This window comes from Lacerta agilis, chromosome 8 (assembly GCF_009819535.1).
Source record: "Lacerta agilis isolate rLacAgi1 chromosome 8, rLacAgi1.pri, whole genome shotgun sequence".
NCBI classification, from domain to species: Eukaryota; Metazoa; Chordata; class Lepidosauria; order Squamata; family Lacertidae; genus Lacerta; species Lacerta agilis.
The window spans coordinates 29651071-29723159 of record NC_046319.1 but is presented as its reverse complement, the minus strand read 5'-3'; the positions used below and the strand labels follow the sequence as shown (position 1 = coordinate 29723159).

General features: G+C 44.2%; 1 protein-coding gene across 1 annotated transcript; it reads left to right on the top strand.

The window, feature by feature from the left end:
* The first annotated feature begins 39092 nt into the window (after positions 1-39092).
* Positions 39093-63806, top strand: N4BP1 (NEDD4 binding protein 1). The gene is made up of 7 exons (XM_033156742.1): positions 39093-39565; positions 47902-49592; positions 57392-57522; positions 58063-58159; positions 59184-59291; positions 60523-60630; positions 62697-63806. Exons 1-7 carry the CDS (start codon positions 39257-39259, stop codon positions 63028-63030), a joined length of 2778 nt encoding a protein of 925 aa, XP_033012633.1. The 5' UTR covers positions 39093-39256; the 3' UTR covers positions 63031-63806.
* Positions 63807-72089: the final 8283 nt, after the last annotated feature.

Genomic DNA, 72089 nt, shown 5'->3' with positions numbered 1-72089 from the left:
GCGATATCCTGGCTGAAATATCAAGGATATAGAGGGATGTAGGAGAACTTGAATTCAGTCCACCTTGAAAGGTGAACCTACCAAATTTGCCCTTCCCAAAACCATACCTGAACCAAAAGCCATGGCTGTTTTTTTCACAGTCTGCTGACTTCGACATTCTGAAATGCGTTTCTCCAACCTAAGGTGGAAAAAGCAAAGAAAAAAACCAAATGATTGATAACTTTGTGGAAATAATGCATTACGTAAGTTGTTGTTTAGTCGTTCAGTCGTGTCCGACTCTTCATGATCCCATGGACCAGAGGATGCCAGGCACTCCTGTCTTCCACTGCCTCCCGCAGTTTGGTCAGACTCATGTTGGTAGCTTCGAGAACACTGTCCAACCATCTCATCCTCTGTCGTCCCCTTCTCCTTGTGCCCTCAATCTTTCCCAACATCAGGGTCTTTTCCAGGGAGTCTTCTCTTCTCATGAGGTGGCCAAAGTATTGGAGCCTCAGCTTCCAGATCTGCCCTTCCAGTGAGCACTCGGGGAGAGGAAATGACTATTTCATACTCTCATAAATAATGTGCAAGCTGAAATATAGCTGTCTGTTGAAATTTGCATTTCTCTGCATATTTCAATACAGTGGTCCAGCCAAGTCATGTCTACAGCAATGCATGTACAGTGGTACCTCAGGTTACATACGCTTCAGGTTACAGACTCCGCTAACCCAGAAATAATGCTTCAGGTTAAGAACTTTGCTTCAGGATAAGAACAGAAATTGTGCTCTGGCGGCGCAGCGGCAGTGGGAGGCCCCATTAGCTAAAGTGGTCTTCAGGTTAAGAACATTTTCAGGTTAAGAACGGACCTCCAGAACGAATTAAGTACTTAACCAAAGGTACCACTGTACTGAGATATAATATGCATAAAGGTAAAGGTAAAGGACCCCTGACAGTTAAGTCCAGTCATGAATGACTCTGGGGTTGTGGCGTTCATCTTGCTTTACTGGCCAAGGGAGCCAACTTTTGTCCACAGACAGTTTTTCTGGGCCATGTGACCAGCATGACTAAGCCGCTTCTGGCAAAGCCAGAGCAGCGCATAGAAATGCTGTTTACCTTCCCCCCAGAGTGGTACCTATTTATCTACTTGCACTTTGATGTGCTTTCGAATGCTAGGTTGGCAGGAGCTGGGACAGAGCAACGGGAGCTCACCCTGTTGTGGGGATTCAAACCGCCGACCTTCCAATCGGTAAGCCCTAGATTCAGTGGTTTAGACCACAGCACCACCCGCGTCCCTTATAATGTGCATATGGGTGCATATATTTCTGGAAACAGCATATGCAGAATAGCATTGCGGAAGGGAAGATGGCTTTGCAAAAATAAGCATATTAGGTCAAATTGTATACAGAAATGAGTATATCAGGCAAAATTGCATAGAAACCTGTGTATATTGGCTGAAACCCACAGGTGCATTCCCATGATGAGCACTTTTCTTGGTGGGGGGACAGGGGGGAGGGGACATGAACTGAGAATGCAGAGAGTTTAATTCAAGATTGGGGGAGCGGAATGAGAAATGGAGCGAAACAGAATTTGACTAAATTCGCCCATCCCTAATAACGCTGTGTACGGAGTTCACAGCGTGGCGGCATTTGAATCCAGTCCTTTCCGGATCACACCCTTAAACAGCTCGAGATATTTCATGTCTTTTCCCAGGCAACTCTCTGTATTACCGCATAGAAAGAAATCTCCCTGTAGCACATGAAACGGATGCCCAGCAATCATGCAAAAAACAAATAAGGAAAAGGTATGGACAGGCTAAAGCTGCAGCTGAGCTGCCTTTGTATACAAACAACGCTCCCGGCAGCAACAGAATAGCTTCACCGTGCCACAGGGCAGCTGTGCTGGATGGGAAACAGTATTTTAATAAGTCACTCTTTAAAAAATTATAATTGGATTAACATGAAGTGAACCATCTAAATGGCTACAGTATAATTAACTGTGCGTCTTACAGCTTGAGACAATAAAAACAAGTTTTATCCGCCACATGTTAGTTGAGCATGTTTTCTCTCCCATCCTTTAACCAGACCCAAGTCAGTTTTTTTTAGACCAGCTGCTACTCTTCACCAGTTGGAGGGACCAGATAATGCAAGGGGTAGAGAGAAGGACTTTGTTCTCCCTCACCTGTCACAGCTTGTGCAAAAAGACAAAGAAACACACACACACTCCCTCTCCTGTAACCGCTGATGGTTAATTCTGACATAAGGATGAATAAGCGGCCACGGAATCTAGATTTTCAAAACACTGTGTACATCTTTCGGTGCAAGGACTCTCTAACAAAGCATTTCATTCTGCTCTGATATTCCCCCCCCCCTCTCCTGATGACCCCGAAGCTTTATCACTACAAATGGCCCCACAACAGCTTGCAGAAAAGCATCTCAAGGCCAATGATATATAATAGGAGGCACTCTCCTCCTCTCCCCCCCACCACCAATATAAAACGGGGAGTGGGGGAACCAGACAAGACCATTTGCTGAAGAATTGCCAATATGGTGGCAGCGTTAAGCTCTGCTCCACTCCCTCAAAACGTGTAAATTAACTAAAGGTGCAACCACAATGCCTTTTCCAAGGGTTATTTTCACGCTTTCCCCTACATCACATTGTCACGTCACTGATTTCTGAAGCTTTACAGGCAAAATGTGCCTCTCATTCACCCGTTATTCTTTCCATTTTGCAGATCAGAAAGTGAGGCAGGACGAATCTGAAGACTGGCTGGGGATTATTTAAGCATAACAAATGAGACCTGCGACTCAAAGCTGCAGCGTCGAGTGCTCCTGTTCAGTGCACCTCTCCATCAGCCATGCCTTCTTCTGCAAAACATCCCATGCTGTCCCCCTATCCACCCACCCACCCAATTTTCTTTTATGACTTTCACCTTTCTCTTCAAGAAGCAACGATCAGTATTCAACAATCCCACCCGACCCACAGAAACACCAAATGTATGTTGAATTACATTTAACTTCTAAACAGTTTTAGTTTTTAAACAAAGGTCTCATTCCATAAGTTGTCATGTGATCTCGTGGGCCTTTAACCACATTCTATTGCTGTTGCCTGTGTCATTAAAAAAAAGTATGCCAGTTTGATTGAAAAGTAGTGATTTTCCTGTCCGTTCAGCTCTCTTGGACAATTTACCCATTAATATTAAGACTCGAAGTTGTGAGATTCAGATCCCAGGAAGGTCTGCTTACCCAATTTCTTCTACCACTGCTCCCATCACTCAACTAGTATTCTGTGATAACAGAGCAAGCGGGGCTGTTTGGGGGGATCCCACCCACCGCTGGTTTCCCCCCCTAATGGTGGGGCTGTACTTCTGTAAAATGTAAGTTTGCATCGATGTTGAATTGGCTATGTTGGAATCGGCACTCACCTCTGAACTTCAGAAATACCGGTAGAAGGGATGCTGGCTGCAACACAATGAAGCCACACGCAAACCTCCTAGTTCAGCTAAATTCTCATAGGGATGGAAGACCTCTGGTTTGCGGGAGTCTCATCAGGTATCTGTTTTATTAAAAATAAAAAGTTTCCCTTGCAGGTACAAGCATAGGTGTAGCCAGGATTTTTGTTGGGGGGCGGGCATCCCAAGTTGTTGAGCCTCTTTTAGGAAACCATGTTGTTGAGCTTTCCTATGGAAATCACAGGTAAAAATACCCCGTAAACAGGACATTGCAGGGAGAGGGGTGGGGTGGGGAGGGGGTTGCAGAACCTCAGAAAATTGAGTACTTTGATTGCTTTTCAATATGCTTCACTCCAAATCTGTACCTAGTTTGGAGTTAGTGTCATGCCCCCACCTCTGCCAGGGAAGCGGTGACGGTATAGGTGTCAGGTGTCAAGGAATCCGATCCCCCCCCCCACAGTAGGCAGATAGACAAGGAAAGCTCTTACCGATGTCTTTTATTCAATATTCACAGAGAGAAGCTTAGAAATGTAGCCTCTTGTAGTAATGGCATTGCTCCCAGTAATCTCCACCCTGCTTCTCTCGTCAATCGTCAACAGCACCACCCACATTATGGTGGATGCTTAGGGCCATTTGCTCCCAGTCACCAGTCTAGCTGCCACATTCTAAATTAGTTACAGTTTCCAGGTCACCTTCAAAGGTAGTCCCACGTAGACCGCATTGCTGTAGTTCAAGCGGGAGATAACCAGAGCATGCACCACTCTGGTGAGACAGTCTGCAGAGGGCTCGGAGGCAAGGAAGAAGCAGGAAGAAGCATGAGACATCATGGAGCTAATCTACGTATTTACACACTATGTACAGACAAATAATTATGCACACCACCTTGAGCTCCTTGGAAGAAAAGGAGGTATATAAATGTAATAAACAGAATACATGCAAAATACATTCTTCTTCTTCTTCTTCTTCTTCTTCTCATGTAAATCAGGCTGTTGTTTCCTCCCCAACTTTTGTCTTCCTTGGGAACAAGAGACGTTGACAACATCTTCCCATAATATCCCCACCCCCACCCCCAACCTGCTTTTGGAAATAAACAAATAACTGAAGAACAGACAATTTCATTATTAAGGCTAAAGCTGCAAGTGCGAATGAGAGAGAGAAAAATCCTTTCTCCTTTCTTTTTCCCCTAACAAGTGTATAACAGCTGCTAAATCAAGCATTCCTAATTGGTGATTTAGCTAAAGACTGCTGTAGCAGTTCTCTGACCCTGCATTGTTCCTCCCATTATCACTTCTGGAAAAAGGTGTCATTTTCCTTTTATAGCGTCTTTGTTTCGCACAGTGTCACAAAACACAAGACGCACCAAATAGTTCCATTGCCATAGCAGTGATAAGCTTGGAGCGAGTGAGAAAAAATCCTTCTCCTCTCGTTCTCTTTGTAACTTTCTGGAGGGGGGGGGGGCGGGAGTGCAGGAAGAGACCTAAAGGCTAAATTGGTTTCATTTAAAAAGCATTTCTTCAATTATCCAATTAAAAATTCCCCATGGAATGCCAATATCAAATTAGCCACCATTTTTCTAACTAACCATAAGTGTGTGTTCCTTCCTTTCTGCAAAATGCAGGCTTGCTTGAGTTGAGAATGTGTTGGAGCAGATCAAGTGCTAGATTTTTACCAGCAAGACCTGACTTTGTATCCGTGTTCGGCTACAGACCTTAAATCGTCACTAATTCTCAGCCTAACCCGCCTTGCAGGATTGTTGTGAGCATAAAATAACATAGTTTTTCTGCTTAAGCGGGTTCTTTTGTTTAAAGGGGGCCCAGTTCTGCCATATTTGACATTCAATGGAGCTTAATGGAATATCAAAAACACATCAATATAAACAAACAAACAAACAAACACATCAGCAGATGAAATCGGAGAGCATGCCATTATAAAATAAGGACACTAAAGCCACAACTAGATGGCTCAGCAACTGATAGACCACTGTGAGACAGTGACTAAAGGTAAAAACCCAGCAGAAATATTTGCCCACCTAAAGCTCACTCCTAAATGGAATATTGTGCTCAATTACACATTCAGCCCGTTTGCTGGCTGGTGCCCATTGAAACTGATGGGGTGGAAGGCAGGGAGACCCACAGAGCTAAGACATTCTAGTTCCACCCCCGTCCTCCTTTGTGTTGAGTTCTAAAAGGGCAGCAACACTAAGAATAAGGAGGAGGAAGATGACAGTCCATGCTGCCTGCTAGTTACAAGTAAGAAGGCCGGTAGGTAGCTGCAGGCTGACTGGGTGGGGTCAGACTGAGGTGGGTGGAGCAGTCAGGCCCCTCTCAGCCATAGAGGCAGTGCCCCATTTGCACTAATGGACCAGCCAACATTGCATTCATCAGAATCAAGAGAAATCTTCCCTGCAGGGTCAGTTCCAGGTGACCGCTGGTAGGACCCCTCCTCTCTTGATAGCCCCCTTACTTGGCAGATAAAGAAAGCCATCATGCCAGGGAGAAGGCTAAGCTGGTGCCTTCTGCCTGAGATGCTTTCTGCCCCCAGGGAATTTCCTATTACCCTCCTGCAACCTTAGGGGGCACAATTCAGGATAGCTTTGATCAAGTGATTTTGCTGATTGCTTTGGATTAAATATGTACACTCTGTATGCATATCATACGTAACATGTATGACAAAAAAGTGGAAAGACCTGCCGTGTTAGCAGGTTGTCTCACTTTCCCCCCACATATGTTAGCAGATCCAACCATGTTAGCAAAAAGGTAAAATTTCTGGGTGTTGACACTGGACATAAACACCACCTAACCTCAAACTGGAGGGCATTCCCAGCATCACTCTGCTTCAGAGAATGAAGCCATTCTGAACATCCCAGCCTCAAAGCTCTAGGATCTGCCAGAAGGCAGAAGACTGAACGTTTTTCTATAGCAATGTAAAATTTCTGTTTTGTCTGTCCCTGTAATAAATATATAACAAAGCACATATATTTCACAGCAAATCTCACAGCTCCTCCTCCTTCTGCACACAAAGTCTTTCATTTGAGGCTCAACATTCTCTAAAACTAATAAACCGTACAAGCGTTAGGCACGGGATTCACTAATTTTGTTACCCTGTGCTGCAGCAGCACCGAAAAAACTACGCTATCGAATGAAACACTTGCTACGTTGTAAACTAGCCATGGGAAATATAATGATTCCAACCTGCCCTCCTCTTCCCCCCCCCCCCAACCGCCCGTTTTCTGTGGTTCCTTCACCAGTTCTGCTGAGGTGGCATAATTAAAATTCAGGGGCCATAAAAATTCTAATGCAACCACTAAAATTTCAGTGCACTGTTTTCGAGTGAGTTCTTGCTTTGAATTCCAAATGCATCTGGTGTAAATCAATTATGGCGGCGGAGCAGATCTTCAATGCAGCCATGGTGGCAAGCTCACCTGCCGCCTGGGCCACAGCAAAAAGTGTATGGCTGGAAGGGACTGGTGGAAAACTCCAAAGGCATGTTTGCTCAGAAACAAACCACACTGGTGGCCACCACATTCCTCGGTTTGCAAAGAAGTACTTCCTTTTGTCTGTTATGAACATCTCACTATTCAGTATCATTGCATGACCCCTGGCTCTTGTATTATGAGAGAGGAAGTTCTGTATTACCAGTACTACCAAGACTGCATTTATATTCCATCTTTACTCCACGGAGCTCTTCCTCATCTCCATGTTTAATCAGGGGGTGGGGAACATCAGCCCCAGGGGCCAAATGCAGCCCCCCACAGCTCTCTGGCCCTTGAGACACTCGTCTCACAACCACCCTGGGGAGGAGGTTAGGCTGAGAGTGGGTGACTGGCCCAAGGTCACCCAGTGAGCTTCGAACCCTGGTCTCCCAGGTCCTAGTCCATCACTCTAACCACTACACTACACTACACTGGCTCTCCTACACCTGATGAGAAGATAGCCTCAATGGACATGGAAAGGGCATTATTAACAAGGGTTGTAAATTGATTTTAAAATCTAAACGTAACAATAGAATAAATGATGGCCTGTTTATCAATCAAATCCAATGTACAATATGAGCAGAAGCAGGATTTTCATCTCATTCGGGCCCTTCTCAGGGGGGGGGTATAATCTGTTTAGAATTCAGCACCTTTTAGCCCGACATCAAAATTGCATTTTAAAATATGTACATTTGTTCTAGCCATCAAACCACCAAGCAAAGATGCTTTTGTCTTCAGAGACAGGGAAGGAGAGGCTGTGTGTGCGATCGTTTCTAAAAAACATGACACAGAAAAATACAAAGACGTTTTAAAAAACAAGTGGAAATCCCTATCCAAGCAAAATCTTTGCTTCAAGGATTCGCACATAAACACATCTTGGCACAGTAGTGGCTTCACATCAATTTCTTTATGTCGACTGCTATTTTAGGAAGTGTCAGAAGCTTTCGCTACTCTGAAATGAATGTTGGGAGGCGTGTGGGGGGAGAAAAAGATGGGATATCCTGATCTCATTGATATCCCAAGTCATAACAAGTGTACCATACAGCAAACTGGCAATGGCAGTCCCTGAAAGTAACATTGGGGATGTTTGTTTAGACGATTGCAGCAGCAATCACCAATCTCTTTCTCCAACAACTGACTGAAGAAGATTCATCTCCTTAACTAACAACTACAGAGTGATGGGGCCAGACACACCTTGTAGAAAGTTCTACCGGTGTTAGAAACTCAGATATATAAGCTAGGAACCAAATGGCCCCTTAAACCAGGGTTACAGTCATCAAAATGGAATGCCTACTTGCTCGAAAGCCAGGTTTTCCAATGCGATTTTTTGGTTCTTGAAATCCATTCTGATAGTGAAGATAAAATATAATGGATGAAATTCTACAGGATGTGTTGCTAGTGTGCGAAAACAGTCAAGATCCAAGGATCTCCAGGCATGCGCCTCCAGATGGTGGAGGCGGCAGGTGCCATCCTGGCACCCAGGCATCTTCACTTGGTTACAAGTGGCTGGCAGCCGGTGCAAAATGTGCAGGCACCTAGCAAACACTGAATTCTGCATATGAGGAGCCACCACTGAAAAGGCCGTTTCCCAGGCCTCCACACCATGTGCCTCACACATGGCAATTCTTATGTTCTTAGGAGTGCTATGATGTCCCCCCTCTCAGTCTTCCCTTCTCAGGCTATACATACCCATAAGAGCACAAGAATAACCCTGGTGGATCAAGCAAATGCCCATCTAGTCAAGCATCCTGCTATCACAGTGGCCGACCAGGTGCCTCTTCGGGGAAGCCCACAAGCAGGTCCTGAGCACAACACCAACTTTCCTCACTTTTGAATCCCAGAAACTGGCACTCAAGAGGCATACTACCTCTGACACTGGAGGTAGAATGCAGCCATGGATAGCCTTCTCCTTCACAAATTTGTTCCTTCAGCATTTCCTCTTTGGAAAGAGATGCGTTTACCCATTCTCTGCACCTCTGATCAGAATGGCCCTCTCTCGCTAACACAAATGACTGCCTCCTACCATTTCCAAAGACCTTGAGGGCACTTCTGCAAAGACTACTCCATGCTCCAAATGTCACTCTCCACAGAACTTCCATTACTGAGAGATGCAGCTATTATTTATGTCTGGCATTCAGCATTCCATGCAAACAAGATGATGCCAGACTCTCATGTTAATGCTTATTTAAAAAAAAAAAAACTTTGAGAGAGAACTGGAAAGGTTCTTTAAATAAATAAATGGTGTAATCATTCAAGCCATCCTTCCTATGGCTGGGTTCAGATCCTGCATTTATTGCAAGCAGTAAACGATCTTCCCATGCTTTCCCCTTACGGTTGCTGTTCCATTCCAGTTGGACATTCTGCACACAGACCCATTTTGAACATCCGGTGGATACATATTGGAGGGGTTCAGGCACTGGTCATAGCACACGTTTAAGCAGGGGGTGTGGAACCTCAGCCCCAGGGGCCAAATGCAGCCCCCCCACAGCTCTCTGGCCCTTGAGACACTCCCCTAGGCACCACCCCTCACTGCTTCACATTCTCCCTGAGTGTTTTCGCCTGCTGGGATTTGTCCTTGAGATTTGATTATGACTTTTTTCTTGCCTGGATGGAGGATAGAAAGGGGGGTGTGTGGAATCTAGAATCATAGAGCTGGACGAAACCCCAAGGGTCATGTAGCCCAACTCCCGTGCAATGGAGGAATCTCAGCTAAAGCATCCATGACAGATGGCCATCCAACCTCTGCTTTAAAACTTCCAAGGAAGGAGAGTCCACCACCTCCCCAAGGGAGGTGGCCAACTGTACAAAGATAAAATTTACATACATTGTTCCGCCCACCCGTGACTGGCATGTGGCCCCTGGAAGGTTGCCCAGAGGCAGGGCAGGCCCAGGATGTTTTGCTGCTTGAGGCAAAACAGAAAATGGTGCCCTCCTGCCACTGCCACCTGCTCCTCTCCAGCCTCCTTCAGTGCCCACCTCCAGCCACTTCAGGTGGTGGCAGAGAAGGAGGTTGGGGTTGCTCTGAGAAGTCCCGGGGTGCTGATGGAGGCCAGAGTGGAGCGGGGGCAGTGGAGTAAGAGGAGGAGGACAAGTGCAGGAGGTGACAAGCAGTGAGCTCCTCAGGGTGTGGGTCTGCCACCCTTCCCAGTGTCCCCAGCTCTGCTACCTGAGGCAACTGCCTCATCGTGCCACATGGGTGGGTGGGGTGGTCCTGCCCAGAAGGGGATGTGACCCTTGACCTGGAAAAAAAGCTTTCCTACAGAGGAAATCAGTGTTTGGATCCAACCCAATATCAAACACTCCTAGTAAGACCAGTGAAATAAAATATGCATTAACATATGAAACAATATACTTTTTTTAAAGGGGGGGAGGGACTTGAATTGTATGTTCTGGCTCCTTTAGCTCCATGTATTAAACTCCAGCCCTAAAATGTTGTTGGTGACCGCATCTACAGATAAACAAGGAAGCCATCGGTCCTATACCATTGGCAACATTATCAGGGATGCAGGAAACAACCCACTTCTCCTTTGTGTTCAAAATGCGAAATATGCTGGAGTGATTTGCTCGGTGTGGGTCCAGAGACAATGAGAAGTTGAGTGTGTAGCTGCTGCCATGGAAGGGGATGTGCTCCCAGTGGAAAGCGAGAGGAGGGGCGGTACCTTGGAAACGTCAAGGATTCGAGGGCAGGAAATCCAAGGCAACAGCTTATGGTGTTTGACACAGTACTGATGAACAATAGCACATCAATAAGCAACATCCGCAGCATGCGAAGCACTTATCTCATACCAACGACATCTCGCCATGTTCTTCCTCCTTGCACAAAGCTTTTGTCTCGACAAGGACGTTGTCAGGCTCAGCTTCCATGGCCAAGCTCAGCTGCTTAAAGACATGAGGTTCCTTCAAGACTCGTTTGATCCCATTGAAACCAAGGCAGTGCCCTGCCATTCATTTAAATGAAGAGTTCATGGAAGACTCTCTCTCTCTCTCTCTCTCTCTCTCTCTCTCTCTCTCTCTCTCTCTCTCTGTGTGTGTGTGTGTGTGTTTTAATACAGCCAGCAGATGTGGAGAAATTACTATTAAGGACAAACAACAAAATTCTCCCTCTCTCCTAACACGAGAACTATTGGACATCCAATGAATTTGAGCATTGGAAGGTTCAGGATGGATTTTTTTAATAGCTAAACTATAAAACTCGCTCCCACAGGAGGCAGGGATGGTCACCAACCTAGATGGCTTTAAAGGAGCAGTGGAAATCAATGGCTACTAGGCGTGATGGCTATCCTGCACCTCCACAATTGGAGGCAGCAATGGCTCTGAATACCAGTTGCTGAAAACTGCAGGAGGGGAGAGGGCTCCTTTGCTCAAATCCTGCATGCTGGTTTCCCAGAGGCAACCATTCAGCCACTGTGAGAACAGGATGCTGGATTAGATGGGCCACTGGCTTGATCCAACAGACTCTTCTTAAGTTCCTATGACTGACAGAGGGAGACACACACTCAAAGGCAAGCCAAGATCTTTACATGGGGATCTGAACTTCTCATCTCCAAGCCCAGCATTGTATCTGTGTTATACCCCAAAACGCCCCTAATAAATCGTCCGTTCAGTTTCCAATGACAGTACAGAAGAAATGGAGCAGAAGGGAGTGAACTTATGAAAAAAAAAAAGAGAATTTGACACCTACATAACATGTGGACGAGGTTCATATAAGACCGGTTGGTTGCCTTTGAAATCATTGCAGAGCAGAGAAGAAAAATGGAATCCTTCTCTAGTTGGCTGGCTAGATGCAAATTAACTTGTTTACTTGTCAAAGTGCTATCAAGATTCTAGAGGAAGGAACAGTCTAATTCTTCCCCCCCTCCCCACTTTAAACAAGACAGATAGCTTTGATGCAAAATGTTAAAAACAGACAGCGAGCACCAAAGGATAGGTTTTCATTAAATGGGGGGACCTTGGTATACTTTGTGGTTCAGTTCATGAATTAATCATGGAGAAACCTTAAGTGCAAAAATAAACAGAGCTCTTTTTGGTGCTGACATGACAAAAAGAGGGTCACAAATGGTTATTAATAGTCAGCATTCTGAAAGGTCTTGCATGTGGATCAGAAAGCAGAGATGTTTCATGGCACTGAGGACTAAGTGGCTCGCTGTGGTATGAGGTTCCCTTGGACTAAAGAATCCTTTATCCGATGGCTGAAGAGGAGTGCAAAGATGTGGTTTCTGAACACACAAAAACTTGTAGTGTGGAGTGCTCCTGTTCAGAGCTCCAGTCAGCCAATCATGTTATCTTCTTAGGAACATAGGAAGATGCCTTGTACTTAATCTGATCATTAATCCATCTAGCTCAGCATTGTCTACACTGACAAGCAGAGGCTCTTCAGGATTTCAGCCAGGGGTCTCTCCCAGCCATTCCTGTAGATGCCATGGAGGAGAGGGCTATTGATCCTTATGTTCTTATGCCACTGAGGATTGAACCTGGGACCTTCTGCATGTGAAGCAGATGCTCTTCCCCTGAGCTACAGTCCTTCCCATCTTCCATGGCATTGTTCCATTCTCCTCCCTCCCAGTTTTTCCACCACTATCCTGTTCACACCCAGTCATTGTCTTGCGACTATTGAGCATAAGCAGTCCACATTAAGCTGGGTTGAGGTTTCTGTTTCTGTAGTTCTGCAAAACTTGGAATTCCCCAGAACCTGTTGAGAACCTCCTTCTTTTGCATGCATGATGCTTTTTGACAATATAAGTGATGGACTCACAGCCTGAGCATTGGAATTAGAAGGAAATGGGATTGAATGGAGAGGGAGCAGAATTACATGTACTCTCCCCTCTCCTGATGGGTCCATTTACAATCTACATAGATTCCTATGACTGTGTAATTACAGTTGTACCTCGGGTTAAGAACTTAATTCGTTCTGGAGGTCCATTCTTAACCAGAAACTGTTCTTAACCTGAGGTACCACTTTAGCTAATGGGGCCTCCTTCTGCCGCTGCGCCGCCACCACGCGATTTCTGTTCTCATCCTGAAGCAAAGTTCTTAACCTGAGGTACTATTTCTGGGTTAGCGGAGTCTGTAACCTGAAGCGTCTGTAACCAGAGGTACCACTGTACATGCATGTTGGACAAGGGATTGAAAAAAAGTAGCAATATCCATTCTGACCTGCATTCCTCACAATCAGCGCTGCTTCCGCTCTTCTGCAGTTTGTTTGCCACCAAATACTACGCTATTTGTCTCACTGTCTGCAATATAATGTGTAAGTTGTAGAACTATTTATGTAACTTACTTTCATGTCAACAAAAATGAAACATAAAACCAATACAAAAAATGAAACATGAAAGCAATGCAAAAAATGAAACATAAAAGCAATGCAAAAAAGAAATAATCACACAAAAGTTGCAAACCTACAATAAAAACCTACCAATGATGCCAATTGTTTTCCTTTGACTGATTTCCATTCCTGACCACAGACAAACATGCAAACTGCAGCAATTTCCGCTTCTTTCCCCAGTTCCATCAGAATTCTCAAACATCCCTAGGTAGGGCTGCCTTCTAGTCCCCTGCAGGAAGAATATGGGAAGATCCCTGTTGGATCAGGCCAGTGTCCCATCTAGTCCATGGGAAGCCTGCAGGTGGAACCTGAATGCAACAGCCCTCTTACTCCTTGCAATTCCCACCCACTGTTTTTTAGGGTTATACTGCCTCTGTCAGTGGAGGTAGAACATAGCCCTCATGACTGGTAGGCACCACTAGCCCTATTCCCTATGCTGACAGCCTTATCCTTCATTATGCATAGGAGTCTGTGCATGGGGTACAGTGCAGATATAGAAACAAACCCCTGGAGGTCAATCTCACAAGCAGTGCAGGTGCTCCTGTTCCTCTGCCCTCTTCACACATTGAGCAATATCTGGTTTTCAATATCACCAGCTAAACATGGCAATATACCTATATATCACACATACCTGTATATGACTGAAATAAGGATGGAGGTATGTAGAGGCATTGGCTGGCTTCACGGTTTTTCCTGAGTCATGCTTTTTGCCAGCATCTGCTGTTGTGATTGGCTGCCCCCTGCAGTAGGCGGGAGAGAGCTTAGCCGGCAGAGTTAACAGAGGCTGCAGGAATCAAGAGAAGCATTGGCTGGCTTCACAGTTTTCCCCACATTGTGATTTTTGCATAACACACACACATCATGATTTGTGATATTTTGCCAGGTCAAAAAATTTTAAAACCGATATCACAATATGGACTTCAAACCTGTTTTGAACAATATATCAACACATATCACCTATTTCTTGGGCTCCATGATCACTGCAGATGGTGACAGCAGTCACGAAATTAAAAGACACCTGCTTCTTGGGAGGAAAGCAATGACAAACCTAGACAGCATCTTAAAAAGCAGAGAATCACCTTGCCAACAAAGGTCCGTATAGTTAAAGCTATGGTTTTCCCAGTAGTAATGTATGGAAGTGAGAGCTGGACCATAAAGAAGACTGATCGCCGAAGAATTGATGCTTTTGAATTATGGTGATGGAGGACTCTTGAGAGTCCCATGGACTGCAAAAAGATCAAACTTATCCATCCTTAAAGAAATCAGCCCTGAGTGCTCACTGGAAGGGCAGATCCTGAAGTTGAGGCTCCAGTACTTTGGCCACCTCATGAGAAGAGAAGACTCCCTAGAAAAGACCCTGATGTTGGGAAAGATGGAGGGCACAAGGAGAAGGGGACGACAGAGGATGAGATGGTTGGACAGTGTTCTCGAAGCAACTGGCATGAGTTTGGCCAAACTGCGGGAGGCAGTGGAGGATAGGGGTGCCTGGCATGCTCTGGTCCATGGGGTCATGAAGAGTCGGACACGACTGAACGACTGAACAACAACATCACCTATTGAGAGGAGTATCAGCACACTCTAGAGAGGGATGTTCATCCATTTTATTGATTCATTGGACATCATTATTTCATGCTCATGCTTTTCAGTCCCATGGGAGAGCAGGTGGGTGGGGCTTGCTACCAGTGTTGCCACCAATGCAGGATTTTAGGGCAGAAGTCCAGGGTGCCACTCAATAAAGCGAGCAGAGCTGACTCAGCACATTGTGGAATAAGTGAGGTCATATGCATTGGCTGAAGAGAGGGGCGTACCAAATAAACATTTGGAGTAAGTGAAGTAATGCACATTACTATCTAAAGAGGATGGTTGTGCAGAGAGCATTAAGTCTACAGTCTAAAATTACCTAAAGTGCACTATTGCGTATTATAGCTGAGGAGAAAAAGAAACAGCTAAATATCTAGAAAACAATACATACAGTAAATTAAACTGGTCAAGCAGCTCAGCCTAAAAAACGGCGGGAAGAACAGCGCAGTCCTACATGTCTTTTGTTGTTGTTCAGTCGTTCAGTCGTGTCCGACTCTTCATGACCCCATGGACCAGAGCACGCCAGGAAGCAAATCCCATTGAGTTCAATGGGGTTTACACCCAGGAAAGAAGGGTTAAACTGCCTAGTGGTTTGTCAATTAAGTGGTATATAGATCCTGTCGACTTAACCAATAAAATGCAGGGCTTTAAAGATCAAAATCAGCCCTTTGAACTGTGTCCAAAATGCACTGCTGACCCGTGTGATAGATATAATAAGCCCTTTGTTGGACTGTCTGTGCCCACCCCTTAAGATTTCCTTTGGATGCTTGCCTGGTGTGCCCAACCCCTAGTTCATCAAGGTGGATGGCCCTTTGTTATTAATACCATGGAATCTGAGGATGGAATTGAATGGCAAAGATGGAGTGCCATCGGCATACTGATGACATTGTCTCCCAAACGTTCAGATGAATTATTCCATGGGTTTCATGTAAACGCTTAACACCATGGGGAAGAAAACAGATCCCTGTGGAACCGCACAGCAGATGACCATGGAGGAGAGCAAACGTCCCCCCAGCACCACCTCTGGGTACGACCCTCCAGGAAGCACCAGAACCACTGCAGCAAGGCGCCTCCTAAGCCCAGTCCAGGGCTGCATTCATACAACATTGTATTCAGTTTCCCCAACATTTCCCTAAGTGTTAGTTTCCACATTTTATTTGAGCTTTCACATGACAAAAAAGCCACTTCCAGAAAACTAATGGAATATGGTGCGTGTTTAGCATCCGTTTCCATGTTATTGGATCACAGAAAAAAATCCGTTTGCAGTTCCCTTAACCTGGAAAATCATGGGAGTAAAGTAATGAGCTTTGGGGCAGTATGCTGGCACACGGTTCTTCCCTGCTGTTTCCATGCGGGAACAGTAGCATCCATGTGCAGAAAGGGAGAGGAAGTAGTAATGCTGTCCAATGACATTGACGCTGTTGTGTCACACCATGCCCACCGGTGTGAATGAAATGTAGCGTGATATGCCAGTATATTGGTCAACGAACCACACTTGCCTTGAGCAACAGGTCCTGCTGTGTGAAAGATTAGAAAATGGGACAGAGGTGCTAGCACTGTAATAAGGAAAACGAACTCAATATCCCCCATGCCCTAACCTGATAAAGTCCCATAAGAGAGGTTACCTAAAGTTATCTTCCCTTGAGCTTTAACTGGAGCACGGGCACCCAGGAAGGCTGCAGGGTTCCAGCAACCATTGAGATAATTTTGTTAATGAAAGGAAGGACACCCACAAACACCCCTCTGCTGCGTCAAAAGAAGACTGGGCACAACAAACCCCCTGAGCCCCAATCCATGAACGTTTCATCCATATTTTCTCTCTGCTTTGATGGTGTTTTACTCCATTTTTGTTCACGTGGCTTGATGGAGAACAGTTGAAGGAGAAATGCAGGAATAATCGATATGGCACTCTCCCGATTTGGTGGCAGTGGTGGCGGTCCTGGGGATGACGAACGTGGCCAGTTGTGAACAGTACATCACCTCGTAACGGGGGCACTTTAGATCCATTAATGAAACGGCAATATGTATAGCAAACAGCAGGAGCTATGGATTGATGTGCAGCTTTTAAATCATTTGCGCTAATTAGCCAGATCAACAACAACAAAAAGACCAGCAAATGTGTTGTGGAGGTAGCTAACCGCCTTCATAGCTACGCCTTGCTCAGCATTTCCAAACAACCAATTAATAGGGACAACCTTTCAGCCCTTTCCCCCCTCCAGCACACGAGGAGTGGGTGAGCGCCATTTTACGTGGCGCCCTAATTAAAACGTAAAAGGCTGCCGATTGCTGCATAATTAAACAGTGCATCAGGTGGCTTCATCTGGCTGCCGCAAGAGTGGCTCGTCCTGAGCGTGTTGTTGCCTTCGATGGGGCTTAATTGAGGCCCGAGACAGCAGAACTGCATTCTCTCCAAATGGGGAAAAAGGGCCTTATGGTCATTACGGAGATAATATCCTCCAAAGGGGCTGTTAATGCAGAAAAATATTACAGACCTTTGCTTCCCCCCCTCCTCACCCTCCCCATCTTGAAATAGCTGCAGCTTTCTTTATATTCACTTTTCTTCCTAATTAGCCTGAAAGAAAAAGGCAAGTTAGGATAATTAACTCCTAGCTACTGTAATCTAAATATGAAGCAACAGAAGCAAAAAGAGGAGAGATGAGCTTATTCCCCCTTCCTCTCTGTGGTGACTCTTATTTAATATATATTTTTAAAAGAGCCATAAGCTCTGTGTTTGGCGGAGGCGGGGGGGGGGGGTTAACTGCCCTTAACAGATGCAAAACCCTGCAACAGAGCACATGGTTTGCAAGCATAAAGTTTCTGGTTCAGGCCAAGCACCTCCATTTAAAAGGATCAGTGGAACTGAGGAAGACCCACAGCCAGTCAGGCAGTTCTTGGTGACATGGACCAATGGTCTGTTTCAGCAGAAGACATGGTGATGTCATAAACATATAACTAAGAAGAATGTATTTAGAATCTCATGCTTATTCAAGCATGGGTACATTCTCACTTGAAATAGTAGATCTCACTCAGGTCTTATAAAAGGTTTTTACTTTCACTTCAGTAGTATTCTCTCTGTTCTTTATAGAGAGCTTCTACACAGGTTTCTCCCTATTAACGTTTAGGGATCTTCCTCTGTTTCAGTTCAGACAGATCACACTGACACACTCTGTCCACAGCTGTATCCTGAGAAGCCTCTCTCAGCAGCCACTCTCTCTCTCTCTCTCTCTCTCTGTGTGTGTGTGTGTGTGTGTGAGAGAGAGAGAGAGGGGGGGCAGAAAGCTGTTAAAAACAACAGTTACTGGAATAACAATCTCTGTGTGTGAGAGAGAGGGGGGAGGAGGAGGGGCAGAAAGCAGTTAAAAACAACAGTTACTGGAATAACAATCACAACAGAATGAAATGCCTCTATTATGTGACTCACAGTCAGCCAATCACATGAGAGCTACTGCCAAAGGAAAACACTCATGTTAAAGAATACATAGTAATTTAACATAAGTAGACATTCCCTTTTCAGGTTCAACCATTGTCCTTAACAACAGTGCAAGCCACAGTTCCAATCCTTAGACTGGGCAAGCAACTTGGCACTTCTTCGAGAAGGCTGAGCCCATCCCATTTGCTCACACCTGCATTAACATCTCTCTAAACGGGGTTACAGAGGAGGCATTACTGCCTCCTCAGAGGCAGCTGGGATGGGCAGGATAGCAACACACACACACCCCTCCAAGGCGGGACTGGATATGGTTTCTGACAACTCCGGAGGTAGAGTTGATGGCACAACAGGCAAAGGGGATGTGCCAGAAAAATCCTCCAGCAAATCTGGTAACGGAAGCGGAGCCCATGCCTCATGCTACAGGGACTGGTGGGATGAGCTGAAGGAGATCCCTCCCTCAGTAGGACCATCCCCAGGATTCTCTAGAAGAGGGAGTGATTGTTGAACCACTCAGTAAATTGTAGCTCTCTTTGCCTTGGCTGGCTTTCTCTGGGGAAGTGGGTTTCTCGCTTACTTTGCATAATTTCTGGGGATGCATTAGCCCTATTCATGAGTTTAAAATGGGGACGGGGAGCAGGCACATGCACACTGCCCCCGTCCTCAACATCCACTCCTTTTTCGACCTACCTCCACGGTCAGAAAGGGGACTTTTAAGCATGTTTGGCATGTATGGCATTTTGTGTTTCCCTCCATTCAATACTGAGCATATCCAAAAGCAGGCAGCTGAAACTTCCTGTGAATCCTCAATCTCACACCATTGAAGATTATTTTCTTCTAGTCCTATAATGGGGGTGGGGGTTTCAACTTAAAGGAATCCCCAGTTGAAACAGCAAACCTGCCCTTTCCCTCTCTCCAGTAAGATTTACGGCAAGGCTTTCTGCCCACACTCCACAGAACAAGCCGCGCTCTTCAGCTATTTATGAAAACACAAGTAATATTTAGCAAACCATCCTTTTGAAAAGTCACACCGACGAGAGGCTTCGTGGGATGCCAAGAAGAAGCATCTGTTCAGCATCCAATCAATATCTGACAGCCGCGTCTTGGCACCCCTCCCTCCCCAATATCCCTGGTGAATCTCCTCCATCCCTTCCCTTAATTAGCTAGAGGTGTCAGATCCTGCCTTTTGATCGCTCCTGAGGCTACCACACACCCATGGCCTTTGTCCTTTCGAAAGTAAATAAAGACAGATCTAAGCAAACTTGGAGGAAACCAGCTTGGAGGACAAAAAAGTGTGTGAGAGAGTGAATACACAAACACACACACACACACACACACTCTCTTAGCAGTTTCCAGTTTCGCAATCCAGGGAGAACCTAATTGAGCCAGGAAAAATAAACAAAGATGTGCCATAATAAGTACTTGAAAATGTGGAACTGGCAATAATATGAAAATGGAGAGGTGACATGGGGGAATTTTTGGATCTCTGCTCCAGCATGTTCTCTACTGTTTGTGTGTTTGTTTGTGTGTGTGTGTGAACACTTTATAGTTAGATCTGTTGTTTCAAAGCCTGATCCCTATTTTTAAATTATTATTTGTAACATAAGTGAATAATCAGCAAATATGCCTTGAACATGAAAGAAATAAATGTGGGATTTGAACAGATGTGGTCCAAAGTCTACTCCAACCATCAACACCATTTGGGTTTGAGAAATCCAGGCCCCATTTATGCTGTACATTTTAAAAGCGTTATTGTACCACTTCATAGCCCGCAAACAGGACGTGAGAACAAGCTGGCCCTTAGCTAAAGATTATTTAGTTCACATCCGCACCTGACATTTAAAACACTCTTATACCACTTTAATAGCCATGGCTTCCCCCAAAGAATTCTGGGAGCTGTAGTTCATTAAGGATGCCGAGAGTTGTTAGGAGACCCCTTTTTACCTCACAGAGCTACAATTCCCAGAGTTCCCTGGGAAGAAGGATTGATTGCTAAACCACTCTGGGAAATGTAGGCCTTTTTTGCCTTAGCTATGGCTTTTCATTGGTGAAGTGGGTGGCATTGAGCGTGCGCGCTCACACACACGCATGCATACAAACGCACACAATATATAGTAGACGCACAAAAGTTGTTAGTTGTTGGTAGTTGTGTAGAACCAGCAAACTGATCAGAAATACAGGTGGCCGCAAATACAATTTCTTTATGGTTGGACAGCAGAAGTAAACGACTACAGCTCCTCCTAAGTGTCTTTAATAACTCATTTCTCACTGGGCCACAATTACATGTGGAATTATGAACCACAGATAACAAACAGAGCACCGCAAATCCCCCAACACCTCCATGACAATACAAACAGAAAGCATATTGGTGCATCGCTTAAAGCACATGGGGATATTGTGCATGATACAGATGGCATTTCCTTGAAAGCCAAAGGAAAAAGAAATGCGGATCGAAAAATCTTGGCTAGGCTGTTCTGTGTCAGTCGCTTCTCGTACATTTATATAACTGGGGAAAGCAGCAGCAGCCAGTTTTCCCACCATCCACATTGCGAGGAGCAAATCACACCTCCGGTAGGCTTTCAGGATCACATGCAGTGACAGTGTGCCAAACTGCCATCCTGACCAGCTAACGGCTCATTTACAGAAGCATCTAAAAAACGAAGGAGGACCCGGTCATATTTCATCCCTAAAAGGTTCCTGCAGCAGCTGTGGTTTTGCATTGTTCCTCCAAATGTCCATGTCCTTGGAAGCTTGTGGAGTGGTATATTTTCATCGCTCTAACCACACCCACCCCTTTCAAATGATATGCACTTGACTGTTGGAAATGGAGCACTGTGAGTGATGGGTACTTCAAACGCCCAAAAGGTTAGAACAGCCCCGCATTTGGGGGGTATTCTAAAAATAATTTTGCATATTTGGGAGTGGGATGTCATAGCAAGCCAGCCTTTCAAGGCAGCTGTTTGGGGAAGGGCTGTTTTTTTAAATTGAAATAATAGGGTGGCAAGTATAGTGATGAACCAATCTGTTATGTAAAAACTGGAAGGTGGGGGTGGGATCAAGATACTTCCTGCTGCCTGCAGGGCATCTCAGACATGGAGACAAAAGTAAAAAAAAAAAAGGCCCTTAATTAAAGGAACACTCCAGATAAATTTATTGATGATTAGGATGGTGGTTTACAGCATGTATTTACTACTTTTTTATCAATAATGGCTCTCATATTTGTATCAAAGGTCACATTCATACTATACATTTAAAACACTCTGATGCCATTTTAAACAGTAATGGCTCCCCTCCAAGTGTTCTGGGAGCTGTAGTTTGTTAAGGGTGCTGAGAGAGTTGTTAGGAGGCACCTATTCCCCTCACAGAGCTACGATTCCCAGAGTTCCCCAGGAAGAGGGATTGACTGTTAAACCACTCTGTGAATTGTGGCCCTGTGAGGGAATAGGGGCACTCCTAACAACTCTCTCAGCACCCTTAACAAACTACATTTCCCAGAAAAATTTTGGGGAAGCTGTGATGGTTTAAAGTGGGATCATAGTACTTTAAATGCATGGTATGGCTATGACCTACGTCATAATCACAGCAGATCAATGAAATTAATGAAGCTGTAAGTCTGATCTGAGTAGGACCATTAGTCAGACACAACCCTTTATTTGAGATGACTAAACAGGCCTCAGTAAACCCTAGGGTTGTACATCGCCTCTGTGCTCTTCCCAAATTCCATACAGATGTAAGGTGTTTTGGATGAGGTTTTCACATGCTGGAGTCAGAGCACACCTTTAACCAAGTATCTCGAGTTGGCCAAGGGACTCCATGAAGTTCTGAGCCACTCTGTCAACTCAGCTGCCTCTCAATCCTGCATTTTTTAGAGAACTGCTGCAATAGCTATTTATTTTTAAATATAAAAACACACAGGCTGACTTGGGAAACAGCCTGAACTCAAGTGCAGAGGGGCTAAAGAGGTGCAGAGAAACTTTCAATTTGATGACAAGTCCAGGTTTTAATCGCAGTTCATTATTTTCCTAGGTTACTCCAATTGTGGCATATTGAAGTAAATCTTACAAACTGGGGGTGGGGTGCAGGGTTCCTGTGGAATCATGTTATTTTTTCCAGTACTATGCCTTCCCCTATTCAGGTCAATAAATGATAGATAGATAGATAGATAGATAGATAGATAGATAGATAGATAGATAGATAGATAGATATCCCTCTGGGAGAAAAAGCTATTAACTTAAAAAAAAAAATCATAGTGGGGGTAGAGGTCCACTCCATCCTTGATGCTTGGGATAGCAGGGTCCATGCTGGGGGCTGACATTTTCTCCACGCCAGTCTTTCCTGGGCATCTGTTGCTGCTTTCCCCACCACTATCCAACCCCTCTATGATTCCTCTATTACCCACCCTAAAGCAGTATGGCCTGCCTTTGCAAGAGAACTGCCACAGCTATCATTCTGAAATCTGTCAGGATTTGACCATGCTGGCAAATCACATCCAATTCTGGTACAAAATGAAATACACTTTAAAAAAAAATCAAACTTTAAATGTTCCTTGCACGAAAACCCCAGGGTGTATAGGCCCACATTTTTGTAAGCTTATCCACATCTACACCTGCAAATTTCATTCACTTCTGTGAAAAAAAAGGGGGGGAAGCTATGACTGTTTTTAGATTCACCATTATAGTGAATGGGGATGGGGGCACAAATATTTGTTTATAACACATCTCATTTGGTCCTGAATGACCAGCTGGGCTGGATCATCTCCTAAAGAGACTGGACTGCTTCCCAAAACTACAGATAGATTTATGTTGGATCTTGTGGCTATAGTATGCACACACTCCATCCGATGCTATCCTCCCGCTAGCCTATCCAGCAATTTCAGGATATCTTGAGAAAGGGTAATCGCTGAGAGTTAATAATTTATTCTGAGCAGTCTGCTTCTTCATGGTGTGCATCAAGGTGATATTAGCCTCAATATAAATGTAAAATGTCAGCTTTAAACACACACACACACACACACACAAACACAAACACACACACAAGGCAAAGCTGCTTTTGTTTTAGGTGTGAGCCTCTGAATAATTTATTCATAAGGCACAGCCGTATGCTGTCAGGTCTATTGACAGCTGAGAAAGAGATGGGCTGCGTTCCTGGCAAATATCAAGAGAGGGGATTTTTTTTAATCCATATATATATATGGAGAGAGAGAGAGAGAGAGTCTACTGGGCAAGAAAGTAGGAACATCAGAAGCTACCTTCTCCCAAACCAGACCATTGGTCCATCGAGCTCAATATTGTTAACACTGACTTACAGAAGCTCTCCAGGGTTTGAGGCAGGGGATGTTCCCAGTTCTACCTGGAGATGCCATCAAGGATTGAACTTGAGACCTTCTGCATGCAAAGCATGTACTCTGTCACTGAGCTATGGCCCTCTTTCCCTCCTCCATCACACCCTTCCTATGCCTTTTATAGGTGGCTCCACAGTCACACCTATTCTGCAGGTACATTGGCTTAGGATAGTTATCTCAGGATGATAGGCTGTTGTTCCATCTAGTCCGGCATTGTCTGCACTGACCAGCAAAGTCTTTCCAGGGTTTCAGGAATGGGACATTCCCAGCCTTACATGCCGGGGATTCCCCATCACTCCTCTTTTTCTGTCTTGCTTTTACCACTTTCAAGGGGTTGTTTCGTTTTACTCTTGCAATCATTCCTGAAATCTGCAAAATGCATTGGAAGGGTGGAGTTTGGGTGTACCATTCCCCAAGAATGGAAAGAGAGGCTAGGACAGCGTGATCAGAATCTCTTGGACTCTTGACGTCATCACAGTTACCCTCAAATGACCCCAGAGTGGCTTAAAACATCCAGCTGTCTTTCGGACACCCACAAATTTTTAAAGGAAGGATACAGGATCTTTGAAAAGAAAGACAGAATGGCTGCAGGATTGGATTCTGTAAGGACTTAAGAACTGCCATAAGAAGTCAGAATGATGGCTCGTTTAGTATCCTTCAAAAGCTTAAAGAAGAAATGACCAATGACCACCCACCTGTGAAAAATCCTATTTATACCATGAAGGAATATCCAAACTTTTGTGATATTTCGTTATGGTGTACCTTTCCAGGAGCTTGCATTAATCTGCATCTAATGTAATGGCCTGGCTGTTTTCATTTGAGCTCCCGTTCTTTGTCAACTCCCCACCTCCAGGAGACATATTTTCTTCCTCAAAAGAAGAGAGGCTTAAATTTGAAAGACAGTTAACACAGAAGAAAATTGGGGGGGGGGGAGAGACAATACAGGTATTATTGAGGTTGAAGAGGATGGCATCTTCTATCAGTAGGGTTTAATATCTATTATGGGTTGCAGCCAATTTACATTTCCCATGTACACCACTTTGAGCTCCTTGGAGAAAAAGGTGGGATTCAAATGCAGTAGATGAGTGAACAGAGAAGAGATTGGCTGGATCTCTGTAGGCACTTGGGATCCCCAAGAAGGAAAGGCAGGGATCCTCACAGTCACGTTGGGCTCATCTCCTGGCCGGACCGACCTTTCAGGGCTGTGGTGAAAACCAAATTGTAGGCAGGGAACTTATGCTGCCTAGAGCTCCTTAGAGGAAAGGTAGGATACAAGTATAAATAAATATTTATCTGTGGTAGATAAGAAGACTTAAATGGGGATGGGGAACCCCACAGAAATGTTTTCTTGCCCTTTCCTGCTTTTCTGGTACCTAGCCAAAAACGCAGATCTAGTTGCCTCGTGTTTTTGACAAACTTGCCTCTAAACTGAATTCTTATTTTAATATCCATTTGATTGCTGGCATCCTAGGACAGGGGTCCCCAAACTAAGGCCCGTGGGCCGGATAAGGCCCGAGGGACTTGTTTATCCGGCCTGCAGTGACCCCCACTGCCGCCGCCCACTCTTACCGGCGCTGCACTGCGTGGCTGCCCACTTCCGGGTCGGAGGAGCACCGGAAATAGCTTGCGCACATGCACAAGCATTATTTCCGGTGCACATCCGGGTCGGAGGGGGCCCGTGCACATGCGCACAAACTATTTCCGGTGCTCCTCTGACCCGGAAGTGCATCAGAAATAGCGTGTGCGCACCCGTTTGGGCGTGCGCTCCCCTGCCCTTCGGCCTGCCACGCGATCGGCATTGGAGACACCGGCCCAAGGCACGGTAAGTTTGCTGACCCCTGCAGGAGGAAGGCCTATGTTTTTTACTGAACTAGTGCATTGTTTCATTTTTGTAGCAAAAGCAGAATGATTGGATATCTCAAAAAATGTATGGATTCTTAAGACTCTTCTCAATCTAGATTTCATTTTGTGTGTGCGCGCATGCACACACACACACACACACACACACTGCTCCAAATATCACGTGGTCGTGTCCCTTAATTTATCGTAAGTGGAGTTGAGGGTAGCAACACACTTACAAAAGAGCCAAGAAATGATAAATTACGTCTTATTGTATTAAGTCAAAGGTTAAACTTATTATTGCCCACCGCAGGCCAACCTTAACCTCAGAATTAATGCCGTAAACAAAAAAAGAAACGCAGGTTGCAGCCACAATACAAAATGTCTCCAAAGGATTACAAAAGTGAAAGGATGCCCCCTAATGGTATTTTTTTTCCTTTACACTCTATCAGTCCGATTGATCTTTTAAAAAACTAAAATCCATGCATCAAAACACCCAAACCATTTCCTAATTTCTCCATGTTTATTATTTGTCCCAATGAAGGTCTATTTCTCCATTCCTTTTTCTAAACAAAATGTGATTTCCCAAAGTTATCTGAAGCCAGAATATGTGAAGCAGAGCATGCTTTTCCTCCTTCAATTCTTTGAAAGGTTCTGCACGCTCGCTAACGTGGGATTAAGAGGGCTTGTCGTTTTGAAAGTGATGCTCTCCTTTTCTAAATCGTGGATGTTGTGAACTCCTGCCTTAATTACAGGAACGTCGCTAATCATAGTGTGAGCAAAGCAATTATGTCAACTGCTGTGAATCCTAATTAGGGGGAAGGACTGCAGCTCAGTGGTAAAGAATCTTTGCATGCAGAAGGTCCCAGGTTCAATCCCCAGCATCTCCAGGCAGGGCAGGGCAGGGAAGGGGAAAAGTCTCTGTCTGAAATACCGGAGAGCTGCTGCTGCCAGTCTGTGCAGACATTACTGAGCTAGATACTGGAACTTCCTCCATTCCGATCAGCGTTCTGGGTGATGTCATCTTAAATGTAAGGAAAGGCTATAGCTCAGTGGCTGGCAGAGCATCAGTTTTGCATGAGGCAGGTCTCAGGTTCCCCGGCATTTCCAGGTAGCGCTGGGAATGTTTTCTGCCTCAAACCCTAGAAATCACTGCCAGTCAGTGTATGCAATCCTGAGCTAGATTCAGGCATAGGCAAACTTGGCCCTCCAGATGTTTTGGGACTACAACTCCCATGATCTCTAGCTAACAGGACCAGTGGTCAGGGATTATGGGAATTGTAGTTCCAAAACATCTGGAGGGCCGAGTTTGCCTAGGCCTGAGCTAGATGGACAAATAAGCTGAGTCAGTATAAGACAGCTTCCTGTGTGCCATGCTTGCTGAGTCTTAGAACTTAACATAGGCCAGAAGAAGACAAGGAAGTGCCTTATTCTAGGTTTTTATTTACTTAATGTTATCCTGTTTTTGAGGTTCCTCATAAATTCACACAGGAATCTGCCTTATACTGAGTCAGACGGTTGGCCCACCTAGCTCACTATTATCTGCACTGACCGGCAGTGGCTCTACAAGGTTTCAAACAGGGTTCTCTCCCAGCCCTACTTTGAGATGTGAAGGGTTGGACCTTCAAATCATTCAAAGCAGATGTTCTACTACTGAATTACCGCCCAGTGGTACAGTTCTCCAAGTGCTGTGCAAGTTGTTGACAAAGAAAAGAATAAAACATAGCAATAATGGCGCTCTACACAAAAGCCACAATGAGCCTCACAAAAAAGCCAAAGGTTTCTACACCAAGGTACAGTCGTACCTTGGTTGTCGAGTGCCTTGGTTCTCATCCGTTTTGGCTCCTGAATGATGCAAACCCGGAAGTGAGTGTTCCGGTTTGCGAACGTTCTTTGGAAGCCGAATGTCCAACGCAGCTTCCGAGGCTTCCGACTGAGTGCAGGAAGCTCCTACAGCCAATCGGAAGCTGCACCTTGGTTGTCAAATGTTTTCAGATGTCAAACGGACATCCGGAACGGATTCCATTCAAGAACCATGGTACAATAGTATCCCTAACATCCTCCAGCCATGCAAGCGAGAGGTATTATCAACAAGGATGCATTCTAGGCCTCTCCATTTGGCCAGTGGCGGAGGAAGGGGGTGCAGTCGGGGCGGGCCGCCCCGGGTGTCACCACTGAGGGGGGTAACAAAATGCCGGGCGGCACTCACCACGGGGCCTGCAGTGCACTCGAGCTATGCGTCTCTCCTGGGAGTGACGCAGTGGCTTGGGTGCCCGCAGGGTCTGCGCTACCCCAAAATAGTCCGCCCGCCACCTCCACCTCAGCTGTAGGGCGGCTGAGCAGGAGGAGGCAGGCTGACTCGGACGCCCTGCGGAGCATCCTGCCCCGGCTCACCCTGCCCCGTAGGTAGGTAGCCCCACCCCTGGGTGCAGTCAGGCACCCGATCGGCTTGCTCCGCCGCTGCCAGTGGTTCCATTTGGGTAATGCTGTATCCACTGAACCTCTCCCTATATAATCTTCTTTTTAAAAAAGCCATTTGGCAAACTGTTTGTTGTTGTTGTTGTTGTTGTTGTTGTTGTTGTTGTTGGAAAGAAGTTTGGAAAGCTATTTGCAATCAATAGGAGAGGGAGCTTAGCTTTTCAAAAGGACAAAAGTAACACACACACACACACCCCGGCCTTGCTCATGTCCCTTGGAGAAGTCTAAACATCTCTTTGGATCCCAGCCAACATTTCCTCCACCATCCACACATCCAAGGCTATTTCCTTTCCTGGCAGAGTTTCTGAACCATGCAACTCTCTTTTCATCTCTGTTTGGAGTGCAGCAATTAAGATCCCAGCACATTTTGCACGCAACATTTCAGCTGTATTTGGGGCAACGGTTCCTAAATGACATCTGCTTTACAATGGCACCACCAGTTGTCATTCATGCTAGTACTTTAACAGTGTTTAACTCTCTCTCTCTCTCTCTCTCTCTCTCCTAATGGAAGTAATCCCCCTTCTGTGTCTTCATTCCATTTGGAAGCCAGAACGTTTTCAGTTTTCACTGCAAATACAATCGCCGGGAAATTGAATACGACTCATTATCATACAACAAAATATTGATACTCTCTTTTTTAATAAATAAATAAATAAATCTCTGCTTGACTCTCTCACAGCCAAACAAACCCATGCCAGTACACCTGCGGGTTTTTTGGAACTAATTAAGGAATTCTAGCAAACACTCAAAATGGGGGCTTCAAAAACAAATGCAGAGCCCATTAATTAAAATTCCAAACACCTGGCTTCTGTGGCCACTGAGACCGTAATTGAGAAATGTCTGGCTTCTGTCTTGTTTCAGTTATATTTTGTACTTTTTAAAAAGAATGCTTTATTAGCGATGGGGGGTAGCAGCAAAGGTTATCCTACCAGAAGGGCTGGGGATGAAAGATTCTGCCAAAGATCAGGTTCATACCTTGGGAGGATTTCTGGACTCCAACTTGTCCAACTGGAGTCCCAGGTTGCTTCTGTGGCTAGGAGTGCTTATGCCTAGCTTAGGCAGGTCCACCAGTTACGACCATTCCTGGACCAAGTTAGCCTAGCCTCAGTTAACCACAATCTAGTGACCTTCTGCTCTATGTGGGGCTGCCCTTGAAGATGCTCTGGAGGCTGCAGCTAGTGCAGAACGTGGCTGCTAGGTTGATAAGTGGGGCAACCCGATGGGACCATGTGACACTGGTCCTGAAAGCACTGCTTTGGCTGCCATTCGGCTACCGGCCCATATTCCAAGTGTTAGTACTAGCATATAAAGCCCAAAATGGCTTGGAACCCAAATACTTAAAAGAGCACCTTCCTCGTTGCCAACCATGTTGATGAGGGCTTGGTGGTGTCGCCACTGGTTGGCACATGGCTTTTCAGTGGTGGGTTCTCTGGTTGTGGAATGCCCTCCCTGATGAGGTGCACCTGCTCAGGAGGAATTTGTTTTTTATATATATATAAAGAATTTATTGGTTTTTTCCATAACAAAAAATACCATCACCCACCCACATTTATACAAAACAAAAACAAACATAACCACAATTCTTCTTCTTTTTTTCACACACAATGAAAAAAATTCTAGTTTCAAATCTTTACAGTTGACTTCCCCTGCCTTCTCTCCTTCGGTTCCAAATCCAGATTCTACTTTAATAACTTCATCTCTCAAAAAAAAAAAATTAAATTCAAATTTAAACAAACATCTTGATCCATAATAGTTGGTAACATAACTTTATATCTTAACATATTATTCTTATATCAAATCTAAACTATTCTTCTTTCCCTTAAACTGCTGCTAGTAACATAGAAATTTAAAATATCCCTTTTCTTATTAAAAAATAAAATAAAACTTAAAGTCCCATCCCTCCGATTTCAGATTACCATAGCAAACCATTTATATTCTGCACTTAACACATTTCACCCTATCCCCCCTCTGTCCAATGTCCTTCTCCATCTTACACCGGAACCACTCCTCAAATTGTCCTCTTTTCTTGAACCTCCACAGAACCAGACACAGTCTCCAACAGACCTTGCATCGAACATCAGGGTGCACTGCTCATCTTCTTTCGGCTTCTCCCATTCAATGCTGCATTCTTCTTCTATTTGTAAAGATCTTAATTTCTTGCCTTTCGCTCCCGAGCTCTCACCTTGGGGGCTGGATATAACATTCCTCGCCGTCCCCGGGCTGCCACCACCGAAGGACGTTTCATTTTCCGGGAGTCGCCAAGCCATCTCTCTCAGTATTCCAATCATCCCCTTCAGCTCTTTGCCAAGGCTCTCTTCCATAGTATCGAATACCTGAAAGGTCTCCTCTGTGGGAAATAGATTTTTCTTCATATCTCCACTCAAAACCTTCAATTTCTGATTAAGCAGTTCCAGTTTCAGAATAATAATCCTTTGTTCATCAGTTAATCCAGAGTTCAAAACAATTTCAAAAACAAAGCCCAGCATGGTGAGGACGGGCATAGGTATCAAATTTCAGTTTCTATTTCAATGTTGTCCATCTTGTAACAGTAATTTTCCACTTCGACTCAGACTTTTCGCAGCCATTTTCTCTGAAACCGGGGTACTAAGACCATAACTTTCAAAAGGAATATTCTCTATCCTCTTCCTCCCCAAAGGGAGATCTATAAAGTCTCACTTATGAAAAAATCTTAACAATGTAGCTATCCAGTAGCAACAGTATCTCAGACCGTTATTTTCTTGCCACCGAAGGGAGGGAGGCAGACTTCCTTTGTCTAAAGCCTCCCGGATCGTTAAGTCTTTAAGTTCAGCAATTAATCCAATCAAGTACTCACGACCTCCGGGCTTCTTTTCCTTTCATCTCTCAGGGAGAACGTCGTCGCTCGTCACGGCCAGTACTCGCCGCTTTTCCGCCCGGTTGGGGCATTTCCCCTAATGGCCCAGCTCCGCGCTCCCTTCACCCCCACTCCCCCTTTACAGGGGGAACGAGGGAAGGGTGCGGAGCCTAGCGGGCCCGCCGGGGAGCCCGAGGCGCGGGACGCTCTTCCCGCGCCTCACCGGAGCCCCGCGTAGCGGTGGCGGGGCTCCAACCCCCGGGCTGGACTGGGTCGCCTCGCTGCCGAGGCAACCCACGACCGCCCGTGATGGCGACCTCGCCGGAAGTCCGGAATTTGAAGACATTCCTGGTTACCTAAGCATTTGGTGGTTGGGGAATACCGTTCTCTACTCTCGGTTGTTTGGATAGAGCATAGAGAAGGGTGTCTCCATGTGTGCAGAAACTAGCCCCAGTGCCAGATTAAACCCCACGGAGGCCCCTTGGCAGTCAAAATCTCTCCCAAAGTATCTCCCAATATGTTTTTGATTGTACCAAATTTTAATACTTTATGCTCAGGGCTGCTCTTCTGAACACATGAAAAAGGTGTATGCCCCACTGGGTTCGGTGGTCTTAAGCCTCCTTGAGCTCCTCCTTATGAGGAAAATATGGTCTACAAATCTAATAATAAATGAAGAACTGCCATTGAATTTATTGCGGTGTGGGTTCTACTGTTAGGCTGCACTCCATCTCGCCTATTTTAGCCCAGTGAAGTTAGGTGCATCTCTCAGCCATAAGGCCATCATGCTTTTGAGATCTTGTGGGTGGGTGGGTGGGGGCAGAGGAAAGGCAGGCACCAAAAGGTTAAAGCACGTTGTCCTTCCCTGCTTCTCCAATCCAAAATTAAACCCACCCCCAAATAAAAAGTTGTTCTTTCTATAAAAACTCTACACCACCTTTTTGCTATAAAATGGCCTCAGGGCAATAAAGCACAATAAAACTGGATAAATGCAGTGTGATAAATTGGAAGTAGGCCCTACCGGTATAATATTGGAAAATCAGAGCATAAAAATATCTCACCACCACCACCCCATTTTTTCACTTAGATCAGCATCAACCCTACTATTAGTTACAAAGCAGACTTTGCTACCAAACTCTGTCATTTTGTCCTTACCCACAACAACTTCAAATTTGGTGATGATCTGTTCCTTCAGATCAGTGGCACAGCAATGGGCACCCGCATGGCCCCACAGTATGCCAACATCTTCATGGCAGATTTAGAACAACGTTTCCTAAACTCCTACCCACTCAAACCTCTCTTGTACCTGCGATACATTGATGATATTTTTATTATCTGGACACATGGTCAACAGACCCTGGACACCTTCTACCAGACATTCAATGACTTTCACCCCACCATCAACCTAACAATGAACCAATCTATGCAAGAAATACATTTTTTTGGACACTACTATAATGATACAATATGGACACATAGACACCACCTTATACCGTCCCAAACATACCAAACAATCCATTGTATATAGCCAGGCCCTACGTTACAGTCGCATCTGTTCCAACTCTACAGACAGAGACTCTCACCTAAGAGATCTACAGCAAACCTTTTTAGAACTAAAATATCCACCTGGTGAAGTTAAACAACAGATCAACAGAGCCAGACTGATACCCAGAGAGAACTTGCTGCAAGACAGACCCAAAAAAGAAAATAACAGAACACCACTAGTAATCACATACAACTCCCAAGTTAAAACAGTACAACACATCATCAGAGATCTACAACCTCTCCTAGACAATGACAGTTCTCTTTCTTAAGCTCCGGGAGGAAGACCTTTCATCGCCTACAAACAGCCACCCAATCTTAAACAACTCCTCACCCACAATAATACAACAACAGGACTCAACATGGACACTGGTACCAGAGCCTGCAATAAACCCAGATGCCAACTTTGCTGCCACATAAACCCAGACAACACCATTACTGGCCCCAACAACATCAAACATACCATCTCAGGACTATTTAATTGCTCATCTTCTAACATTGTGTATGCAATCAAATGCCAACAGTGCCCTTCAGCTCTCTATATTGGACAAACAGGTCAAACCCTACGCCAAAGGATAAATGGACATAAATCTGATATCAGGAATCACAAGGCAGAGAAACCAGTAGGAGAACACTTCAATCTCCCAGGACATTCTATAAAAGATCTCAAAGTAGCTGTCTTAATACAAAGGAATTTCAGAAATAGACTGGAAAGAGAAGTTGCTGAATTGCAACTAATTACAATACTTAAAACCATGGAGAAACCTGGTCTGAACAAAGACACTGGATTATTATCTCATTATACATGACAAAGCTATCTTTAGCCAACTCACCCCTTGCCTTTTCCTGTAAGACCAATTGCAGCCGTTAACAGTCAGCTGATCACCCATTCCCACCACCCTTCTGAGTAATACCCCTCCCCACTCCCTCACTATATTTAAGGGTCTGGTGACTTCCGTTTCAGTGTATCTGAAGAAGTGTGCATGCACAGGAAAGCTCATACCAAGAACAAACTCAGTTGGTCTCTAAGGTGCTACTGGAAGGAATTTTTTATTTTGTTTTGTTTTAACCCTACTATTAGGCAGTGTGATAGCCTGAAGAGGGCTCACATATACTAAGTGAATCAGAGCACAACCTGAGCAAAGGTTCAAACCGCAGGATGAGAAACTACAACCCTGCAAGGGTTTTTAGTTCTGTATTGCTTTTAAATTATACATACAAATGTGACGCTCCAAAACAGTTCAGTTTTCTGAAATATCTAAGTATCAGCTTTACTGTACAGCATGAGTCAAGCAGTGAGACTAAAGATTTAGGGACTTTCTGTGTGAGGGTTGCCAACTAATCCTTTTGCTGGTGGGGCTCCTCTGCCTTTAACGAATTCACACTGGGCAAAAAATTGACACTGAAGCATTTCCCATCAGCGTATCCGCCTGCCAGAAAAAAAAACTTCCCCTGTTGAATTTCGGTTTGATTGGCAGCTGTTAAAGGCACAGGGTGCCTGTCAGAAAAAAACAGTTGGCAACCCAATATAGAGTGGGGGGAGTCCAGGGGCAGCAGGGAGGGGCTGGCATCCCAATCTTGTATGTTTCTAGATGTCAGTGGATGTTGTAAAAAAAAAAATGAAGTTTGCTTTTGCAGCCCACCTCCCCAAGGGATTCTGAGTCCTCAGGTCCATAACTGGTCAGAGGAGAATGGATGGAGCCAGCGACCAGTAGAAGGAAAGCAAGGAAGATATTTACGGTAATTTCCTGTTGCAACAGAGTTCCCCTCCCACCTTTGCAAGGAGGTGAGGACCCAGAACAAAGGTGTGCAAGAACTTTAAAAAACTTTTGAAATTGCCCAGCCCCTTAGCCAAAGACCACCCAAAAAACATCATACATGTCACAGAATGAAAACAAAATAAAAAATTTCCTTCCAGTAGCACCTTAGAGACCAACTAAGTTTGTTCTTGGTATGAGCTTTCGTGTGCATGCACACTTCTTCAGATACCTGCATGCACACGAAAGCTCATACCAAGAACAAACTTAGTTGGTCTCTAAGGTGCTACTGGAAGGATTTTATTTATTTATTTATTTTGTTTTGACTATGCCAGACCAACACGGCTACCTACCTGTAACCGTCACAGAATGAGGCAGTCTACAGCAGAAATTTGAGAGCATGGATTGTCTCCTGTTTGACAAGATACCTGATAATGGTGTTATAAGAATTTTAAGGTTTTATATATACATGCCTGGCGTGCCTGGCGTGCTCTGGTCCATGGGGTCACGAAGAGTCGGACACGACTGAACGACTGAACAACAACAACAACAACAACAACAATATATAATAATAAATGTTCATAAATGTACAAGGCTAACACATGCATAAGTATATAAACCACGTGTATGAAACAGTGCAGGAGAACAATCCCAAAGCCATTTTGACTCTCCCAAAGCCATTTTTGACTCTTCCAAATTGACCTCAAATATTTATCTGCAAGGAGAAAGGAAATGGGAAAAGCTTTCCCATTGTCCTTGGACTGTAGGGACTTACACCTCCCTGTAAATACAGTCTGGCAAGTATCTGTTAAGCTGAGCACACTATCAATATGCGTAAGAGATTCAGGAACTACCGTAGTTACCCACTCAAAGGAATGGCCAGGCTACCCAGAAAAGGCAATCTGATAAGGCATTATCAAGATAACCTGGCAGACAGGTTAATCTGAATTTCTCCTTTCTAGGAAAAATACAATAATTTAACAAAAACCTGTTGCCAACGATATCTGAATGGCCCATTCACCATCTTAAGTTCCCAGCAGGAATCACCCTCGCACTAAAAAGCATGTTATTTCCCACACTATACGTTTAAAGCATGGTCAAAGCACATTTAAAGCACATGAATTCCCCCCCCCCCAGAATCCTGGGTCCTGTGGTTTCCCACTCACAGAGCTACCATTTCCAACACCCTTAACAAACTACCGTCCCCAGGTTTCTTTTTGGGGAAGCGAGGGGAGCCATGTGCTTTGAACATGAATTGAGTATGTTTTTAATGTACTGTGTAGCGTGGATCCGTTTTACTTCTAAAAGTTGCAGTGGCTTCATTCAACCAGCTGATGGCACCAATAACCTCAAGATATCCAACAAGGAAAAGTGTGTCTAGGTCAGTGGTGGCGAACCTTTTAGAGACCGAGTGCCCAAACTGCAACCCAAAACCCAATGATTTATCACAAAGTGCCAATCCGGAGGGTAATGGGGGAGAGTTGTTGAGCTTTTTTTGGGAGGAGTTGTTGAACTTATATCTGCACTTTATGTATAATATTTTCAAAATAAATAGTTGCCTTTCTTAAATTACTGATTTACTAAAATTCAAGAAAACACAAATTGCCTCCAGAAAATGTAGAATTATATACATGTTACTTAAGAGGCAATTCAAAGGCTTGAATAACTTTCGGAAACTTTGGAGAGGTTTTAAAAAGTGGTCTTTGCTCTCTGCCCTAGTGCTGAAAGGAAGAATCCTATATTTGCATTATTGGGTGGTTGCGGGGGAGTGAGGAATATGGTCTTGTGGAACCACTGCTGTTTCTTGTGTGTTACCAAGAAAGGAGGGATTAAACAAAGGCTTACACAGTCACAACAGCAACCTGGCTGGGCGCTTGGCTGAGCAGCAGAAAAAGGGCAGTTCAAACCCCACCAAGCCTGGAGGGGGAAAGCGCCACCGCTCACCACCTGCAGGGAGTTTCGCAACAGGAACCAAAGGAAAGTGACTGCTGGGACTCAAGCCACCACCTGGCTTGTCGTTGTTGCTTTAGAGCAGGCATGTCCAACAGGTAGATCGTGATCTACTGGTAGATCACTGGACGTCTGCAGTAGATCACTGGTAGATCATTGGTTTCCCCCAAAGTAGCTGAACATCTGTGGCTCCCCTAAAAAAACCCTCAACATTTTACCTACTCCCTGAAAAAACTCAACCACTTTGACACGAACCCCCCTCCCCCCCAAATGGGTCTTCCTCCTTCCTAATAAAAGCTCAACAACTTTGACCTGAACCTCAAAACTGGGGGTAGATCACTACCAGTTTTTAACTCTGTGAGTAGATCGCAGTCTCTTGGGAGTTGGCCGCCCCTGCTTTAGAGTACTTTCCGGGTGGAAAGACAGGAGGGCTTATCACCTTCCTGAAGCATGGGCTGCTTAGTGCCGCCCCAGGAAAGGTTTGCTCGGGAGGAGGTGAGCTGCGCGGAATTGAAGCGCGCGTGCGCTTCCATGCCTCGCGCAGCGCAACCCTGCGCAACTTTGTGCAGAAACATCCCCAGAGAAACGAGTGAAAGCACCGCTGGGCACTTCGAAGGCACCTTTTCCACTCTCCCCGCCCTGTTGGCTGCTTCGTTTTCCTCCGGGGGCGAGAGAGGGGCGCAGCCACCCCACACACTCTCATCTCAGGTTCCACCTTCTCGGGAAAGGAGCAACTGGCCCCTTTTCTCTCCCTCTTCCCTACACAAAACTTTGTCTCCCAGCAACTGTGCGGGCAGCGTCACTTCCTCTCCCTGCAAGCCAGCCCTCGGTGGGCGGGAAAAGAAGAGGGCTCGTTCTGTGTCTTTGCAGGCTGCTCCGTGCGGGGACCAGCCACAAAACGAGCGTCCTATTGCAGCAGCAGCCAACCAGCTGGTTGGCGGGCGCGAAACTCTGGGGAGCGTTTCCAGCTCATAGCGGTGTGGGGGGACACCCAACACACACACACCGCCGCTGCGGCTGGCACGCACTATAGGGAACGTTTCCCGCCCGCTGCGGCATTTGGGGGGGGGGAGAGGCTGTCACCTTTGCAAACCACAAAAAAACGAACCTGATGGGGCGATGGCGCGCGTGCCCACAGAGAGGGCTCTGCGTGCCCACTTGGGCACGCGTGCCATAGGTTCGCCACCACTGGTCTAGGTTTTGTTTTTAAAGGCAGATGCACATGGACTGTAAAACAATCAAGAAATAAGAGTTGTGCCATTTACCTGCTTATTTACAAACAATTGTGCATTGCTGAGGAAGCAAGAGATTGTGTATACTAGTGGTCCCCCCCCCCCGAAAAAAAGTTTGGACCACCATGGTTGCATAAGCTCATCCCCGGTGCACCTTACCCCACCCTATAAAAAGCCCTACTTGGAATAGCAGTTCGCACAACTCACTAAGGAAGATAATAACGCAATAAAATTGAAAACAGTAACAATTCATTAATCATTGGATTCAAAATCCAATTAAAACTAGTCAGTTTAATTAAGTCAACAAAGCTGATGAACTTGATCCAGAACTAGATTGCCTTGGTGCAGGGGCCCCCTTAGGAGTGGCCCGCGGGGACCAATTGCTCCAATTGCCTTAAGGTCAGCCCTGATGAGACTGTGCAGGGGTTGGACTGACAAGCCCTGCACCTTCTAGGTCCCTGATGTCACCATTCAGAGTACAGACTCAAGGACTTGTTATGGAAATAAAGGGGGGCACTTATTGGAAATCAGTTTTGTCACCTCTTCCCCCCAAACTCCTCAAAACAATGAGCCCAGCCACCTTTAATTCACAGTCGCATAAGCACTACACTACAGCATGGCCTGCACCCAATCTTGTTTTTGTAGAATCTTGTTTGTCCTCAGTAACCAAAATTATATTATCAACATATACAAGCAGAAAAGTTGTTTTCCTTCATTTGCAAGGAATGATACAAAACAAAGTGGCACTAATAAACGTTCCAGTGTGGCAACAGAAAGCAAACTAAAAATGCTTTTGCAGTTGATCAAAACTATCCAGCAATATCAAGTTATAGGAAAACTGGTGCTATTAACAGTAATCCTTCTGGTTGGTTAATTGGTTTGGCAACTTCCAGGCACATGATGTGTGATGCTAATTATTTCCCCCAAGAGTTAAATGATTATGAGTTAAATGAGCTATTATGAGTTAAATGAGCTATGAGATTCAGGTGAGGGTGAGGGTCAGATGACTTGTCAATCCCAGCAGGTATATAAGAGGACGACCCGGCCTGCCCAGGCCTTTCTCTTCCCATATGTTCTCCAGAGGCTCCATTTGTGGAATGCTGTCCCTGGGGAGATTTGGTGTGCGCCTTCATTATACACCTTTAGGTGCCCGGCAAAAACATTCCTCTTTAACCATGCCTTTGGCTGATTGACATCCAGTACCCTTTTAAAATGTGTTGGGGAGGAGTTATTGGGTTGTTCTTGTTTTTATTATGTATTTTGTGGTTTTATGTTGTAACTGCCCGAGACCTACGGGTGGTATTCAAATTTAATAAATAGTATTAGGAAGACAGGAGTGCCTGGTGTGCTCTGGTCCATTGGGGGTCATGAAGAATAACAAAGTACTGTGTATCTGAAGAAGTGTGCATGTACATGAAAGCTCATACCAAGAACAAATTTAGTTGGTCTCTAAGGTGCTACTGGAAAGAATTTTTTATTTTATTTTGTTTTGGCTATGGCAGGCCAACGCGGCTACACACCTGTAACTAAAGTACTGTAAATATATGGAAAATGGCTGACGGGGTGGGGAAGAAACAGCTGCAGCATTATTTTAGATTAATTTAAACTTAATCATCGCCACCATTCTCATCCACCCAAATAACACTGCCTGCTTCAAACAGGGCGCCAGATTGCGGCTCTCCCAAGAATCACTTCGCCCTCATTCAAAATGGCGGCCGGAGGCTGCGCTTATGGGCAGAGCGACGGAGCCCCGCTGCACCCAGCCAGCCCTTAGCCATCACAGAGCAGTAACTGAGAAACGCGCATCGCCGCTCCCCCCACCCGCGCGCCACAGCTCTGTGTGTCGCGCCGGCGCCTCATGGTGACGTCGCCGTTGCATAGCGATGAGGCATTAGCGCTTCCGGGGTGTGGGGCAGGGCGGCGGGGGGGGGAGTTTCCCCAACGGGGTTGTTGTCCTAACTCCCTCGCAAGGCCCGAAGCGATGGGAAGCGGCAGGGGCGGCCGCCGCCAGCAAAGCTCCCGCCGTCGCCGCTCCTCCGACCGCTCCTCGCCGCTGTAATGGCGGCCTTCACTACGACCAGCAACGAAGCCGTCGCTGCCGCAGGCGCGCCGCCGCCGCTGCCGCCGGAGGGTCTCAGAGCCGAGCCGGTGCTGGACGAGTTCACGGCGCCGGCGGAGAAGAGCGGGTGCCTGGAGCGGAGCCGCGCCAGCATCGAGCGCCTGTTCCGGGTCCGCTTGGCTATCCTGGGGTCGCTGAGCAGCGGCGGTTGGGCCGCTCTAGATCTCGGGCAGCAGCAAAACGCAGCCGCCGGGCGCAGGATCTGGCTTAGCCTCCGAGGCCAGCGGGAGGACGTGCGGGCCGCCAAGGTATGGAGCAGGCAGAGGGAGGTTGGGCGGCGTGGGTGGGATAATCGCTTACAGTATTTGTTTTAATGCATTCATACCCCCATCATCCCTCCAAAGCAGTTCAAGGCAGCTTATCCATTGTTCGTTGGTTTGTTTATTTCCTTTACAGACTACCCTTTTCTACTCCCAAGGAGCTCAGTTGTTCTTCTCCCCTCCTCCTCCTCCTCTACTCCCCATAGCAACAACCCTGGGAGGTAGGTTAGGCTGAGAGGGAGTGACTGTGTCCCCAAGTCACCCAGTGAGCTTCATGGCCCAGTCGGGGGATTTGAACCCTCGTCTCTTCCAGGCTTCTGTCTGACACACCACAACCCTGTGAGGTTGTAGAAGTAGAGGACATCCAGTGCAGCTGAATGTCGGAGGGTTCAGGGCAGATGAAATAAAGGGCTTCTTGCAGCACATAGTAGTAGGCAGGCAAGGGAGGGTGTATGTGTATTTAAATTTTGCATGAATATCCCGCCTTTCCTCCAAGGAGCTAAAGGTGGCAAATACACTTTTCTTCCTCCCCAATAACCCTGTGAGTTAGGTTGGGCTGAGAGTCGGTGACTCGCCCGAGGTCACTTAGTGAGAGCTTCATAGCTGAGTAGGAAAATTGGCCTCCCAGTTCTTAGTCCATTACTGCACCACAACAACTCTGGACGCCTTCTGTTTTAATAGGGTTGGGATATATTTGTTTATATAGGAAAATGACTTTGATTCAGTGGTAGAACATTTGCCTTCATGTAAAAGCTCCCATCTTCAAACCCTTGCATCACAAAGCAGGGGTGGGAAAGACCTCCAACTGAAACTGTGGTACTAACAGTCAGTGTTGACAATACAGAACCAGATAGATGAATGATCTGACTCAGTATAAGGCAGCTTCCTATATTTGTATATAGCTGAAGTAGGGAGGCTGTAGCCTTGAAGATGTTGTTGCACTACAGCTCCCACAATCCCTGACTGTTGTCCGTTTTGACTAGGCTGATGGGAGTTGGAGTCCAACAACGTATGTACAGTCACAGGCTCCCCTGTCCTTGGTGTATTGTGTGTGAAATATGAGAGAGAGAAAGCACAAGCCATGCTGGCTAAGACCAAATTCTCTCCAGTCCAGTATTCCCCGCCTTGTCTCTGAGAAGCCTACAAGCAGAACATAGGACCTTCTGCATGCAAAGCAGATGGTCTACCACTGAGCTACATCCCTTCTCCTTATGCATGAAGGCAGGAACCCTTTCCTGTTGTTGCTCCACAGCAATTGATATTGTTATGGCATCATGTGAGTAAATGGTTCTCTTTTTAAAAAACCGATATGACAGCTTCCTCTCCTGGGGGCTTAAAATCTAAACTATACACAGGGAACAGAGGATAGGGAGGAATGAAGGCCGGGGAAGATTGTGATATTTCAGCAGCATGTGCTTTGGCTTAGTTACACTAAGGTATAGTCTTGGGGGAAGATCCAAAGGTTTCCTGGAAAAAAATAGAGGTATTATGGTATCTGAACCTGGAGGCTACACATAGCCATTTTGACTAGTTGTTGTGGTGTGTGTGTGTGTGTGTGTGTGTGTGATGTAACACCTGTTATTATATCATAGCATTAAAGCAACCAAACAGCTCTGCTAGCAAGTATTTTATGATCCTAGTGCAGGCATAGGCAAACTCAGCTGGTCCTGTTAGCTATGGATGATGGGAGTTGTAGTCCCAAAACAGATGGAGGGCCGAGTTTGCCTATGCCTGTCCTAGTGGGATACTATATTACACTGGTTTACAATATATGAAAGTAAGGTTCTGTCTGTCTGTGCACACACAAATAATAATAATGCACACTTCAGTTTCAGTGTATCTGAAGAAGTGTGCATGCACATGAAAGCTCATACCAAGAACAAACTTAGTTGGTCTCTAAGGTGCTACTGGAAGGAATTTTTTTATTTTTTATTTTGTTTTGACTGTGGCAGACCAACATGGCTACCTACCTGTAACTACAAATAATAGAATTAAGTGTGCATGTATATATTACTCATTTTGAGTCCATGAGATAGGGTGGGGTGTAAATGAGTTTCCTTCTTCCTCATTCAAGTGTGTGTATGCATACACTTGCACATATAGACATGCAGAAAAGGGATTTATAGAGCACCCTATCCTAAGTACTCAGGTGAGCTGTACTGTATATATTTTACATTTGACAAGAGAATGTTTTTTGCCCATCCTTATCACAAGGGCTCAAAGAGGTTAATAGCTTCAGGTGCAATAGAACATGATTATAACTCAGTGGCCTTAAGGCCTTGAGATAAAGTACTTCTCTTATGTACAGTATGTCAACAAAATGCACATGCATCTTATTGTGTGTATCTAAAAATGCAGGCAACATATCCAATATGTGTGGCGATGGGGCAGACTGATGCATGCTCCACTGACACGCAAGGGGGTCAGGAGTATGATCCCCATGCAAAACGAGGCTCTTTAGTTAAGGCAAACTATATGTATTTGGGTGTGTAGAAAATAAGCACAAGAGGGTATTTGCTTTATAGCATGCGTTATTCTGAGGGCTCAGGGTGAGTTAGAGCCACTCAACAAATGTGAGAAGTCTGCTGTTTCAGGATGAGCTGTTGCTATGTAAAATTTTGTAATGGACAAAGGTCATGAGGCTGCCTTGGCAGCACCCCATCAATTTTAACAATTTTAAAATGTTAACACTCAGAGTTGGCACCATGTTAACTTATCTCCTTTTCAGGGGTCCTCAACAGCACGATCTACAAATTCAGGTGCTGCTGCCACCTGAACTAAAGCTTGCTGTAATGGGAGTTGCTTTCAGGGGAACTGCCAAGCCTTCTCTATTGTAATCTTCAAAATCAGCAAAAAACTGTTTTCTTCTGCTAGACTTTTTGAGATGTGTAAGGTTGACCCCAACCAGGACAGTATCCTTCTGGGCATATGATGTGCTGATACTAGCAAGACGCCAACCATCAATCTGGGGACTTGGTGTATGTTTCTTGATACCTGTTTGTACTTCACAGTTACACAAATATTTGAGTATACTGTGTAGAGGGAGGAGGAAGAGATTTCTTTTAAAAAAAAATGCAGTGGAACAGGAGCCTGAGCTGGTGACTGGCCAGCAAGTACTTAGGGTGCACTATCACAAAAAAATAAGCATGTGGGTGACAGATGGAAGGAGAGAAACATGTGGCCTTGATGGTGTTGCCCTTCAGCAGTATTGCATAGTCATTTCTAGTTCCACAATTAACTGGCAAATCCTGGCCCATTATGAATTTCCAAAAACATGGGGCCAGCACTTGCCAATTAGTTGTAGAACCTTGTTAGTAGCAATTTGTGGGTTGTGGAAATGGTGCCAACCCAATAAGAAAAGAGAGAACTGCCAACACACAGTGCCCAAAATGAAGGAGGCGAGGGAGACAGGAAAAGCTTTGGAGTGATTGCCAGTTGTTAGGTTGGAGGGGCTTGAAATTTGGGCCACCCATCACTTCGGTTTGCAAAATTGTAATTTATATGTTTTTATGCATGGAATAAGATTTTTTTTGTTTTTGCTTCAACCAAATAACTAGATCTGGATTCACCCCCCCCCTTCCTCTCCGAGTCACATTTCTTTCTCTCTGGCACTACATTATTATTCTTGCACTCTCCCTTTTGAATCCAGCAAGCATTCCACTCCCCACTGGTTATTCCCTTTTTCCTTCAGCTCCTATTTCCCCCTTATCCTTTCAGTCACTCCCCTTTCTGCTCAGTTTCTCAGGTGCCTATCTGAGCCTTGAGAAGCACACAGAGCTAAAAGAGGAAGTGGCAAATAGTATTGCTTACCCTACTTCCTCTGGCATCTTTTTGTGCTTTGAAGGAAAAAAGTAACCACCCTTGCCACCTCATCATAAAGAGGCTGGTGAATGCAGGAGGCACTGAGGTTTTGTGTGCACTAGGAAAGTACTCAAGGATGCATGGTGCCCGCAAGCACCATTTGGCAACCTTAGGTTGGCAATTTACCAACCTAAGGTAAATTAAGAGCAGTGGCATAACTTTAAGAGCAGTAAAACTTGTGTGTGGTATTTAAATAGCCCATGTGAAGAGGTGGAGGTGCTGACAGTTGCCTTGCTGGCTCCTCCTCCTTATGTTCACAGGGAAGTTGGTTGTAATGGTGTCTGTGACAGAAGAGAGATGACAACAACAACAACAACAACAACAACAACAATTTTATTATTTGTACCCCACCAATCTGGCTGGGCTTCCCCAGCCACTCTGGGCGGCTTCCAACAAAAATTAAAAATACATTAAAATGTCACACATTAAAAACTTCCCTAAACAGGGCTGCCTTCAGATGTATTCTAAATGTCAGGTAGTTGTTTATCTCTTTGAAATCTAATGGGAAGGCGTTCCACAGGGCGGGCGCCACTACCGAGAAGGCCCTTCGGGTATACTGGGCTGAGGCCGTTTAGGGGTTTAAAGGTCAGCACCAACACTTTGAATTGTGCTCGGAAACATACTGGGAGCCAATGTAGGTCTTTCAGGACTGGTGTTATATGGTCTCAGCGGCCGCTTCCAGTCACCAGTCTAGCTGCCACATTCTGGATTAGTTGTAGATGGTGAAGCAGCAGCTGTGAAGGTGGCCATGACAGTCTCCCTGAAATATTTTGCTCACAGGGTGATTAGGTTTAGTTGGCACAGTTGAATATAGTTAGGGAGGTTATTTACAGGGTATTTTGAAAATGAGATATTGTTGCAATAAATAAATAAATGTCCTCTTTCTATCCATATGCACAACCTAGTACCCAAAGGCAGAGGCACTAGAGCACTCAGGCAGATTAAGTTTTAAGCTCTAACAGATTCATGCAAGGATACTGTCCTTCAGATACCTCAGCCACTTAAAACTTTATGCAGTCGTACCTTGGAAGTCAAATGGAATCCGTTCCGGAAGTCCGTTCAGTTTCCAAAATGTTCGAAAACCAAAGTGTGGCTTCTGATTGGCTGCAGGAAGATCCTGCAACCAACCGGAAGCCGCAGATGCCCCATCAGATGTTCTGCTTCCAAAAGAACATTCGAAAACCGGAACAGTCACTTCCGGGTTTTGATCGTTCAGGAGCCAAAACGTTCGAGAACTAGGCTGTTCGACTTCCAAGGTACGGCTGTATGTTAAAAAAGCAGCTTTCTGAATTGCATCCAGAAATGAATTGGGGGCTTGTGAAAGATCTTGAAATGCCAGCATATCATGATCATCATGGCAGGACCTCATTTATGACCTCACCACAGCATTCTGAACCAAACAAAGTTTCTGAATAGACAGTCATCAAAGACAGTTGTTTGTATGATGCATTGCAGTAACACACACATTTCTGTGTGCAAGTTACCTTACAGTAACATGCACATTTCTGGTTTCCCTTCTCAGTACTCTCTTGGATGTAGGCACAAGAACAGCTAATGCAAAAGAGCACGCGATCTTTTCTTTTTGCCTCAAGCAGTTGCCCAATTGTGGGTTTATTACTAAGAAATATGCCATGCTATTTTTTTTTAAAGGGGTAAAACCAGAATGTTGCAATTGGTATTGTTTCCATTGTTTATGAAGATTTGTGTTGGGGATATTAGTATGAGAAGTACAGGGTGATTCCTTTAAAAGATGTCCCGTGGATACAGAGTACACATGTTCCATGGGGCCTCTTTTAAAAGACTCACCCTGACAATTCTGTCTGAGTGCAATGCAATTCAATGCCATGCAATAGTATGCGCTCATGATTTGAATATATGCTGCTGGACTTTATTTCTGGAGTTTATAGCAAACTTTTTGTTCTCATAATCTGAAATACACTGTTATGTTGAAATGGTACTAGGGCATGCTTGTCTTCTACTCACTCTCTCTCTATTCTAGGACTCATAGTAGCAAACTAGGGATAGGTATGACAAGGAGAAAATGGCATATTTGGTAATGTGTCATTGGACTTCTTTGGGAGAGGGAGGGAGAATGATTCTTGCATAGGCTTCTTCCAAACATGTTCATATTTTATATTTAGGAATTCTGTAGACGCTGAGGGCCATAGCTCAATGGCAGAGCACATGTTTTGCCAGGTTCAGTCCCTGGCATCTCCTGATAGGACTGGAAAAGACTCCTATTGGAAACTATAGAGAGCCACTACTAGTGAGTTTTAAGTACTAAAATAGACAGGCCTATGGTTTGACTTAATATAAGGCAGCTTCCTATGTTTCTGTTGTGTAGGGCAGTGTTTTTCAACCTTTTTTGGGCAAGGGCACACTTGTTTTATGAAAAAAATCACGAGGCACACCACCATTAGAAAATGTTAAAAAAATTAACTCTGTGCCTATATTGACTATATATAAAGTAATTCTCTTGAATAGGAATCAAATAAACACAATTTTTCCCATGGCACACCAGGCAACATCCCGCGGCACACTAGTGTGCCACGGAACAGTGGTTGAAAAACACTGGTGTAGGGTATGTGCTCTTGGAGATTGCATGTGCAAAGAAAGTTCGGTTCCTGAATGGAAATGCCCTTGGGTTATTTGGTTTGTTTGTTTTCAAAAGTCTCTTGCACCTTCCTCAATAAAGTGGTCACAACAGGGCTGCTTTTTTAAGGAAGAGGGAAAGCTCTCTGAAAAAGCGGACATCTACTGAGATCTTCCATGGAATACCTGTTTTCCACCTGTTTTAGGAAGGCCAAAAAGGTCATGGGGATTTCTCAACGAATAGTTGATATCTTGCAGTTTGTGTAATGTTCTAAAAGAGTAAGTGATTTCAGAGCTGAACAGCTGTAAATTGGGGGGATGAGATATATTCTTTGAGAATAAGGCTATCAGTTCAGTAGCAATGTAAAATTTCGAAGAAATTTGAAGCCATGGTGGGAATTGGCTTTTTTTTTCCAGGGGGCATGAAACTTTTGGGGGAAATGGGAAAATATGCAAAACTTTTCTTTTTCAGCACACTTTACAAATGGAAAGTCATTTTGTTACTTTCAGAACTTAAAATGCATAACTTGGTTTGCCATAAAATTAACTTGTTTGTTAACATATAAAAGTGTGGTTTATTCAGATGATAAATACGTTCTTAGCCAATGCTAAGGGGGGACATGGTTTTAAATCTCTGCTCACCCAGGAAGCTCATTGGTTTGTCACTTTTTCTCTCAGCTTACCCTTTGTTGTGCTTTTGGGGGGGCTGGGGGTTAGAACAAAGTGTAGGAGTAGACCATGAGAAAACGTTATTACCAGAGATCTGTAATGATATACAAGCTTCTGTAAATACAACTTGTCTTGCATTATCAGTCTTTCCATGCAGCGAACAGCCTTGTACAGTTCTCAGAGTGTTCAAGGCTTTGCAAGTTCCCAGTGTGAACAGTGTGACCAAGATTCCTCTGCAGGTGCTTCAGTGTGAGAAGACTTCCACAGCATCAGGGCACCAAGTTGCTGTGGTGTTGTAGTTCACTATACCCTCCAGGGAGCTGGAGCACAGGTTTCAGAGAGTCTTGGAAGATAGTTCATGTTCCTCAGGCCCAGCAGTAGCTCCTGTGCAGAGAAAAAGTTGGGGAAATAATTGAACATTCAATGTGCCAGTAACAAATTCCTATTCACAAGACCCCAGCTGGCTCATTGTGTAATGTTGCTGTTCTTAAATTGGTGGCAGAACTTGGCAGCGTCATTGCTGCTGTTGAGCAGTTTCTGCATTTCTGGCCCTTTTCTGTTTGCTGGTGGCAAATCAGGGTTGACCCAACATAAAGGCCCTTTTAAGGATTCCAGTGTGGCCTGAGGCACCCCTGCATCATTTCGTAAAAATGTGTAAACCCATCCATCTTCAGGGCCAGGAAGCTGGTGCATGATAATAAGCAACAGGGAAGGCCCTGCATGGCTGCTGTTGCATGTCACAGTCAGGAATTACATGTGTACACATTGGGACCCTGAAATTCACCTGTTGGTGGGTGATTATAATTAGGTTTGGAGGAAGTGCATCCTTTGAATTCAATCCTCATCTCTGACAGGCTTGTTCTAACCAATGTGGTGAAGTTAACCTTAAAACAGGAGCTGTCAACCTTTTAGATCCAGGACGCACTTTCAGTTTCTCAATTTCTGCTTGCCTACTTCCTTTTTCTCCCTTTCTTATCTTTAAATAGTAAATAAAATAAAATGGTGATGGTGCATACGTGTATGTAACCAGGAGGAGGCTGACAGTGATTCTAGTATATTAGGTGACCCTTCAGATCCTTCATTGACAGATTTACTTTGAGTGATGTTCGTTTCATGGAGTGAGGGAAGTGAATTGTGTTGCAACTAGATATCTGAATTAAAAGATGCCAGTTTCTCTAATTTTTCTTTCCTTTTTGTTGTAGGAATATATTAAAGGAATTTGTGAACCTGAATTAGAAGAGAGGGAACATTATCCCAAAGACATGCACTGTATTTTTGTAGGAGCCCAGAGCCTCTTCTTGAACTGCCTTATTCAGGGGACTTGTGCTGATATTACTGTTGTGGAAATAGGGACCCTGAACATTAAGGGTGGTGCTGAACCTGTTGTCATGGCCAGAAGCCACATTCAACAGTTTGTGAGTCTCTTCAGAAGCAACACAAGTCTGCTGAACAGCAGAGAGCCAGAAGTGAAAAAACAGTTCAAACAACTTGTTGAAGCCCATGCGGATAAATATACAATGGACTTGTTGATCTTACCAAGCTCACTGAAGAGAGAACTACTTAGCCTTGCACAGAGCGAAAGCCAGAAAGCAGAAGGTAAAAGTGTAGACCCTGCCAATTTTGATGGGACTCCAGAACTTCTTCCCAATGAAATACAGAAACGGTCTGCAATGAACAGTGACTGCAGAACAGGTCTGGAGGAAGCAAGAAATAATGCAGGTACCCCAGTCACTGAGTTAGCAAAGCAAATGGACACTCTCTTCCCTGATGCTCCAGAAAGACATTTCTTACCTATAAATGGACTGAATTCCTTAGAGACATCTGCATGCAAAGAGAGGCAGTCATGTAAAAGGAGGTCATCAGATGCTGAGGAGAGGCTACCAAAGAAACAGTTTTCTTTAGAAAACAATGTAGTAGTGGTTGATCTGGTCACTGATGAAAGCAGCGAGATGGATGGTCCGGGTTTGAACACTAAAGAAGGTGATGAGATAAGTGAGGAAATGGAATACAACATTTTGGTGAACTTCTTCAAAAGCATGGGCTACTCACAACAGATTGTGGAGAAGGTGATTGGAGACCTCGGACAGTTGGCTGAGCCTCTACTGCTTTTGGAAGAAATTGAAAGAGAGAGCAAAAAGGTCCCTGAAGAGAAAGGCCAGGTTGATGATCTGCATTGGACTGCTGGGACTTCGGCAGAGAAAGATAAAGGTAGCTCTAGCAGCAAAGGCCAGCAGGACCGAGGCCTGAAATTACAGCTGCCAAAGAATGCAGAACAAAACATGACCTCTGCTCCACGAGCACAGTGCAAGGTTGAAGGCAAACCGCATATATCAAACAGTGAAAACCAGACTCCTCTTTCTGGAAGCCAAAATCCACAATACAAAGGCTGCAGTAAAGCAGTCTCAAACTATTATTATGAACAGTCTCGTATTTCCCAAACAAATGATATAGAAAGTGACAGTCATGTGAATGCTTATGATAGTATGCAAAGGGTAGTGAAAGACAGGAAACCGAAAGAGCCCAGCTTGGTAGCAAGGGGTGGCTCGGAGACTCCACACCCACCACTTGAGAAAGAAACTATGGTTCTTCAGGCATGTCCAGACCCCTCATCTGCGAAGCATGATCAGCATGGACGATGTAATCCTTTGCAGCTTGGAGCCAGGCAGTTCCCACCCCCAAAACCAAATCATCTCCTAGAGCCTCTGCAAATGACTGCCCCTTCCTCAGAAAGGAGAAAAGGAGGGTCATACAGCCATCATTCTGACCCTCCAGTCACTGGGGTTCAGAGGTTTAAAGAATCTTTGAAAACACCATACAAGTTGGAATTGAAAAATGAGCCAGGGAGAGACCACTTAAAGTACATAGTAATAGATGGCAGCAATGTTGCAATTTCGTGAGTATTGATGACTGTTGGGTTTCAGTAGCATTTCAGAGTGAAACCAGATGTGGGAAGAGGGCGGAATTACAAAAAAGTGCATGTATTTAAAACCAGGGTGGGGTGAGAAAACAGATTTGACCAGGACTAGCATAGCTTTTCCTGGTGAGAGGTGTATGAAATTTAGACCAATCTCTATTCTCTCACCTTTTGACATGTTGGACCATTTAAATGTTTTGTAGCAATGAATAATATCCAGATATCTAAAGGAAAGAAAACCTCTTGTCTTGTATGCCAATAGTTACATGAAGCTTGGCCAATGAGATGGCCAGACATGAATTTCTTAACCAGAAAAGCATTGGCAATATAACCAAAAGTTCCTTCAGCGTGTGCCAGTCTGGAATATCCTGTTTGATTTCTGAGCAAGCCAGCTGTAGCACAGCCTTAAGAAATGCACTTCAGCTGTCACTCGTGCTTTCTTTATGGTGCTTAAGGTATGTGTCCTCGGCCAGTTCTTTACCATTTTGGACTTGCCTCTTTTCACAACCATCATGCATGCTTAAGCTTCATTGGGGAATATACCGCAGGTTCAAATCATCCCACTTGTGTGAATGAAAGCTACATAAAAATTGAGATTGTTCCTTGCACTTCATATATGTTAGCTTAGTCATCCCGACAACAGCACTATAAGGAAGGTCATAATTTTATTAGTCACAGCTCAGGTGAGGGTGTGAGTAGGTTGCTGAGGCCACCCAGTAAGTTCACCTTTGAAACAAGATTTGCGCTGGGGACTTCCAAGCAAACAGCTTACATTCATTGTTGCTATGCTTCATGGGCTCTGTCATATTTGTGATATGTGTTCGTATTTCTGAAGCTTTCTGATTAACCTCTAAAAATTCACCATCTCTCAGCCTTATCTACATGAACATTTCCTTGTAGGAAGGGTGGAATCCAGTAGCAGGGTAAATATAAATTGTCAGACTATTTGTCTTTTGTGCAAAGTGTGAAGAGGAAGGGTTATCGGTGGCATTTTAGACGTGGCTGGGAAAACCTGAAATGTTTGTGGCCAGCGTTATGGAGCTGGATTTCTTTTGGGTTGTTTTTTTTTTTTACATTTTACATTTATTTAAGGCCCCATATCATAAAGGCTGTCTTACAATTGAGAGCCCTTCTCCACATTACCGGCTTCAATATTTTTTTTTTGGGGGGGGGGACTTTGAGCAAGACACCTTCAGTTGCCAACTGTTAAACAAGACGAGGCAGAAAATTCCCCCTCAGTGTTCTCACCTTTCTAGCTGTCCTGTTCAAAGTGAGGATTGCTGTGTGAATGAAAGAGTGGGCACTATTGGTCTTGGGGCTTAACAAATACCCTCTGCTGCTCTTAGGGATCTTCGACCTTGAATTGCTGCGTCTACTGTCATTCACTTGCATTTCATGACCTTGAGTTCTAGTCTTACAGGAGAGGAAGAAAATAATGTCTCCACCTCAGTGCATGCCATCCTGTAGCAGCTTCTTTTGTAGTATGGAGCCTTCTTTCCTCTTACCTGCAATATAGAGCCTACACAGGTGTTGGAGTAGGCATGAACTAAAACCAAGCACTCCACCAAGCAATGCCAACAATAGTCTATAATAATAAATCAAGATCATGTACACACTTGCCCCTCCCTCTTAAAACTAGGGTTGTTACCCAGTTAAAGACAAATTAATTAGATGGGTTTTAGTTGATAGGTGGATTCAATTTCTGTTCAGCTAGTAAAAATAATAATTCTAAAACACAATGCATGTATAGATGATGCATGTGTCATGGACCTTAGAGCCATTCCATTTTGTTTAATGGAAATGTGGGAATACTTCTTCTGTTTATGGTTGGCAGTTTTTAGAAGTACTTGCATTCAATAATATACATTGTCATTTTTTTAAAGAGTCTTGTAGCGCCCTAAAGACTAGCAAATTGATGATGGCATATGCTTCCATATTATCCTGAGTTATATGAATACATGCAGAAGCTGCTGCTTAACTAATCGGGTCACATTCCTGGTCTAATTTAATCAAAATATTGCAGCGCTGACTTAAAACACTCATAAGATCTAATTTCCTCTTCTACTGTATCCCGCTTTCTGTAACTGACTTTAGAACAGGTTATTGCAGGACAGTTTTGTTTTGTTTGTAAATCATAGCAGTGGAGATTTGCTTACCTACCAAAACACAGAATGTAAATAATCTTTGGTTAACACTGGAGAGCCTCTCTTAGGTTCACTATAACAGTTGCTCCAAATTTGGACTCAAACCAATTGAAACAAATAGAAGTTACACAACACCACACTTACACTGTTGGGCAAACTTATTTCTTTTGGATTGTGCTGGCACAAGGAAATGATACTGCAGAATTATTATCATTCGTTGTATTTATATCCCGCCCTTCCTCCCCAAGGAGCTCCTTTTTAACTATAGGATCCCTGCATCATCTTTCAGTTTAATTGCAGAGTTAAAAATTAAAGCTAAGCCATGCAGTAGTTCCAAAATTAAGAACCTATGAGCATCTTAACAGAGATCAGATCTAGCTGCTAACTTGCAGCCCAAAAGCTTCCTGAGAGAAAGAGAGAGGTATTGACTCCTCCTCCAGAAAACCTCACCAGACCTTTTACATCCAGACTAACAGGCAAATAATTTCAGAAGGAAGGTGTTACAAGAGTGCACTGCAAGAGTGTTACAAGAGTGACCTCACTAGATGTCAACCTCACCCCTGAAGGCAATGGCCTTCAGGGTGGAACTACCCATTGCATGAATATATGTGTAACACCCCCCCCCATAAAAAACCCTGATTGCTGAATTTCCTAGGGAAGGGAAGTTTTGAGTAGAGAAATTCTGGGTGTACGTGCTTAATCCTGTCCATACCTTCAACTCCAAATTGTTTTCCCAACCCAAGCTGCCTTTCCTCATTCCAGAGAACTTCCAGAGGCTTGTTTCTTCATTCCAGGGATTCATTTGGAGAGAACCAAGCAAATGCTTGGAACATGAGAGAGAGGAGAAATTAAGTACCCTGTTCCTCCCCCAGTTATTTTTTCTTTCTTTTACAAATCCCTCTCCCATTGAAAGAAAAATATTTTCTGGGAGTTTTCTTCCTCTCTGAGAAGAAATATAAATCATATTCTTCTAAATGAATTTTCAAGTAGCAAGAGCCCTTTTCAGGCATTCTACATCCAAGTAGAATAAATACACATTGGGGACTAGTGTTCTGGCTCTGCCTCCCCATGGCTAGTCTGATTGCCCTTCACAAGGTGGAGCATGAAGTTCAGAAGTGGGGAGTTCTCTGGCCTCTCATTGAGAAGAGTAGGCTTTGCATTTCAGAAGGTCACCCTCTACCTCATGGAAAGCACCTGGAACAGCAATGGGGAGAGCAAAGCTAGCACACTAGTAGAAGAAGAAGAAGAAGAGTTTGGATTTGATATCCCGCTTTTCACTACCCGAAGGAGTCTCAAAGCGGCTAACATTCTCCTTTCCCTTCCTCCCCCACAACAAACACTCTGTGAGGTGAGTGGGGCTGAGAGACTTCAAAGAAGTGTGACTAGCCCAAGGTCACCCAGCAGCTGCATGTGGAGGAGTGCAGACACGAACCCGGTTCCCCAGATTACGAGTCTGCTGCTCTTAACCACTACACCAAACTGGCTCTCTGCTGCTCTGCTTTTGTGATAAAGATGATGCTGTGGATTTATCCCGCTGTATAGGAGAAGCAGTGGTTGGGGTTTTGTTACACGTATCATCTGTTGTTAGGCCTTTGGATCAGGGCCTCTCTGGATGATCTCCACATTAGGAAGAGGCCCATAGTATTCCTCAGGTCTGTAGTTAGAAACATGCTGAGGAAGCTGGATAGGGAAGGTATTGTAGAACAGATGAAATCTAAATACAAGTAGCCCAATATGTTTAAATCTGTTTTAAAGACCAATATAGACTAGAGTATGTAAAAGGAAAAGAAAAGGAAGGAATCAATATTTGTCTGTTATTCCAATGCCCCTGTAGTAATCGGCTAGAACAAATTTACTTCGTAGTGTGTAAATGGGTAGACTTTTCCCTCTGTTTTCTGGACCAGAAAAGAGGTTGGAGCTATAGGGCTGTATCTGGGGGCAGGCCCAGTGGTCCAGCCCAGCCAATCAAACTGTCCACTGCCAATGATATGGAGCTTCCCTTTCAGCCCACCAAAGAGGCAGACGAAAGTGCCAGTGGCAGCCAGCGGAAGTGTTTGGATGAAGGAAAGGCTGATCTGGTCCAGGGTCTATTGAATCTGATGCTAGTCACACTGCCAGTGCATGGTGGTATCAGGCCTGATTGCTATGCCAGCTCCAGATTGGAGCAGCAGTCATCCTTTTCTTCTCCCCCTCCCCCAGCTTGCTGCTGTGCAGGGCTGCAAATGGGGGCATGGCCCTGCCTCTCCACAAAACTGCTGGGTAGTGGCCATGGTTTGTATTGCAGGGACGAGACTCGCTGAAATTAGTTGACTTAAGTTCATCATGATTGAGTAGATTCATTGAGATCAAAGGAGAGTGTATATCCATAGTTGAAAGACGAGTATTCAGGCATGACCTGGGGTATCCCTGAAGGGCCAGGTTTCTCAGGGGTTGCATTCATGGTGCTCTTCATACCCTACAAAGATCAAGGCCATCTCCCTGAATTGTGCACAGGCGCATACTGATAAGTGTAAATTTGTCAGTGTGGTATGGAATAGTTGATGGGATATTAACACCACCAAGTTCACTATCCAAAAAGCTAAAGGGCCAAGTTAGGGTAGTCAATATGGGGGTCTCCCAATATTGTTGGATTCCAGCTCCCACAATCCTTGGCCATGCTGACTGGGGCTGATGGGAGTCTGCTGGCCACTCTTGGACTAAATTAGGTAGCCTGTGTGCTGTCAGCACATGTTGCCAAGGCTGTACTGCTTCACCATACTGTTTTTTAAGCTGTACAGGGGGAGCAATTTTCAGTTGTGATATTGCAGGGAGGGGGCAGTCTGTAATATGGAGGCGTGGAAAATGCACCATTGTGAAATCACTGGACTCTGGAATAAACTGTTATTACTTGGGGGGGAGGGGGTGCATTAAAAATCCACTGATGTGAACAATTACTTAGTTCTTCAGAAAGCTCAGAAAATAGTGATGTAAAATGAAAGTCACAACTATGATTCATGTTAAATTCCAGTTTTTGCCCAGACTGGGACTAATGGGGAAGGGTATGCAAATAGTTGACACTGTGTAATAATTCTATGCATCATGTTTTAACTGTGAACTTAATAAAGGAAGTGTGTGGCCTTCATTGGGTATTTTGAGACTTTTGCAATGATCAGTGAAAGGTGGATATCGTGCAAAGTGTAAACCAAGCAAAGTGTAGTGTCAGGGTGTCAGCATGCCATGCCATCTCTCTTATTTTCTCCTTTTCACCTCTCAACACAGAGGCCACATTCCATGTCCCTGATCATGCTTGGTTCTTGGTGGACTGTTCTTCAGATTCCTGCTTTAGAAATATAATAATAAAAACTTTATTGGGATGTATTTCTGCAGACCTTGGTGCTCCCCCAAGTCTGCTGAATCTCTCTGCAGGGAGTCATGCTATTTTGGCTACCCACACTTGGTGAATGAGGTTGGTATTAATCCTTGAGATAATTATGGCTAGAAGTTACTTTCTGGTTAAAGGTAATGGGCCACTGATTATCACTTGCTGGGGAGCAACATTGCCTCGTTCTCCTGTGGACTTCATGGGGCATCTGATTGGCCACTGCAGGTCCCGGAAAGCTTAACTATATGGAACTTGAACTGCTCAAGCATTGCTTGCCTTTATGGTCTTTGAATGTGGAGGGGTAGGCTCCAGGCTGGTAAAGTGTAGAAAATTCTGTTCCAAAAAGTCGTGATTAAAATAACTTGCCAATCCTCCAACCCACCAAGCATGAGTTGCAACTCGTGCTGAGAAGCAACAGGCAGCCTCGTCTGAGGACAGATATTTCTATTGCAACTCTGCATTGATTGGCTCATTTTGCTACATCCAGGACAGAGATGTGGTTAAATGCACCTTTGCAGTGGAATGTTGATTTGCAAGGGTCAGGCCCGAAGTACTCTCTCTTACAGAGTTTCTGAAGACAGCCTCCTCTGTGGATTGATCATTTGGGCTCACATAATTTCTCCCATTGCATGAGTGTGTCCTGGTGCATGGTTTTGGAAATTATACCTGAGTGAATCTTCCAGGGGGTTTTTTCCCAAGGGCGAAAGAGGAAATAAAAGAAATAGGTGGTGGCAGGTGGTGTTCTTTGGGTTGTCTAGCAAGACGGGTCATATATTGCTGCAAAGTGCACATGGCAGCAACTTTGACGTTTCAGTGTACTGTTTTCTTAGACTGCATCCACACTGGACATTTCCAGCACATGACTTCCCCCAATGAGACCTAGGAAGTAGACATGTGCTTTCAGTGGATGGAGTGTATGCAACCTTAGTTTGGCATAATGGCCTTCAGCCTTCCCAGTTCCAAAGCCCACATTTAATCCCAAAGTACAACGTGGGGCCTGTTTTGCTGTTTCTTTCTCTATATCTTGACCTGGCCTTGGGCAAGCTTCTCTTTCTCTCACCTAATCTGCCCCTTGTGTGCTGAGCCTGGAGATTGTAAAGAGCCTTGAAGCATACCAGGAAGGAAGTCTAAATAAACAGAACTACCAAGAGTGAAGCACGTACAGCTGGTTTATTTTGTTCCTCCCAGTTACTAAGCTTGCAGTCCCTCTTCTGTTGCAAGGACATGAGTGTGCAATAAACATTTTAACGAAGAGTTATTACAACCTTCTTAGAGATCTTGAAATGTGATTGACTATAAGGCTAAAACTATAATAGTCACGTGGGGGCTTTTTCTTGTAAAACCTACTTTTAAAAAATGCTGCTCAGGCTGCAATCTCTAATGCAAGGTTGGTGTGTGTAAGGGGTGGTTTTGGACAATTTTCCACCTCCAGAGCAACTTCTCTGGCTGCTGTTTGGCCCCATGGGAGGGGAAATGTTTTCTCTATGGGGCCAGAAGCAGCAGCGTAGGAGGGAAGTAAGTTGTTCAGTTTTGGTGTGCCACGAGGAAGTAAATAAGATGGTGGGAATGAGACACCAACGGGCCTGTGGGAACCCTGCTTTAAAAACCTTGAAGTAAGATAATACAGGAGAAAACAACTCTTGTTTTTATGTAGCACTGAGCGGCATAACATAGTATTAGCTTTGCCAAGGGAGTTCCTGCACAAACATGACTGGTTACATAAGCCTAAATGTTTCTCTGTTACAGGTTAGCGGCAGCAGGGCAAACAAGGGGAGGAGAAAAATTATTAAGGGGCAAGACAAGTAGACAAGGAGGCAGTTTTCCATGGCTCTTTTGAGCTTTCCCATGTAGCTTCTGCAGCAGGGAGCCTTTTCTACTCATGGAGGTTTCTTGCATGATCAAGGACCTTGGAAGATGATTGTCCTTAATTGCATGGGAAGCCTTCGTACTTAACATGGAGAAGCAAGGCATGGTGACCGGGGGAGGGGCAATCCTACAGGATTTTTCTACTTAGGTTTCCCAACTGACTGATATAAATGACTTTGATATAACGTTCTTCCAGCATCCAAATTCTATAAACCTTTAGATTGGCTACCCCACCCCCCAAAAAATCAGTGAGGAGTACCGTTGGTGGACTGCATCATTTGATTTGTACAAACAGTTCACTTAACTTTACATGCTTTTTCATCTCGTATGTTTAGCTGTTGATTCCTTGTAAAGCAGACACTGATGATCAGCAAACATTACTCTGCTCCTTTCTTTCCTTTCTGCAGCCATGGTCTACAGAAGATATTTTCATGTCGGGGAATTGCAATTGCTGTTGATCACTTTTGGAAACGTGGCCACAGAAAGATCACTGTGTTTGTCCCACAGTGGCGAACAAGGAGAGATTCTAACATCACAGGTAAAAGATCTAATGGGATTGTGCTTGTTTTGGAGTTTCACAATTCCCATCTCCTGTGTTCAATTTTTATGTACAAAATGACACTACTGCGAGTAAGCTGGTACCTAGTAAACAATTTGGATTTGTTTAATTTTATATATAAGATGGCACATCTTCCTAACATTCAGTCCTATATGAGCATGACCAAGAAACTGGATTCTGGGTAGGTTGTACAAATGAATGAATGGGGCTATACCATTTTAGTGAGGAACCCCAAGGGGTTGCTGTTCTTTCAGCCTCTTTTTCCCTCTTCTTCCTTCCTTCCTTCCTTCCTTCCTCCCTCCCTCCCTCCCTCCCTCCCTCCCCCCACCCCCAGCTCAGGGATAACAAAACAGACCTTTGTAACAGTATAATGGGCACTCTTTGAATGTTCCGATTCACTTGATATAATAGTACATTGCAGTAGTTACTTTTCTGCCCAAATAAAATCCTGCACAAAACATCTGTACTTTCTAAACTCAGTTCTTTTCAATGTGTTCTTTTTATTTATTTTTTGAATAGAACAACACTTCTTAACCCAGCTCCAGGATGTTGGTATTTTGGCACTCACCCCTGCAAGGGTTGTATTTGGAGCCAGGATTGCATCTCATGATGACAGGTAAAAGGAGTTTGTGTACCTGATGGACAGTTATGCGACTCCTGGTTCTTCTCAAGAGGAGCCATTTATTGAGTTGGGAAATGGGATATGCATCTGTTTTGTCCTGTTAACATATTATTCTTTTGTTGCTTTTAAGATGGCATACCTTTGTGAGATGTGTTCCACTTAATACAAGTCTCCAGGTTCTGAATGTGAATGTATGAAGAAGCTATTCTAGGGACTTCTTCATACTAAGAGTGGGCTCTGCCACTGAGCTGTGGTCCCTTCTCCAGTCCACTTGACCATCTCACAGTTTTGATACCTCTTTTTCCTGCATATGCAGACCAAGCTGAAGTGTTGAACAGCCACATGTCATTCATGCAAATCCAGTTCAGCTCACTGTCAAGGAAAACTGTAGTGTAGACTTGCCCTGTTGTTCTGCACTGTCCCTATGTGTGTCCAGTTCTAAGTTGGTGCAAAATGTTGGTGATCACCCTCTTTATTTTATTTTTTTAATGTTTGAGTTATTTCATACATGATGCATTTGCATTATTTAGAAACCTTTTCTGGAACACATTCATTGTTATCTTGCCTTAATTTAAGAATTAATAATGAATTTAATTATAAACCTGTAGCCCAAGTTTCCTAATGGATATAACACCTGGAGCAGGATCCAAAGACCCACCTTGCATATCGTTTAGTCGCAAGCCTTCTGTGTAACAACAGACACTTGGTTCTTTTGTATGCTGGCCAGTTTAGGTATCCCCAGAACACTATATGGTCTGCAGCACTGTAATAATAATAGTAGTAGTAATAATATCATCATCATCATCCTAACTTCCCATCCATGCCCTGACTATACCTAGACCTGTTTAGCTTTAGTAAGGTGGCCAAATCATCAGCCAAATAGGAAGCACAGCAGCTGCTTTCCTGTGCAACTACCAAAGGGTCACAAAACCAGGATTATTCAATTCACAGTAGCACATGGCTTCTTTGTTGCCCAGTGCAGCAAGGATGCTGATTCTCCCAAAAAATGTTGTTGTAGGTTTTTGCTACATCTCGCTGAAAAGACTGGAGGAGTTATTGTCACCAATGATAATCTCAGAGAATTTGTGGATGAGTCCACATCCTGGAGGGAGATTATTCAAAAGAGGTAATGTGTTAATTTTGTTTAGTTACAAAAATGTGCAGCGGGCAGGTGGACAAGTGATTGGTTACAATATTTAGGGGGGGACTGATAAAGGTTGCTTTGGCTTAATCACTTAATTTAGATAGTCTTATTGATTTTGCCAGAGATGGGGAACCTTGTAGCCCTATAGTTGTTACTGGGCTCCAGACTTCCAACACCCATTATCCTCAGCAAGCATGGTCAGTGGTCAGGGGTGATGGGAGTTGTAGTGTGGCAACACCCTGAGAACCACAGGTTCCCTGCTCCTGTTTTATGTTGAGGTGGTTCATGTTCCCTATCCAATTCTGCATCTTTCTTTCTCAGGTTTGTTTTTGAATTTGGGGCACAGTGCAATTGAATTTCCAATCAGCTCTCTACCATAGCTGGAACATAAATTCCCTGGTGGCAAAATACCATCAGCACACATTCACCATCTTTATAACATGAGAGAACTCATACTTCCAGAAAGAGCAGAGGGAAGCTTGGCCAGCATCTCACAGGCAAACTCCTGAAATCACTCTGTTGAAACTTCTCGTGGATTCTTAGATTCTGAGACTGTGAATGGCACCATTACCATATATCTTTGCAATACAATGTGGAACAGGTGATTGGGAAAGGACCCGATTCAATAAAGCAGTGTTTGAACTAAAGCTGTCCTAGGATTAGAACTGCAGTGGATTTCTGTGAGGCTGGATTCCACCTGCTGAATTTGTGCTGCCCACGAGCATTGAAGTTCAGTAGTAAAGGGCACATGTTGTATGAAGAACGTCCCAGACTCAGTCCCCTGTGTATCTCTGCAGTTAAGAGGATCTTTGATACTATAGCTGGTGAAGACCTCTGCTCAAGATCCTGGAGAATTGCTGCCAGTTAAAGTATAGCAACCTTCCCCAACTTGGTGGCCTCCAGATGTTGTTAGGCTACAACTCCCATCATCCCTATTAGTCATGGTGGCTAGGGCTTATGTGCTTGGATTCCAGTTGTCTGGAGAGCATCAGATTAGAGAAGGGTAAAGAATGGAGGACTAGGTAAACCTATGGTCTCATCAGGTTTAGGACTGTTTCATGATTTGATGGTGTCCTGCCAGAGAGCCGTCCCCCCAAAGAACACCAGCTGTATGTTTGTATAGTGTGTGAATGTTGAGATTACTTCTGCCTATAAAGCTGAATGTTACTTTCCTTCCTTCTACTTTTCCTCACTGCCTGTTTTGGTGTTGCAGGCTGCTGCCGTACACTTTTGTTGGAGACTTCTTCATGGTTCCCGATGATCCTCTGGGACGAAATGGACCAGGAATAGAACGTTTCCTTCAGGAGGAAACCCGTTTTAGGTAGAGTACCCTGTGGGGCTTAAGGGAAAACAGATGCCACTATTGAAGCAAAGTCCTTCATGTGACTGAGAAGGTCATGAGATGTAAATCACACCACATAAGACCTTAGATAGGAAGAAGCAGTGGTTTTGCAGGAGGAATTGCTTGTCGTCAGTTACCACAGCTATCTTTGTGTGGTGACGCCAAGTACATTTGTATAACATTGGATTATAACACCCAGAAAAGGAAGGCAAGTGTTCTGGTAACATCCTTTGATATTAGATTGTGGTGGGTCACATGACGGCATTGGACACACTGCAGTTGGAGCTGTGATGCACTTCCATGTCTGCTGCGTCAGCTGTTAGGAGATCTGCTGCTTGGTTGTGGTGGGCACATGGAAAGTGCTTTGTTACCTGTGTCCAGCCTGCATCTGGGAGGGGCTCACTTCTTTGTCCTTTATCATGTAAAGTTTTCTTGTGTTTAAAATGACTTGCATAAAATGTTGAATACATAAGCAAAGCAAGGTCTAATCTGAACTGCTGTTTCTCTGCTATGGCACTTCAAGGTTAGAAAGTTCTGTAATTGTATTGGTGACTTATAAAAGTCCATCAAATGCAGACGGATATTTTATTATGATTAAATGTGTGCATCTTGCCTTATCACCAGCCATATCAAGATTTGTCATTTTTTTAAAAAAAAGACAAATGTGGAAAGAGACAACTTGAAGTGTCAAAACAGTGTTACTTTCTACTGAAAGCAAAATAAATTACCATGTCGTCCAGAGTTCTTTAACAAATTTTAACCTTACATCAGGCTTCCTCAACCTCGGCCCTCCAGATGTTTGAGACTACAATTCCCATAATCCCTGACCACTGGTCCTGCTAGCTAGGGATCATGGGAGTTGTAGGCCAAAAACATCTGGGGGGGGCGGAGGTTGAGGAAGCCTGCCTTAAATGGACAACTAGCATTTCATGTTCAAAGATTCTTCACATGTGGTTGTAATTCAACTAATTGGTTAAAATACACGTATTTCATACTGTTTTCCCATAGGGAAGAGCAAGATGAGGAGATTTAGCTTGGGATGTAAAAATATGGAGAAAGGCAGGATAGAAAGATTCATGCTCTTTATTTCATCTCCAAGTTGCTGGGACTTTAATGCAAGGTCTTTTCTTGCAGCCCACCAACCAAACATATCCTGTACCCAGTCAGCCCAATCAATAGAATGTAATTGGGTGCGTGTATTACCCCCAATTTGAGGCTCTGTTCCTTATATGAGCAAGGTGAAACAATTTTATGTTGTGACATAATAAAGAAATTTCACAAAGTATTATTTATTTAATATAAGATTAATAAAATTATTATTAAGCCCTGTATTGAGTTTTAATTCTTTTAATTTAAAATTGTATTGAGTTTTTAATTTTAGATATGTTGGAAGCCACACAGTGGCGGGGGAAACCCAGCCAGATGGGCTGGGTAATAATAATAATTGCCTGCTATTCACCCAAAGCTCCCAGGATGGGTTAAAACATTCAAAACAGTTTTTAAAAACTTGCAATCATAAAAATAAGGTGGGCCCTATAAATACAAAATTAAAAGTTTCAAAAGCCCAGGTTATAGAGGTGCATCTTCAGCATTCTCTGGAAGCTATACAATGAAGGTGCCTCTGTGCTTTCTTCTGCACTTGTGTGCAGAAAGAGTTCCACTGCTTAGGGACCACCCCAGAGGATGGCCTCTCCTGGGCCACACACACACACCCTCTGAAGAACTACCAAAAGGGCCTCCTCTGCTGATCTCAGCACCCGAGAGGGTATGTTTATTACATACTATGAACTTTTATCAAATGAAAGAGAAAATGCAAAGGTGCTAAATTGTAAATAGTATACCTGAAGCTATACAACTGAATGTCAAAAGGCTGGCAAGACTATAAAGCCTAGCCAGCTATTTTTAAAGACTGGATGTGGTGCCCCTCTTTGCAGAGGATTTTAAAGCATCTTTCTTTTTAGACCCCATGGAAACATGGGAGATGGTTGTTCTCTTGCCTTCCTAGTTTGAAGGCTCTGACACCAAATGTTGTTTTTGTTCTCCAGAGGAGTTCCACCCCAATATGGCCATGTAAGTGGAGGCCCACCTCCTTTTGGGACATCGCATTTCCTGATGCAAACTGATGGTAGTGGACAGTTGCCAAAGAGCCCGTTACCTGGTGCCGTGCCTGCCTTGACTATGTTTCCACCAGCACCTCATGCTAACCCAGCCCTCCCCCCGCATCCAAGATCTACTGCAGAAACAATCCACTTAAGAGAAGCTTTGAGAAAAATCTTCCCTACATCCGAGCAGAGGGAGAAGATAGAGGAGATACTTGCCCAGCATCCCCACATGAGGGACATGAATGCCCTGTCTGCGATGGTGCTTGATTTGAGCTGATGAACACAACCGCAAAGCTTTGGATTCTGCTGTTTGGATTGTTGATGTAAAGATGCATACAAGCTGGTGTTACGCCATCTGTGAATAGTCAAAACAATCCTTTTGTATAAAAAAAAATGTTAATATTTGGATGATTCACTGATACCCCTTTTTATTCATCTAAGTTATGTTGCTTTTACAAAATTGTATTGATGCATTTTTTTAAAAAAAGAAAACGTCTTTATTTCTGACTGGCTTGAAAATTGTTTACAAAACTTCAAGTTATTTGGGAAATAAGTAGATCTGACAGCAGATCTAAGTTGTGCTTAAAATTGAATTCATATTTGCAGGTTTCTTAATGGGCATTATTTCTTCTCTCATTGCCTGATTTAATAGACAGAGGTGAATTTTCAGTGAGCAGATTATGGCCATTTCATATATCCTGGTCATGCAAGTGCTGGAGGTTTCCATCTTAAGGCAAAATACTTTCCTGACTACTGCATGCAAGCCCTTGGCTTGCTATTGGCTGAACGTTTACAATATCACACAGTCCAAATACAGGCTAATGGGGGTAGCTGTGCCAATGGAGCTTTTGGAGAATGCTCAGGAAGAACATGTTAGAATTTTGTCACTTCCTGAAAACCATTGTAGTCCAATTTAGTTTGCTAGCTTTTATTACAGTATGTGCTGTTTCTAAGTTTGGAGAGAAAAAAACATTGGAAGGAAACATTTCTTCCCAACTTCTTATAGTGGGCAATAAAAACAAATTGTTTTATGGCATTACCACTTGATATCAATGAAATTGTTGTAGAGCATTTGTACCTGTAGGAAGCTTTTGAAGGTGGCTCTGCTCAAGCCGAGTGCTCCTCCTACCTTTGTGAGAAGCTACAAGGGGCTTCAACGCTTGGGTTCACATGGTACCATTTGAACACTGATTTAGCGTGTTTGGGGTACAATATGCAACCACATCTTTGGCTTGATCTGAGAGAATATATCTGTGACCTCACGGCTGGAAAAGGGGGGGGGGGAGAAAGTTACATGTACAACCACCTTAGAATGGGCCCTCACTGAAAAACTAGGGAATCTACAGCAGGGTTGGAGAACCTGACTTTAAAATACATCTCAGCATCTTTCATAGAATGGGTAGTTGTGGGCACATGCTTCCAGTAGTAAAGCATGTTTAGGAATGCAAGGAGGAAAGTAAACTTGGAGTGGCACCAACTTTGCCTTGCACTGTTGAAGAGCACCATCTCTTAACAATTCAACTTAAGATAGAGGAAGGAAGATGGCATGAGCAATTGTCAAAGGAACAGTTCCATTGCTTCCCCCCCCCCCAATTTTAGCACACCAACAGTTGTTGAACAAGCCTCTTGACAAGTGTTTTTGGCTTTGCAGGAATTCCCCTCCGCTTGAAAGTGTGATAAACCGGTCTGTTTAACCACAGTCATGCCTACCAGCTGCTTCTGTTTATTTACCCACCTTCCCTCCACTGAGCAAGAAGAATTTGCAGAAACAGCCATGCTGAATATGTTAAGATAACTCAAACGTTTGTTGGAATTTTCTGAGGGCTGAATGCAAAAGCTTCTGCATGAAGATTCTGTGGAGTGTGTGACAGCTATTGAGTCATTTAATTAAGAAGCTCCAGCTAATGGTGAAATACAAGAGCTGATCTTTTAATGGTCCGTGAAATAAAGTCATTAAGGGGTGAGCTGTCAACAGAGGCTATTCACAGCAGGAATGGGCTGACTGTTTACTAGAACTGCCACTGATACTGTATATTCAGCATACCTTAAGGCAGGGATGGGCAGCATGATGCCCTTCAGGTTTTTCTTTGTTACATTCATATCCTACCTTATTTCCATCACGGGACCCAACAGGGTATACATGTGGTTCTTGGGCAGTCACCCATCCAGACACTGACTGGGCCCCAGCAAGGTGGTGGCTGCTGTGCCTTCAGACCCCATAATTAGGCATGATGGGAGTTGTAGTCCAACATACCTTCCACATTTGCTACCCTTGCCTAAGGAATAACAAATCTGTGTTAAGTGATACTGTGTGCTTTTGCTTATTGCGTAAGGCCAAGATCCCCAAATCCACCATACTTTGCCAGAACCCTAAAAAGTGTTAGTGGTAACCAAGTTCACTGGAAGTATGCTGGTGAGCTATGGTGCACCCTATGCCCATCTCTCTAACCCACAAATAACACCAGCAAAATAGCCCTTTGAAATGCATGCTGCAAGCATGGTGAATTTAGCAAAAGATCAAACAAATGAGAATCTCTGCATAATTTCTCAGTAATGGGGCTTTATTCCATATACCATGAAAGGCCTGCACCAGGCTTGAGGGGTCGGCCCTCCAACATAAGGGTGCTGTGGTGGCCATCCTGTGGGGGAAATGCTTCTCAGACCCTGGGAGTGCTCCTCCGATCAAGGCAGGTTACTTCCATTTCTCACAATGGCTTGCTGCAATCTTGCAGTGGACATTTCAGTAGAACTTCCCCAGAGCTGGTGGCCATAACATAGCAGAGGGGGAAAGAACCCATATTTAACCCCTTTCTGGTAGTTGGCCTGAAAAGACAAGTGAGGAAAGGCCAGCCGTTTTATTTCCTATTTGGCTCATAACCCGACACAGTGAAGCTCCTACACAAGAACTGTATCCATCCTAGAAATGAGATTGTTATCCTAAATTTCCAACTGTGCTGTGCTTACAGAACTGTGTACACACCTCTTGTTGGGGCTTCCATGTCAGGAAAATCCCAACAAAATAAAAAATCCTTCCAGTAGCACCTTAGAGACCAACTAAGTTTGTTCTTGGTATGAGCTTTCGTGTGCATGCACACTTCTTCAGATACACTGAAATAGAAGTCACCAGACCCTTATATGAGAGAGTGAGAGAGTGAGGAGGGGTCTAGTGACTTTTGTTTCAGTGTATCTGAAGAAGTGTGCATGCACACGAAAGCTCATACCAAGAACAAACTTAGTTGGTCTCTAAGGTGCTACTGGAAAGAATTTTTTATTTTGTTTTGACTATGGCAGATCAACACGGCTACCTACCTGTAACAGGAAAATCCCAGACCCTGAGATTTCAGTGCCCAACCCTGTGACTTTGGGATGTCCCTTGTGGGTGTCATGGGGAGTGGTACCTCATGACCCTTCCCCTGCACTCCCACTGGTGAGCCCTGGAGACAGGTTAATTGGGAGAGTGGAGGTAGGAAGACTCGTGAGAGAGTCAGTGCAATAATTTGCAACCAGCTCCTGCCAGGATGATGCTTGCAAGGCACAAGTCCTCCCTCTGCTGCCTGGAGGGGACCTGGCAAGCCTAGAGACTTCATGTCAGCCCTGGAGCTCTGGCAACCCTATTCATGCACCCCAAGCAGCCGGTGAGATGGGGTATGGAAATGGGCATCTTGTCATTGCTACTAGGAAGGAATTTAGAGGCCTGCCTTCCTCCACCCTCACCTCAACTTTTGTCGAGGGCAACAATACTGGTTTTGACATTCCAGGACTTCATCCGCTCTAGATCCTCTGAATGAAAATGGTCAAAATACCCAAGCAAACAAATCAACAGGAAATATCTTATGAAAGAGTTTCAACCAAGATTGCTGCAAAAACAACAAGAAGAGGAAGGAGATGGTGGCAGTTGGAAAGCACAATTCTGGGAGGTGCTGTGAGTTCATCTCAAAGATACGCAAGGGAAAGGGAAGAGCTTTAAGGGCCAAGCAAGTAGTGCATGAATTCAGGCAGGTCAGCTCAAGGAGAACGCAGGTTCTGCTACGAGTTTCCTCTTTCTTCATACATGCATTTCACATTCCTGCAGTGTTGTGCTTTGGTAATGAACCTGATCTATTGAAAGCTTGGCCCGGCATCTTGTGACCACAAAGGGGCTGCATTATTTTGTGAAACTTGAACAAGATGATTTACAGAGGAGCTTAAGTCCAGGTCTTTGGTTAAGCTAATTGACTCAGCTGGCTTTGTTCCAAGTACTCTGTCTTAATTGGTTAGCAGCTCAAGCTACTGGAAACCAGGCCTGCAAAAATAATACTGTAGCCTGGTAATGATGTCACTTGAGTCTAGTTGTGTTTATGTGGCACCTTCCTCATTGGACTCCTAGATATGAAGAATCTCGGCATGGTGTTCCAAGTGATACTGCTTGTATGCTGCTTATATTGCATCCTGAGTGCTCTGTCAGTGGTGGACCATCGATCTGAAGCAACATTTTCCACTGACTCCCTTATCCGAGTCATTTTAGCATGTAATTCAGTTATAGGACGGAGTGATGAAAGAAAGACAGACATCTGTACAACCACAAACAAACTTGACTAAAAGCTTTGCTTAGTGAAGCCTCAGTCCAATAATAAGAGCAAAGCAGTGTGTCGCCCAACAAGGATATACTGCAGAACAGGGGAGGCAGAGCAGCCAGAGGTGGCTATTTAAAATGTGACGATCAAAGGTGGTACTGGATGGAAGGGCCATACTCAGTGGTAGGTGCATGCAGAAGGCCCCAGGTTCAATGTGTGACAGGGTTAGGAAGGTCTCCCACCTCAAACCCCGGAAAACTACTGCTGCTGATACTTCTTTGGCGATCACTCGTAGCTGAGTAAGATTGTCTTCCATGAAACAGTCTTAACAGTGAGTCTGTAAGTGACTGGAGGCCAAATTATGGATCCACACGTCCTTCCACAGTAAAGACATAGGTTTCCGGGCAGGAGTTGATCATAGTGAGCGTTTGCCAAATGTGCCTTCCTCTTAGCACGTTTCTCCCTTTCGTCCTGAGTTCGAGCGTCTTCAAGGTGTTGATAAGGCTGAGCTGATCGATGATCTGATGCCGCAAGGCTGTTTTCTGTGTTCCTAAGGGAAGATCAGCTATAAATGCTTATAGCTCAGTGCTTTGTTCCATGTGTGAAATACTGAGCCACAGCTGCCTTTACCTTTCCCCTCCACTTCTCTTCCTGTTTGTAAGGCTGGTCTCTCTGTCTCTCCCTCTCCTCTTTTTATGTAAACTTATTCTGTCTATAAAGAAAGATAAAAAGGCAACACGCAAGCAAATAACAGTCATTTCTTTCCGCAATGCCAACCCATGACCTAATTCTTCCCATACAATCCATTCCATAACATCTTGTTTCTGGACTCCACACTCTTTTGCTCTCTTTATATTTTTTGTCTGTCCTAAATCTTCCAACCTTCAGATTCATTGGATGGCCTCAGATTCTAGTATTATGAGAAACTTCTCTCGTGTCAACTTTCTGCACACTGTGCATCTATCATGTCCCCACTTACTCACTTTTTTCTAAACTTAAAAGCCCCAAATATTGTAACCATTTCTTATAGACAACTTGGTAGTATCCCATGAGTTTCAGAAGGGTACTCACTATGTGAAGATAACTTACATTGGTCTGCATTAACACCTGGAAAAAGCAGGAGTCACAAGAACTTCAATAGCTGTATTTATGAATGAATAAAAGGTCAACATCTGCATAGAGCAGCTAGCATTTGGTACATGGGTAAGACTAAGAGCTTGTCCCCACTTCCCATGCTTTCTAGACATGAGTTTGAGCAGTTTCTCATTTGTCCCACCATTCTCCCCAGGAAAACCTGCTGTTTACCACAAAAATGGGGGGAAAAGTAAATCTGCAGAAAAACTGATTGACGTTTGTTCTGATTTAGCGATAAACAGTGGGTTTTCCCAGCGGAAAGTGGCAGGACAAATGGAAGTGTGGTCAAGCCCTATGGTTCCAACTATTTCCCACTGAGCTACAGAGGGGCGCGCAAAAATCTCTCAATTTCAGTTTCTTTTAGTTTCTCACTTCCTCATTCTTAAGTTCATTTTTCCTGCATTTCCATATCAGTTTGCTTAATAAAAATTGTCATGAAAATTCATTAGCTTTTTAGTTCAAATTTATCAGGGTGGTTTAACAACCAATCTCTTTTCCCAAGGAACTCTGAGAATTGTGGTTCTTCAAGAGGGACAGGTGTCTCCAAGCAATTCCCAGCACCTATAATAGACTACGACTCCCAGAATTCTTTGGGAGAAGCCACAGCTTCTTAAAGTGATACCATACTGCTTTAAATGCATGGTGTGAATGTGGTCGGTATGTGGAAGGGGACATTCCCATTGAAACAAAACAAAGGGCCTTCTCTGAATTTAGAAAATAGAGTGTTAGGTAGTGAGGTATAGCCTGACTTTCTCTGACACCCTCATTTGCTCTATCAACAAAGCCAGCCTACTCCCTCACCAAACAAATCATTATTATTCCATATATACGGTAACCTGACTAATGCCTTAATTTTCCCATAGCAGAATCCTAAATGGGTTTCATTTCTTCTTTTTCCCTATGATGCTTTGTGCTTAGACAAGTGGAGACAGGGGCGTGTCTTAAATAAATCTCAGCAAAGCTAACTGATAGGAAATTTATCTACAAAGAATAATGCAAATGGAGCAATCTCATAGTCAGGCACCTACGAGATTGTCTTGGCAAGATGCCAGCTTTGACTCACAAATGTTCCTTGGCTAAATTGGATCCAGATGTTTACATGACATAAAATATTAACAAACATCTCCCAGGGGCAGCCAATAGTTATTGAGCCAGTAAATTAATAAACGAATCCAAAAAAAAGAAAAAGAGAAAAATCATTAGGGTGGCAACCAAGTCTTTAGCCAAACATCAGCTTTAGTTTATTTATTTTAATAAAAGAAGGATGTGTTATTCTAATTTAATTAATTAGAGCCATTTAAAAGTAATGTTTGCCTAGGTTATTACTGAAAGGTTATGCAGGATAACATTTAAGAAAGCAACCCTTATCCTGTTTATGTAAGTGATTAAAATTGTACTGCTTGTTCTTTTCTCAAATGTTTCCATTCTCCCACCCCCACCTTTCATGAAGAAACAGGGCTGAATTAACAATTATATTGAGTACACTGCAGAGATGAGCCCAACTTAATGTGGTTCCTGCCATGGTTAGGTGGAATGTCACTGTTGCAGAGATTGTCTAGAGGCTCATGGAGAAGAATATCGATGGCTCCTAGCCATGATGACTATGCTCTGCCTCAAGGCTCAGAGGCAGTAATACTTCTGAATACTAGTTGCTAGAAACCATAGGAGGGGAGACTGCTCTTGTGCTCAAGACCTGCTTGCAGGTTTCCCACCGGCATCAGGTTGGCCATAGAATGCTGGTCTAGATGGGTCATTGACCTGATCCAGCAGAGTCTTCTTATGACCTTATGGTCTTCATGTTCCTATCCTATTCTCCGAAGCAAAGCTGAGAATATAGTGGCAGCCAAGTTGGAGAGGACTGTGGGGAAAGTTAAGTTCTAAGCAGTTTGGCTGGAGGATATATACAGTTCTGTTTATAAGGAGCAAGATCACACCTTTCTTTTTCTTCTTTAAGTGCTCATGAGTACAGTCGTACCTTGGAAGTCGAACGGAATTCCAAAACATTCGAAAACCAAAGCGCAGCTTCTGATTGGCTGCAGGAAGCTCCTGCAGCCTATCATTAGCCGCAGAAGCCTTGTTGGACGTCTGACTTCCAAAGAACATTCACAAACCGAAACAGTCACTTCTGGGTTTGCAACTTCCGGGAGCCAAAATGTTCATGAACTAAGCTGTTTGACTTCCAAGGTATGAATCTCTGTCACGCCAGGACTGTTGCTGGGCAGGTTCAGCCTTGGGTTGCATGCACACATTTTATTCTAGAATTGATGGAGCCTGAGCACTTGCTTCTTGTACATAGTCCACACACAAGCTAGATCTATTGCATTTGTTGTTGTTGTTGTTGTTGTTGTTGTTGTTGGCATCTGTCTATCTTGAGAGACAATTGAGCGTGCCTCCTAGGGTGAATCTCTCCAGAGTGCAAGCCTGGGCAGTGTATATGGAGGTCCTAGGCTGCCCAGTTGTCAAGGCCCCACCTTGGCCTCACTGATGGGGCCTTAGGGACTCTACTCCGGATTTATGTAGTGTTTACTCCTTATCCTTTCCTTCTCCCAAAGATGTACCACAAGGGAGAAGGTACAGATTTTCCCTCAGGGTTTACCCCCAAAGCCTTTCTCACAAATGAGTATAGCTGCATGATGGGAAATGTAGTTTAACAACAACTGGAGGGCCCAAGGTTCCCTATTCCTGGGATAGAGACACTGTAGTCCTTTGCTACCCAATGCTGCTGTGGTTGGTTCTCCTCCTGGGTAAAAACCTTGATCTTTTCCCTCTGTAATTAGCCTCAAACTGGTACATCCAGTTTAGGCAGGTGTTCCATTTGGTTGCCACTTTTGCAATAACCACAGCAGTCAGTCTGGGATTCAGCATGACTTTGCATCTTAAAAATGCAAGATACAGTTTGCACTATGAGAGTGAGATGTTATTGTAAACTGAGCTTCACTTTTTGTTTTGTTTTCGTTTAAGAAAGTGTGTGTCAGCATTAAGTCACACATCAGTGATGGGAGGAAGGCGGCGATAAATCAATTGGATCATTTGCTGTACATTTCATAACACAAAGATACAGGAATAGGAGGGTGGCTGCTTCAGTGTTGCTAGTTTGCAACCTGAGTGTTATCTTTAAAAGCCAGTGCAGGCCTGATTTATATATTAATTTTTTAAACCACCACGTTTTAAGCAACACTAGGGACTCAGCTATACAGCTGCAAATAAAATTTTTTAAGTGTGTTGTAAAGTGCAATATACAAATGTGATACTAGATGGCGGCAGTGAGATATGGCAAATTCAGTGTATTTTTCAAAACTTTTAAAAAACACCATTCTCACAGCATTTTTTAATGTGTGTAGATTCCACCTACAATAAATAAGAATATTAAACTTTTCCATATATGGTTTTCCTTGGTCTTTCTTTGTTTTGGCACTTTTAATTCTTGTTCCCAGCTTTGAGAATCACTGTACCAAAAGGTGCCAAAAACATCCCCCCACTAGACAAAAAAAAACCCCAAACCAAGCTAACATGAAGCATGCTATAGCTATATCCTCACACATTCAGAAATTTCTCCAAAATACCTATGACATAAATGCTTTTCAATTTCAAGCAAAAAGTAGGAGATTGATATAATCATTCCCTTATTAAAACTGAAATGTAAATAAAA

Bases quoted from the DNA above. Each gene is read 5' to 3' on its own strand.
- N4BP1 (XM_033156742.1), top strand. From the start codon at position 39,257: ATGGCGGCCTTCACTACGACCAGCAACGAAGCCGTCGCTGCCGCAGGC. The intron at 57,523-58,062 runs GTAAAAGATCTA...TTTTTTGAATAG, and splicing joins GAGAGATTCTAACATCACAG to AACAACACTTCTTAACCCAG. The intron at 58,160-59,183 runs GTAAAAGGAGTT...ATGTTGTTGTAG, and splicing joins ATTGCATCTCATGATGACAG to GTTTTTGCTACATCTCGCTG.